At 42.0% G+C, this 72,089-nt stretch overlaps 1 protein-coding gene across 1 annotated transcript; it reads right to left on the reverse strand.

The window, feature by feature from the left end:
* Positions 1-17,498: 17,498 nt before the first annotated feature.
* Positions 17,499-36,403, reverse strand: LOC126195114 (prostaglandin reductase 1-like). Its single transcript, XM_049933587.1, has 3 exons — positions 36,144-36,403; positions 27,586-27,942; positions 17,499-18,145 (listed from the first exon to the last, which is right to left on the reverse strand). Exons 1-3 carry the CDS (start codon positions 36,354-36,356, stop codon positions 17,693-17,695), a joined length of 1,023 nt encoding a protein of 340 aa, XP_049789544.1. The 5' UTR covers positions 36,357-36,403; the 3' UTR covers positions 17,499-17,692.
* Between the last annotated feature and the right edge of the window lie 35,686 nt (positions 36,404-72,089).

The following is a 72,089-nucleotide window of genomic DNA, read 5'->3' on the forward strand; positions in this document are numbered from 1 at the left end:
ATGAAGAAAGTACTGTACTGTAACGTATTGTTGTGCTACGAAAAAGGCTGTCTCATTGTAGCTATACCACAAAAGTTACTACTAAAACATGTTTTACTTTCCAGAAGAAGTCAGAAAAACTGTGCAGATATAAAACAGATACACCGCAAAAGCAACAAGGTAAATTGTGTCACACATTAGTAGCGTCGTGATATAGTCGTGTAGCTGTCAAATAAACTAACCACTGTGTCACCTGGTATCTCTCAGAAAGCACTTTAATTTCAGAATGTATTTGCAAGTAAACCAAAATGTTGCATTAAAATCTCAAGTTAAAAAAGCACATTATCTCTCAATAAACGGTTTTACGTGTGAAATGTGGTGTAAACCTTTGCTCTTCATAGTACTCAGAGTTTGAACAATGCAATTAACATGCGGTATACGTCGTTAAAGAATACTGGAATTTTTCTCAAGGTTAGCGTCAATGTTATTTTTCTCGGAGCCAGCCGGCGCAGGTGTCTGCCTGCGGTGCGGGTCATTGTTGGCGCGCGTCGTTAATGGGATTCGGAGACCGAACTTCTAGAAATTCGCCTTGCCGAGAGGGCCCTGCCGTGTTTAAATCCCGCCAGTTCTGATGCAATTCAGGTCTGTCGTTACGAATATATCGTCTGTCGTCATGTCGGTAGGTTCCGTAGTTTCTTCCTTGTCCGTCACGTGGTGGAGAATTTCTCCCTGAATCGTAACTGTGCGCCGAACTGTTGCGTCTGAAGTTATTCTGCCTCCCTTGATAATAATAATTGTTTTGGTTCCCATATTGTCTGTTTCTATGATTGTCTCTGTCATAGTCATTACCGCGGAGAGGTGATCTTTCCCTGTAATTATTACTACTCTGCCAACGGTTGTTATACGGGTGGTGTCTGTTTCGGTCACGATTTGTGTTGTGAGAATAGCCTTGTCGCGTCCAGTTATTATTTCTTTCATCGCGGAATTGCGACGGATGTGATCTGTAATTGTTGTGCTCGTGGGTTCCGCGATTGTCAGTGTCAATTTCCAGTTCTTGTAAGAGTCCTTGAAATGCTTCAATGTCGTCTTTGCAACGTCCTGCCAAAATAATGTGTCGCAAATGTTCAGGCAGTTTGATTAAGCAAATGCGGATGAGTTCTGAGGGGCTGTATGGGTTTGACAGGTACTGATTCTTGTGCAACATGTCTTCAAAATATTTCACAAGACTGGAGAATTCATATTGTTCGAAATGTTTCATCATTATGATGCTATGTTTTACTCGGTCTTGTGTGGCTTGAGACCAATATGCTGAGAGGAAGGCATGGTAAAATTCTCCTTCACTATGACAATCGTGAATGACCGAACGCATTCTTACAGCTGGTTCATTCTCTAAATAGCCACACATAAATTCTAATCTGTGTTCTAATGACCAGTTGGGGGGAAAACAATGAGAGAATTGATGGAGCCACGCTTGTGGATGAATGTCGTTGGCAGAATTTTTAAACGTTTTGAATTTACGTGTAGTAATGAACAGCTTATAGTCAAAGTCATCATGTCGGCGAGTCGCATATCGGTCATTGTTACGTCGTTTCGGCGGTTCCATTTCAAAATTCGGTGCACCTTGCCAATTTCTTTCATAATTTCCGAAATGCGCTGTGTTATTATTTTGTGGCTGTTCCGTATTTCTATGTCTCTCTTCCTGTATTGGGGCGCGAGTGTCCTCTGAAATACGTAATTCTTGTATTACCTCTGTCAGCTGATCTTGTACTTCCCGGATTTCTCTTTGGTGTTGATTCAGATTTTGTTTCAGTTTCCTAATTTGTTCGCTCTCTTCTGTGTCATTAAAGACTACCGGTTTTGTGTCATTCAGATTTTCATCTACCTTCGTAGATAAATTAGTGAACTGATCCGAAAGTTCGGCTACTTTCTCTGATAGTGTACTTATTTCCTCAGTGTATTTTTCTGAACCAAGTTTCAGAGTATCTACTGTGTCCTTTAAATTTTCTTGAGTTTTTGCAAGTTGCGTAACCGAATCGGTAAATGCAACTGAGTCAATTTTAGCCGACAAGGTCTCATGATTTTCATGAACAATGGTTTGCAGTTCTTTTATAGCTGCTTCGTGATTCTGTAATGCATTTTCATGCCGCGAAAAAATAGGTTGAAAATGCTCACAAATTTGTGTTTTTACGTCATTACAGACTTTTTGACATTTCGATTCAATGTGATGTAACTCAGTAGTTAAATCTTCACGTGTTTGTTCAACCGTGGAGTCTAACTTTTGAAGCTGTTGCTGTGTTTGACTCTGATTTTGTTCCATTTGTTTCTGATTTTGTTCGATTGTGTCTAATTTTTCAAGCTTTTGTTGTGTTTGTCTCTGATGTTGTTCCATTTGTTGCATTAGCTGTAATAACAATGCATTAGTGTCTGGAATCTGTTCCTCTACGCTTTTCGGCAGTGCATTTGCACCGGCAACATTCACATTTTGACAAGCAGAAAATGTGTCTTGACTTATTTGAGAAAACGGTGAGGATCCAAAACCTGAATCTACAGTATTTGTGAGATCGTCTCGTGTCATTTCGGATTCCTGAGCCGCGCTATTGCCGACCGATCGATCGATAATGCTTCCCTGTTCTCTAATTGTTTCGCTGTCTACACCATTGTTTGCAACCCGCTCCATTTCCCTATGCACAATTACCAAATTACTACTTTGAACGTCTGTTAATTCAATACACAGTGGTGCTGGCAAACTACGCTCGTCGTCACTATTATTTCTCAGTTTGCTTTGGAGCCTAGTGTTACGTTTTTCACACGCCATTATTGTCACAGTATTTCACACGACAACACAGAAAAACACAATTTCAAGAGCAAAAATAAGAGAACACATTAACATAACACTGAAAATAATATCTAGTTAATTGCAGCTGCGAAATACTTGGTGCAAATCTACATGCATACCACAACTGTTTTATTGTACAACAATGAAAAACTACAACTACAAAGGAGATTTTCTCTAAAATTACGCGCTAGCAATAAACAAAAGCTACACTAATTACACAAACTACAAAAAAAATCAGAAGATTCCAGTGAGGTATCCTGGCAGGGTCGCCATATGAAACGTCCCCTTTTAACAATTTTACACGACTGTGCTTAACCTGACACACAATATTTTTTTTTTTAGCGCAACGCAATCTGACTTTCAACACACAATATTTTGTTAGCGCAACGCAATCTGACTTTCAACACACAATATTTTGTTAGCGCAACGCAATCTGACTTTCAAAATTCTCTATAAGAGAATGGCCCTGACTAACATTAACCTATACGTCTCACAAATCACTTATCGCTGCTCAAGCTACTGCAATACAGCGAGCGCCACTACTGCCAGCTAAATAAAAGATTCAAACTATGGAAGGCACTAACTACTGATAGGGATAGTTAGCAAATGAAAGATATTAATAGAGAACAAACAATGTATTTACCTTGATATCATGACAAATTACAAAACTCCACCATCTCTCTCCCCACATCCACCACTGCTGGCGGCTCACCTCCAACTGCCCAGCGCTACGCGCTGTTCACAGCCAGCTGCCTAACACTACAATGGCGAGTATTACAACAATGCAAAGCAGCCACAGACTGCACACAGCACAGCCAGTGATTTTCATACAGAGGTGGCGTTACTAATAAAAAAACCTAAACAGCCTACTTACAACTTGAGTGCGTCGCTATATTCTTCATTGGTGAAAGGAGCGAACAGGTGCGCATTCGATCTGCCGTGATTTTGTATGGCGGGGGTCCAGTTTGATATTATTCCACCACATTCCTGTGTGGCTGGCGAAGGATTGCCCCATAAAGATTGTTATTTTGGCTTGTATGCCCAGTATCTGCGTTATGTTATTTAGAAGCTGATTTTGGTCTTTGTACATCTCTCGTAAGGCGGGGAAGTAGAATTCTTTGATTTCTTTCTCCCATATACTCGGGTTCTAACAGGATATTTGACGCAGTTAATGAGTTTCTCCTTGACATAAAGTGTCCATCATACAACCACTGCCGCGTACTTGGGTCTGTGACGGGCAACCATAATGAGGTAATTTCACATTCTAAAATTTCATCCTGCAAGAGGTTGCAATTCAGTTGCCGTCGACCCGAGCCCCGATGGAATCGTTAGTCGCGGCACCCAAAAGAAATTTACATTGGCGAGAGAGGTACAAACATGTTATTTCCTAGTACCGTATTCCGTGGTTATGTTAGTTTTACGATATAAAAAAAAAACCTGTCTCGCTTTAGTTAGCATCCAGGAGGCAGAAGTCTTCTGTGAAGTGATCACCTGCAAAAACTGTTATGTTCCGACAGAGAAATCTGAAAGTTAATGACTGCAAGCTCTTCAAAGGCGTGAGTATTATACTCGTTTGATTTTTTCGTACCTTGCAAGCGCCATTTTGCACCTTCCAGACCAGGCAGGAAATCCGGTCTCATTCACCTCCTTTTACAGCCTCGAACAACCACTAAATTCCTTCGCCTTCTCTTCAGTAAATGTGCCATTGCAGAATAATAATTTTGTACACCGATTTCTGCTCATTATTATTAAATAACGAACGGACATACACCAGTGTGCCTCACTCTATTCAACGCTAGAAAGTAAAGATAAAAAATGTGAGAAAACCAGGTGAACCTTAACATATCTACTGTTTTTTGTTTTTCTACATAGATCATAATATCCCATCCGGGACCAAAGTAATATACTATACCTCTTTAATCATTTAACAATGATGACGGGTGATATTCGTGTTAAGTCAACAATAATGTTTTAACAACACCAAAACGATCGATCGCTGCCCGTAATTTGAATACACCGTGAGTCAGGCGAGTGAAAGTGTCTGCCAGTCAGCGATCCGGTGGGAACTCGGATATCGACAGTTTATTATTTTGGCTAGAGACAGACTTAAATGAAGAACTGAAGTACCAATGTTTGAATGTGAATAGTACCTCTTCATGATCGTCAAATACTACAGCCTGGGCCGGCCGGTGTGGCCGAGCGGTTCTAGGCGCTTCAGTTGGGAACCACGCGACCGCTACGATCGCAGGTTCGAATCCTGCCTCCGGCATGAATGTGTGTGATATCCTTAGGTAAGTTAGGTTTAAGTAGTTCTAAGTTCTGGGGGACTGATGACCTCAGATGTTAAGTCCCATAGTGCTCAGTGCCATTTGAACCATTTTTACTACAGCCTGCCAAATACTTTTCACAGAATGCGAAATGCACGCAGGTTTGTGTGCATGGAATTGTTTTATGTGTACAAAGCGGGTGACTTAATGTTTTTCCCACACACACATATTGCTGAATAAATGCGTAAAGGCGGGTTTCAAACAACTATAGTGTGTGGAGATCATCACACCTTTTCATCGAATTGGAATGCAAACTGTCACTAATTTTTGCCATTGTTTCTTTTTTCTTCACGTAACCTAAGGCAACTTCTATACTCTACTTCATACCCCCAACGATACATCAACTTCATCTGTTACATGTAGTTGCGTACAGCTTCTTCTATAGCAGTGATTGATGAAAAGACGACTTAGTGTATTCAGTACATAAATGAAAATGTTAAATGTTTTGAAATTTTAAATAAGTTAGCAGGTGGCTGCAAGGACAGTTTTCTATTTCTTTCTTGTGGTCTAGTTCTGGGATTACCAGCTCCAACGTCAGTTACGTCTTGCTGTTACAAGTTTAACTTCATTGGGCTGTCATCGCCGACCATCAACACGTGATACAGACCTGTGTCTCGAGCACCACACAAACCTACTCTCAACGGTCGGCAGCGGACTAACCTGAATATGAACCAATCAGTGAACAACGAATTTCAACGAAGTTTCGTGAACTCGCTCTCTGTAGAAGTGATGGTTTATGACCAATGAGATAACTAGTGCTTTGAGTATTCTCAGTGCAATCCCTGTGTCTGATATCTTCCACAAATCTTCTAAAGGTGACTGAGTCTCTGGGTGCTTTTACACGGTGTGTTAGCATAGAGTTTCTTGCAAGTTGCCTCAAAGATAATGACGGCTCTTTAATATACCTAATATTTAGAGTAAACAGACACCGTGTGTTTGGGACACAACGACAGTTAGAGATTAACGGGAAGAGAAATAGCCACAGGAAGCCTATTCTTTGCTTTTTACTTACCAGTTTCACTCTCCTAAATAGAACGTACTCGGAAATTCATCGCTTAATAGCAACACGTCAAGCCCAACATCATCGTCCAACAGTTCTGGTTTGGCGTTTGATGTTGGGTGTACCTGAAGTACCAGCAGGTGATGAATATCTGAAGATGCTCTCTTTGGCACAGCGAATTCAGTAATGAAAAAAGCAAACAACGCGATATCACTGGCAACTTGTAATTATATTAATCATTTGTTGTTGTTGTGGTCTTCAGTCCAGAGACTGGTTTGATGCAGCTCTACATGCTACTCTATCCTGTGGAAGCCTCTTCATCTCCCAGTACCTACTGCAACCACATCCTTCTGAATCTGTTTAGTGTACTCATCCCTTGGTCTCCCTCTATGATTTTTACCCTCCACTCTGCAGTCCAATAGTAAATTGGTGATCCCGTGATGCCTCAGAATATGCCCTACCAACCGATCCCTTCTTCTAGTCAGGTTGTGCCACAAATTTCTCTTCTCTCCAATTCTATTCAATACCTCCTCATTAGTTATGTGATCTACCCATCTAATCTTCAGCATTCTTCTGTAGCACCAAATTTCGAAAGCTTCTATTCTCTTCTTGTCTAAACTATTTATCGTCCACGTTGCACTTCCATACATGGCTACACTCCATACAAATACTTTCAGAAACGACTTACTGACATTCAAATGTAAACTCGATGTTAACAAATTTCTCTTCTTCAGAAACGCTTTCCTTGCCATTGCCAGTCTACATTTTATATCCCCTCTACTTCGACCATCATCAGTTATTTTGCTCCCCAAATAGCAAAACTCCTTTACTACTTTAAGTGTCTCATTTCCTAATCTAATTCTGTCAGAATCACCCGATTTAATTCGACTACATTCCATTATCCTCGTTTTCCTTTTGTTGATGTTCATCTTATATAATCATTTCAAGGCATTATCCATTCCGTTCAACTGCTCTTCCAGGTCCTTTACAATGTCATCGGCGAACCTCAAAGTTTTTGTTTCTTCTCCATGGAGTTTAATACCTACTCCGTATTTTTATTTTCTTTCCTTTACTTCTTGCTCAAAATTCAGATTGAATAACATCGGGGATAGGCTACAACCCTGTCTCATTCCCTTCCCAACCATTGCTTCCCTTTCATGCCCCTCGACTCATAACTGCCATCTGGTTTCTGTACAAATTGTAAATAGCCTTTCGCTCCCTCTATTTTATCCCTGCCACCTACAGAATTTGAAAGAGAGTATTCCACTCAACATTGTCAAAAGCTTTCTCTAAGTGTACAAATGCTAGAAACATACGTTTGCCTTTCCTTAATCTATTTTCTAAGATAAGTCGTAGGGTCAGTATTGCCTCACGTGTTTCAACATTTCTACGGAATACAAACTGATATTCCCCGAGGTCGGCTTCTACCAGTTTTTCCATTCGTCTGTAAAGAATTCATGTTAGTATTTTGCAGCCGTGGCTTATTAAACCGATAGTTCGGTAATTTTCACATCTGTCAACACCTGCTTTCTTTGACATTGGAAATATTATATTCTTCTTGAAGTCTGAGGGTATTTCGTCTGTCTCATATATCTTACTCACTAAATGGTAGAGTTTTGTCAGGACTGGGTCTCCCAAGGCTGTTAGTAGTTCTAATGGAATGTTGTCTACTCCCGGGGCCTTTTTTCGACTTAGGTCTTTCAGTGCTCTGTCAAATTATTCACGCAGTATCATATCTCCCATTTCATCTTCATCTACATTCTCTTCCATTTCTATAATATTGTCCTCAAGAACGTCGCCCTTGTATAGACCCTCTATATACTCCTTCCACCTTTCTGCTTTCCCTTCTTTGCTTAGTACTGGGTTTCCATCTGTGCTCTTGATATTCATGCAAGTGGTTCTCTTTTCTCGAGAGGTCTCTTTAATTTTCCTGTTGGCAGTATCTATCTTACCCTTAGTGATATGTGCCTATACATCCTTACATTTGTCCTCTAGCCATCCCTGCTTAGCCATTTTGCACTTCCTGTCGATCTCATTTTTGAGACGTTTCTATTCCTTTTTGCCTGCTTCATTTACTGCATTTTTGTATTTTCTCCTTTCATCAGTTAAATTCAATATTTCTTCTGTTACCCAAGGATTTCTACTAGCCCTCGTATTTTTACCTACTTGATCCTCTGCTGCCTTCACTATTTCTTTCTTCAAAGCTACCAATTCTTCTTCTACTGTATTTCTTTCCCCCATTCTTGTCAATCGTTCCCTAATGCTCTCCCTGAAGCTCTCTACAACCTCTGGTTCTTTCAGTTTATCAACGTCCCATCTCCTCAATTTCCCACCTTTTTGCAATTTCTTCAGTTTTAATCTACAGATCGTAACCAATAGATTGTGGTTAGTCCACATCAGCCCCTGGAAATGTCTTACAATTTAAAACCTGGTTCCTAAATCTCTGTCGTACCATTATATAATCTATCTGATACCTTCCATTATGTCCAGGCTCCTTCCATGTATACAACCTTCTTTTATGATTCCTGAACCAGGTGTTAGCTATGATTAAGTTACGCTCTGTGCAAAATTCTACCAGGTGGCTTCCTCTTTCATTCCTTACTCCCATTCCATTTTCACCTACTACGTTTCCTTCCCTTCCTTTTCCTACTGTCGAGTTCCAGTCACCCATGACTATTAAATTTTCGTCTCCCTTCACTATCTGAATACTTTCTTTTATCTCATCATACATTTCATCAATCTCTTAGTCATCTGCAGAGCTAGTTGGCATATAAACTTGTACTATTGTGGTAGATGTGGGCTTTGCATCTATCTTGGGCAGAATAATGCGTTCACTGTGCTGTTTGTAGTAGCTTACCAGTATTCCTATTTTCCTATTCATTATTAAACGTTCTCCTGCATTACCTCTATTTGATTTTGTATTTATAACCTTGTATTCACCTGACCAGAAGTCTTGTTCCTCCTGCCACCGCACTTCACTAATTCCAACTGTATCTAACTTTAACCTATCCATTTCCCTTTTTAAATTTTCTAACCTACCTACCCGATTAAAGGATCTGACATCCCACACTCCAATCCGTAGAACGCCAGTTTCCTTTCTCCCGATAACAGCGTCCTCCTGAGTAGTCCCCTCCCGGATATCCGAATGGGGGACTATTTTACCTCCGGAATATTTTACCCAAGGGGACGCCATCATCATTTATCCATACAGTAATGCTGCATGCCCTCGGCAAAAAGTTAACACCGTAGTTTCCCCTTGCTTTCAGCCGTATTTATTCATTTATCTGACATGATAGTTGCAATAGCGCCCAAAATTTTATGTAACATTAATCATTTATCTAACATGTTACATCAATATTTTGGGCGCTAGTGCAACTGATTAACAACCAGGAAAGTGCGTCCAATCTGTTCGAAAGGCAGCTGAATGAAAAATAAAGTAGCATAATATTTTCCAAAAACCTCTTTCCAACTTGAACATGCATCTAACATCGCAAAGAGGCTACACAGGGTGGTTCGTTGATCGTGACCAGGCCAAATAGCTCACGAAATAAGCGTCAAACGAAAAAACTACAAGGAACGAAACTCGACTACCTTGAAGGGGGAAACCAGATGGCGCAATTGTTGGCCCGCTAGAAGACGCTGCAATAGGTCAAACGGATATCAACTGCGTTTTTTTCAAATAGGAACCCCCATTATTATTACATATTCGTGTAGTACGTAAAGAAATATGAATGTTTTAGTTCGACCACTTCTTTTGTTTTGTGATAGTCACAAACATGTGGCTCAGAATTTTAGACGAACAGTTGGTAACAGGTAGGTTTTTTTTAAATTAAAATACAGAAGGTAGGTACGTTTCAACATTTTGTTTCGGTTGTTCCAATGTAGTACATGTACCTTTGTGAAATTATCATTTCTGAGAACGCATGCTGTTACTGTGGGATTAGCTGTAAATACAACATTAATGCAATAAATGCTCAACATGATGTGCGTCAACCTCAATGCATTTGGCAATACGTGCAACGACATTCCTATCAACAGCGAGTGGTTAGCCTTCCGTAATGTTCGCACATGCATTGACAATGCGCTGGCGCATGTTGTCAGGTGTCGTCGGTGCATCACGATAGCAAATATCCTTCAACTCTCCCCACAGAAAGATATCCGGGGACGTCAGACACGGTGAACGTGCGGGCCATGGTATAGTGCTTAGACGACCAATCCACCTATCATGAAATTTGGTATCCAATACCGCTTCAACCGCACGCGAGCTATGTGCCGGACATCCATCATGTTGGAAGTACGTCGCTATTCTGTCATGCAGTGAAACATCTTGTAGTAACATTGGTAGAACATTAAGTAGGAAATCAGCATACATTGCACCATTTAGATTGCCATCGATAAAATGGGGACCAATTATCCTTCCTCCCATAATGCCGCACCGTACATTAACCCGCCAAGTTCGCTGATGTTCCACTTGTTGCAGCCATCGTCGATTTTCCGTTGCCCAATTGTGCATATTATGCCGGTTTACTTTAACGTTGTTGGTGAATGACGCTTCGTCGCTAAATAGAACGCGTGCAATAAATTTGTCATTGTCCCGTTATTTCTCTTCTGCCCAGTGGCAGAACTGTACACGACGTTCAGAGTCGTTGCCACGCAAATTCCTGGTGCATAGAAATATGGTACGGGTGCAATCGATGTTGATGTAGCATTCTCAACAGCGACGTTTTTGAGAGTCCCGATTCTCGCGCAGTTTGTCTGCTACTGATGTGCGGATTAGCCGCGACAGCAGCTAAAAGACCTACTTGGGCATCAACATTTGTTGCAAGTCGTGGTTGACGTTTCACATGTGGCTGAACACTTCCTGTTTCCTTAAATAACGTAACTATCCGGCGAACGGTCATGACACTTGGATGATGTCGTCCAGGACACCGAGCAGCATACATAGCACACGCCCGTTGGGCATTTTGATCACAATAGCCATAGATCAACACGATATCGACGTTTTCCTAAATTGGTAAACGGTCCATTTTAACACGGGTAATGTATCATGAAGCAAATACCGTCCGCACTGGAGGAATGTTACGTGATACCACGTGCTTATACACTTGTCACTATTACAGCGTCATCTATGACAAAGCGAAAGAAGTGGTCCAACTAAAACATTCATATTTCTTTACGTACTACACGAATATGTAATAAAACTGGGCGTTCCTATTTAAAAAAAAAACGCAGTTGATATCAGTTTGACGTATGGCAGCGCCATCTAGCAGGCCAACCATAGCGCCATCTGGTTTCCCCCATCAAGCTAGATGAGTTTCGTTCTTTGTAGTTTTTTCGTTTGACACTTATTTAATGCGATATTTGGCCCCGTCACGATCAATGTACCACCCTGTTTAAGGTCTTTAATATAACAGCTCATGTTTCTAGTTACCTTTTTTAAATTATTTTACGTCACCGCTGCACCGTTGCCGAATCTTATTTTTTTATACCGAAAACTGGTAGAGTGCAGTTTTGATCTACTAAGCATCAGTGTGATGATTAAGGTCAGCTGTCATTGAGTTACTGCAGGAGGATCCTAACTGACTTGGATTGAATTTCTATTCCGTATGATGAATAGCAACTTCCTCTAAAAGTCGAAAAACGAAAGTTAATGCAGATTAGTAGGAAAAGTGTCGTGTAATATTCTAAAACGGTGCAGGTGGTGTTCTGTTAGACACAGTCATGTCGAGTAATTGCGTAGGCATAACGCTCCAAAGTGAAATGACATCGATCGAAGACGTAAGGTTGGTAGTAGGAAAGGCAAATATTCGGATTCAGTTTACTGCGAGAATTTTACGAAAGGAGACCGTTATAAAACACTGGTGCGACTCAATCTTGAGTACTGTTCGCGTGTTTTGGATCCCGAACAGGTCGGACCACAGGAAAGCATCGAAGCGATTCAGAGGAGGGCTTCCAGAGTTGTTACAGGTAGGTTCTATCGACACGCGATTATTAAGGAGGTGCTCCATTACTGAAATGGAAGTCCCTGGAGGGACGATGTTCTTTTTGACAAACACTATTGAGAAAATTTAGAGAACTGTCATTTTCAGCTGACTACAGTACGATTCTACTGCCGCTACCATACATTTCGCCTGAGGATCGCGAGGACAAGATAACAGAATATAGGATTCATACGGAGACATACAGACATTCGTTCTCACTCGCTCCCTTTGGGACACGAAAGGGAATAAATGTTAGTGGTAGAAAGTGCCCTCCGCTGTGCACCGCATAATGGTTTGCGGAGTATGCATCTTGACGTAGAGGTAGTTGTAGATGTAGGAGGTTTCAAGTTATTCAAGCAACGATGATCCCGCAAAGAACCTCCACTGATGCCCACAGGCGATGAACTCAGTATGGGTAGGGTCTCAATGGACATCACCCACATGCTCTCCCAGAATAAAACAGTCGGAGAGCATTAGCACAAAGACATGGGTAATATATCTACATCTAAATTTATACTCCGCAAGCCACCCAACGGTGTATGGGGCGTAGGGTACTTTACGTGCCACTGTCATTACCTCCCTTTCCCGTTCCAGTCGCGTGTGGTTCGCGGGAAGAACGACTGCCGGAAAGCTTCCGTGCGCGCTCGAATCTCTCTAATTTTACATTCGTGACCTCCTTGGGAGCTATAAGTAGGGGGAAGCAATATATTCGATACCTCATCCAGAAACGCACCCTCTCGAAACGTGGACAGCAAGCTACACCGCGATGCAGAGCGCCTCTCTTGCAGAGTCTGCCACGTGAGTTTGCTAAACTTCTCCGTAACGCTATCACGCTTACCAAATAACCCTGTGACGAAACGCGCCGCTCTTCTTTGGATCTTCTCTATCTCCTCCGTCAACCCGACGTGGTACGGATCCCACAATGATGAGCAATACTCAAGTATAGGTCGAACGAGTGTTTTGTAATCCACCTCCTTTGTTGATGGACTACATCTTCTAAGCACTCTCCCAATGAATCTCAACCTGGTACCCGCCTTACCAACAATTACTTTTATATGATCATTCCATTTCAAATCGTTCCGCACGCATACTCCCAGATATTTTACAGAAGTAACTGCTACCAGTGTTTGTTCCGCTATCATATAATCATACAATAAAGGATCCTTCTTTCTATGTATTCGCAATACATTACATTTGTCTATGTTAAAGGACAGTTGCCACTCCCTGCACCAAGTGCTTATCCGCTGCAGATCTTTCTGCATTTCGCTGCAATTTTCTAATGCTGCAACGTCTCTGTATACTATAGCATCATCCGCGAAAAGCCGCATGGTAGTTCCAACACTATCTTCTAGATTATTTATATATATTGTGAAAAGCAGTGGTCCCATAACACTCCCCTGTGGGACGCCAGAGGCTACTTTAACGTCTGTAGACGTCTCTCCATTGAGAAAAACATGCTGTGTTTTGTTTGCTAAAAACTCTTCAATCCAGCCACACAGCTGGTCTGATATTCCGTAAGCTCTTACTTCGTTTATCAGGCGACAGTGCGGAACTGTATCGAACGCCTTCAGAAAGTCAAGGAAAATAGCAGCCACCTGGGAGCCTGTATCTAATACTTCCTGGGTCTCATGAACAAATAAAGCGAGTTGTGTCTCACACGATCGCTGTTTCCTCTGCTCTGCTTGCTTCAGATGGAAACGGGCATTTTGTATTGCAACCATTGTTCAACTCTAGAAAGATATTTTTTTCTTATTTTGTACATAACAGACTTTGATTCACATTCCCTTAACTGATTTTACGTAATTAGTATCATTTAATGCGTGTGATAAATGCTACACAGTGTGTCCCGAAATTCCCATTAAAAACTTATAGGACTTCTAGAGGGAGTGAGTACATAATATTCTGAACAGGATCCCATGTCCAAAAACGTTCTGTTTACTTTCTGTGACGGTTTCAATTCATATGTTTAATTCATACACTTCTGCTTGAGCAGTTGACTTAGTCATGATACAATACAGTTATTAGTTAACAATTTGAGAAGAAACACACCCATTTAAGACTTAAGAACATTTCTTTGGGTTAACACTTAAATGCCGCACAGGATTATCCGAGCGGTCTTAGGCGCTGCAGTCATGGACTGTGCGGCTGGTCCCGGCGGAGGTTCGAGTCCTCCCTCGGGCATGGGTGTGTGTGTTTGTCCTTAGGATAATTTAGGTTTAGTAGTGTGCAAGGTTAGGGAACCATGACCTTAGCAGTTAACTCCCATAAGATTTCACACACACAACACTTAAATATCACTTGTTTACATTATTCCAAGCTAAAAAGATCCCAACGTAGTGTACGTACAGAACAGTACTGATGGATTGCAACAGTGGTTCGACGTGGCGGACATCAGCGTTCTTACAAACATTGTACATAAGAAGTATGTCCTGGTTCACGCTCTTCATCCCACCTGGGAGCTCTTCAATTCTTAGTGCAGCGGCAAGAACTCCTGCCAGCAAATTTTCCTTTGTCTGTACAGGAGTCTCGTAAATTAAACTTTACATACGAAGTTAAGTGACATCATCTTACCGTCTGACGTAGTACACGTCCTCCTGCCTATCCTACTGCATACAAGGGCAAGCAACTCTGAGACTTTTCTATTTCCCTCAGCAGACTTGGACGCATTACTCATCTCAACTGAAAACAAGGGTTCCTATTCAAAACACAAGGTGTATGAAAAAGAATCGCCGGCCGAAGTGGCCGTGCGGTTAAAGGCGCTGCAGTCTGGAACCGCAAGACCGCGACGGTCGCAGGTTCGAATCCTGCCTCGGGCATGGATGTTTGTGATGTCCTTAGGTTAGTTAGGTTTAACTAGTTCTAAGTTCTAGGGGACTAATGACCTCAGCAGCTGAGTCCCATAGTGCTCAGAGCCATTTGAAAAAGAATCACCCTATATGGCACGTCTAAGCCAGTAATGTGGTCCGATGCGACCGATCCATCGTTCAGTAATCCTTTGATATAAAAGTTCCCGCACTTCCTCTAGATGCCAGTGTGGCGGTGTTCCATCTTGTTCGTAAATGAAGTCGTCCGAATCAGTCTCCAACTGTGGGAAAAGTAAGTTCTCAAGCATATCGAGATATGTGCTTCCTGTTATAGCGTTTTCGGGAAAGAAAAATGGACCGTATATCTTATCCCGTGAAACTGCACAAAACACATTAAGTTTTGGAGACCCCCACTCATGCTGTACCACTTCATATGGTTGTTCTGTACCCCATATTCTCAAATTATGACGGTTCAGCTTTCCATTTAAGTAGGATGTGGCCTCGTCACTCAACACTAAGCGCGGCAGAAAACTGTAATCCTCCATCTTACCAAGAAGGAAATTACAGAACACACAATTAATAAAATATTCCCGGCTATTATACCGTGGTCGGAGGGATTTCATTATAAAACCCGACGTTTCGTCACAATCTGCGGAAGATATTTTCAAGGGGGATCGTTTTAATGTTCGATTCACACTCTGGCTTGCTACTGACTGCAGCAAAATTCCGCTTCCGCGAGCTTGCGCGCAGTGGCGTGTCGTCACATGTTTTGAACACACGAGTGCAACTGGCCGTTGTCGACTGCCATCATCAGCTGTCACTATCATAACACGGTGGAAGACTGGTAAACATCTTCTTCAGCACCGCAATTCAAATTTCATTCAATTTCATGCCCTCCTCCTTCCTATTAAAATTCCTGCGGTGTTTCACACTCTCTATCGCCTCTCTGTAGAGCCTTTCGTGGTATCAGTTTGCGGTCAAAATGATGTGGTGGTCTCCTGACTGTCCAACATGTTAAGCAACAGCTGATCTGTCAATCTCCTGCCATTGCCCTTGTGCTCTTCGAGTCGTTTCCCGACAGTTTTCTTTGGAGCACCTACCTGCACCTCCCCATAACTACACGTAAGCATTCTAGCTTTTTCCAGCGGTTGACGAGCATCCTTGGCCGATCTTACGTGATCTTGTATCTCCCCTGTTGGTGCGTAAATTACCGCGATTTTCCGCTTCCTCAAGATTTTTCGTATGCGGCCATTCACGTTCTTAATGAATGGCAGAAAAACTTTTCATTTCACCGGCGCTTGAGCATCACTATGATTTCTATGAGGTGGTCCTTACGCTCTTTTCACATTAGCGCACGAATAACCACTCTTGAACAACGTGTCGAGATGTGTGTGAACGGGTTCAACCCGAAGATTCAGTTTACCACGGAGAAGGATGCAGGCAGAAGAATAAATTTTATTGATGTACTAGTTTTCAAGGAAGAAGATGGCAGCTTGACTCACACAGTTTACCGGAAACCCACGCACACAGACCGTTACCTACACCGGGATTCGAACCACCAACCAGAGCAAAAGCGAGGCGTCATAAGAACGTCGGCGGATAGACCGGCTGTGAACCAGAGCTACTTGACGCAGAATTAAAACCCCTCCTCCGCAGAAGGGGGTGGAACGGCGGGTTTTAAAGCGAAATCCCTTCGAACGCGGCATAATAGCCTGAAATATTTTATTAATTGTGACAATTCCGGCCGTGAAAGTTTACATTTTACACTTACAGAACTCCACACGTTTTTGCTGGTCACCTTCACGAAGAGCTTGCACTAGCTAAATTTTGTACGGTTTCGTGTGTAAACGTCAACGCAACACACACCAGACGGAAATCGGGTGCCTGTTGAGCTGTCGTGTTGCACTGCGAACGGATTTCTGCGGAGTCCTTGTCAAACACCGGCGGATGCGTTCGACGTCTGTCACACTAGTCGACAGCCCGGCGAGTTGCCTTTACACAAACAACCTGTTCCTGGGAATGGTTCGTCCCATCCTCTAATGCTCTGTGCTCACATCATGCATAGCACGAAAGTCATTCTGAACAGTTACTACTGACCCTCACTGCACGTAACGTAGGGCACAAAACGTTTTCTGTTGTCCTGACTCTATATTACTAGAGATGAGGTGGATGCACCCTACTGCTACTTAGCGGGAACAGTGTAAAACTCTTTGTTTGCTCTTTCCAACAGTATGTTGTCCACACACATATCTCAAATAACGTTATATTTATGATTTTTTTAAAATCCCATGATTCTTTTTGATACACTCAGTATTATGCGCTCACTCTCCTATACAAATCCTAGAAGTTTGTAATGGGAATTACCGAACACCCTGTCACACTGCATGTATGAATAGCATAACTGATAGTAATTAATGTTAATGCCAGAGTAACTCTTTTCTTACATTAAATCGTTCGTTTATATTTTTTTTACAGCTTCTATGTTTAATAAATGTGGATCAACTTGTTGCAAATGTTTTTCAATTATTTTCAAACAAGCTATTGAGGCGTCTTTGTGTAGGATAATAAATCCAGTTCAAATCATATAACATAGGGAAACTGTTATATTATAACACATATTATTTTCATAAACATAAAAAATATTAAACATAATTTCTAGCAGAATAATAGGGCCAAGCGATACAAGTTAGATTTCGTGTCCCATTTATAAAGTGTTGTACGTCTTTGCCTCTGCTTGGACATCCACTTCTGCTACACCAGGGTGTTCACAATTTGACAACAGCTTTCCCAAAGTTCTCGCCTCGCAGCATACCGATGAAGGCTTTGGGAGTGTTGACGAAGCCGTCGGTCACCGTCTCCCTGTACTTGAGTTTCCCCTCCCTCACCCACTGCGTCAGTGGGCTGATCCCCTCATCCCAGCGGTCGTGCCACCGGGTATAGGAGCAGCCCTCAATGCGGAGTTGATTGACAAGAAACGTGAACGGCAGGGTCACCAACTTTTGGGACTCAAGCTCGTTGTACTGGGAGATGCCGCCGATAACGGTGATGCGACCGCGGTAGCGCATGTGACTCATGACCTTGGTGCTCATGTCGCCCGCCACGTTGTCGAAGTACACGTCGACACCATCTGGGGCAGCCTGCTTCAGGGCGGTGGAGACGTCTGTCGTTTTGTAGTTAAACACATGATGGAAGCCCAGGTCGTCTTTCAACCATTTCACCTGAGAATAAGAGATTTATATCATAGCAGTACAAGATGCTAGTTGAAACTGTTTTCTAAGTTACTTACGTATCCCAGACTTATATTAGCTGTGAAAAACAGTGAATTCTGTTTTATAAGTTACAGAGCGCAGCAACCAGTCGTCCTTTTCTTTCAAGGTTTTATTTGACAATTCCGGATTTCGGCTAGTGCCTAGCCATTATCAATGCTAAAACGTACAACAAGTACGTGGTCAGGCGATACTAAAAAATGTTACAACTCATGGCATAACCTATATGCCTTTTACATTAGGTTACATACCACTATTTTCTAATCTCGATGCATGTCAATTCTCTGTTGTTCGGGCGCCGGCCACAGTTCTTTTAATACTACTGTATAAAGAAGATAGGCTGTGTGGAGAACACATCGATACATAATATATAACATTTAGAGGAAACCCCACAACAGACTCTGCGTCCTGAAACTCCTGTCCAGCCAGACATGGGGCCTGCATCCTTCCACCACCATTCACACCTACAAATCCTTGATCAGCCCCATCCTTTGTAGTGCCAGCATTTCTTGGATTTCGGCCCCTTCCAGATTCCATAACGCCCTCCAAATACCCGAGCGCCATGCACTCCACCTCGCCTTCCGTATTCACTTTCCATCCCCCATGCGCATCATCTACGACCTCATCCCCTTCCCCCACCTTCTCCTTTTCCTTGAACATAGCCACACCTTGTATATTGCCCACCGACCCAATGTCTCCACCCCCTGGTGTCATCCTTCCTCTCCACCCTCAACCCGTTGCTGCACTTTTACTGTTGTGTCCATCCTCTCTCCATCTCCACACCCTCCCCCTCCTTCCCCAACGCAACTTCTAGCACATATCCCTCCCGGATGATGAACTTCGCCCTGACATCTATCCCTCCTACCAACTCTAACCGCACCTTCCTCCTGCCTCCTCCTCAGGGCTCCCTCTCCCTCCCTTCTCTTGAGTGGCTGTCCCCTTCCTACACCCCCTCCCTCTCCCATGCTCCCCTTCAGGATCTCTGCACTCCCTCCTGCCTTGTCTTCCGTCTTCATCACCTGCCACACCTATCTTGTCTCTTGGGACAGCCAGCACTGGAACGTCTCTTCCGCCACCGTCTTAAGGCAATCCGAGCAAAGGAGAGTCTCCAGTCACCTTGAGGGCATTAAGGTCCTCAACCAGGGATGAAGTAGGGGATCTCCCCGGCTACTACAACGGCCGAGATTACTACTTGATCTGGCTGCTTACAAGTAGTATTGTACCCTGGACCACCTTTCTAAAATTAAATTTACTTAGATTTTAGACCGCCATTCAGATTTTATTACTGTTTACACGGATGGGTCTAAACAGGGGGATTTTATGGGCTTCTCTGCTGTGTTTCTGGCCGAGCGGTTCTAGGCGCTACAGTCTGGAACCGCGCGATCGCTACGGTCGCAATTTCGAATCCTGCCTCGGGCATGGATGAGTGTGATGTCCTTAGGTTAGTTAGGTTTAAGTAGTTCTAAGTTCTAGGGGACTGATGACCTCATAAGTTAAGTCCCATAGTGCTCAGAGCCATTTGCACCATTTTTGCTGTGTTTCCCGAAACTGTCCACAGGATAGGGCTCCCAGAGCAGTTCTCAGTTTACTATGCAGAACTGTTTGCCATTCTGAAAGCATTAGAGCATATGCGACGACATCATGGCAAGAAATTCATCATCTGCTCATATTACCAAAGTGCTCTACACGCTCTTGAACACATGAACTCAGTAGATCGGATGGTGCAAGAAGTGCAGGACGCACACCTGCTCTTGCAAAAGCAGGGTAAGGATGTAATTTTCTGCTGGGTTCCAGGGCACATAGGGATTCCTGGAAACGAACTTGCAGACGCGGCTGCCAAGGAGGCTTGCTCCATCCCACCTCCTGCTCGCTGTCGATACGACATATTTTAACTGAGTGTTTTATATGCGGGTTTGAGGGAAGATTTAAGTTTCCCACTAGACCTGCCCCCTCTTGTAACTAATAAGGAGGCGAGTGTGGCTAGAGTTTTACGTTTTTGTGTGATGTCTGGACATCTTCCCAAAATATTGGGATTGAGATCTTAATGTGCTGTAAAGTGGTTTGGTCACCCATTATTTGTAAGTGGTCACCCAGCCACAGTTAATTATTTTTACCTGTTTTGTACTGGTATTTTATTTTTAGTTTTATCTACCTGTTTTGATGTGCTGTGTCCAATCTTGAAATTTGAGCATTTACAATTCTCTCAAAGATCGGCTCCGAATTGATACTTGTTTAACAGATCTTGGCTGCACTCGTCAACATTTGTTTTGGGAATGGGCGCTCATAACCTCGTTGTTGTGCGCCCTAAAACACTAATCATCATCATCATCATACAACCCCTGCCCCCTATTTCTTTCATTCTAACCCCTCCCCTGCTGCACCTCGCTCTCCCCTCTTTTTCCATCACCTCAGGCCTCTTCCTTGTCAGGCGCCCCCTGGCAGATTTTATTCTTTGTTGTATGTGCTTAATCTCTTAAAATGGATTTAAGGTGTCTTAGTTCTGGAGTGTTTTAATGCTGTGGCCAACTTTTAACCTGTGTGTGTGTGACTTCAGTGTCTTTTACATGCTCTACGAATCGCCAACTGTGTTTTTTTAACTTTTTGTAGACTTTTTTAACTGTCCCCACATCACTGTATCTGTATCAGTGTATATTTTCCCTCCATTGTCTCTCCTTAGTCTCTTTTTATGTACCCCTTTTTATCGCCTTTATATGTATAATTTTCTCCTTTTATTAGCTGTCATGTCATTCAGCTGAAGAGCGGCGGATTGTGCCGTTGCCAGCCCTCCCCTGCCCATGTGGGGCAGGGGAATTGAATGAAAACAAATGAAAAAAAAGGAACTACTTCGTTACCCCTGGGACAAGCCACCCCTGGATCCAATCTTATACTGTTTCCTAGCACCAAGTTTTCAAACAATTCCCAGAACAGTGCATTTTTCATAACAGCTTGATCATTAATGAGGTTGCCGCTGACATTCTTGGATGACAAAAGATCTCCAGCTCTTCAAGGAGGTCGAGGGACCTGACCTTCTGGCATTTATGCAGCAACTTCACATTAGATGTCAAACTCGGCACATTATGAGTCGTCATAAGTAAATGAGCAGCCATTCAATATTTCTGTGTGACATATTTTCCGCCCAATGTGATGTGGTCCCCAAACCTAATTTCCAGTCTCCTTCCTGATTGGCCAACATAACAAGCCCTGCAGTCGCTAGGAAACAGTATAAGGTTTGACCCAGGGGGAACGAAGTAGCTCCTTTTTTTTCTTCCTTTATTGAATTTCGATTCCCGATCTGGGGGCAGGCTGACAGAAACTTAATGCGCCGCTCTACAGTCGATAGAAGAGTTAAAGAACATAATGAGAAGATGACAAACAATATGTAAGGCCAATAAAACAGTGACTTTGTTAAAAACAGTAAAATGGCGAAAAGTTGCGGAAGTTGAAATAGAAAAAAGACGGGGTTGACGATTATAATGAAGATACACAGTAAGTACACAGTATGGTTTCTGTTCGTAATACTTTAAAAAGGGGGTACACAACACTGAACAGTCAAACACTGCACCATAGATTAGAGATGTACACACCACAGCCTAAAGCAGATGGGGGGGGGGGGGAGGGAGAGAGAGAACCCGGACAGACGAGGAGAAAAAGGGAGGGGAAAGCAAAAAGGTGGGGAGCCGACGGAGAGGACCCAGAAAAAGGGGGATAACAGAGTGGACGTGAGAAAAGGAGTGAGGAAGACAGTGGAGGGTCAACAAAAAGGATTCGGGGGGGGGGGGGGAGAATGGAGTTTGAAGGTAGAGAGAAAACAGGATGGAAGAGGGGGATGGAGCCTGAGAAAAGGACAGAGGGAGGGAGGAGAAGGTGAATATCAAGGTTGATAGGAGGGATAAAAGGAGGGAGTGAGGGTATCATCCGGGAGGGGGAGTTGATGGAAGCCACCTCAGGAATGGAGATGAAGGGTGGAAAGGTGGAGGGTAGGAGGGACACAAGAGTGAAGGCACCTCGGTGGGCAACGTTGGAGACGAGAGGAGCAACCAGGGGATGAGAAGGACCAAGTCGGTGGGAGGTCTAGAGGATGTGGATATGTTGTAGGGAAAAGGAGCAGGTGGGGGAAAGGGTCATAGAGGATCTGAGGATCTGCATGGGAGACAGACAGTGAGGCAGGCTGCATGGCATTCGAGGATCTGGAGGGACTTATAGAATGTGGGAGAGGGGGGCAGATATCCAGGCAGGTTGGTTGGTTGTTTCGGGGAAGGAGACCAGACAGCGAGGTCATCGGTCTCATCGGATTAGGGAAGGACGGGGAAGGAAGTCAGCCATGCCCTTTCAAAGGAACCATCCCGGCATTTGCCTGGATATCCAGGCAGGACTAGCATAACAGAGGATGGGATGGATTACGCATTTGTAGGTGTGGAGGATGGTAGAGGAGTTCAACCCCTGTGTCCAGCCAGGGAGGAGTTTAAGAAGACAGAGGCAGTTGTTGGCTTTGGATTGGATAGGGTGGAGATGAGGGATCCAGTTCGGTTGATGGTCAATGGTGAGTCCGAGGTAGCTGAAGGTGGGGGAAAGGCGGACAGGACGGGTGCAGATGGCAAGGGAAACATCAAGGAGCCAGAAGGAGCGAGTGGTACGACCTATGATGATTGATTTTGAGGAGTCACTGGTTACAACATGTGGCAAAGTAGCTCCTACTGTCTTGCCAATATGTAGCAGCCATTGACATAATGCTGTAAGAGTATGACGGTTATAACAATGAACCTACAGAGCTCTGTCCATGGTACGTCAGCTTTGATGCATGTACATTGTCATAACAGCAATTCAGTGTATTGGTTTTATTGTACTTATAATTATAATCTGTTTGAAATGACTCAGAGACTAGTACTCTCTACGTCTTTAACGGAATGCCAAGTCATGCCAACCATCCATCTTGCTGACATTTAGTGCCATCTACGAACTATTCAGTAAATAAGAGTAACAACATGATGTTTACATAAAGAGAAAAATAATACAAAGAAAAAAATCATTTAAATCAGATCAATTGCAGCATGTGCCTCCTTGTGTCTTGTAAATAAATTTAAAAAAAAGGTTTTACCCCTCTTGCGTTACATATGTGTATAAAGAATAAAACGACTGACTCATAAGGACTGAACTTGGAAATTTTCATATATTTTCTATGTTTACTGGCAAATGTGAAACAAAGTCGGACAGCAATGTAAAGAATTTTACTTATGTTCTTTTTAATGTAATTGCCATGCAAATTTGAAGCTTTTTTACTTTCCTTTAAATGTTATATATTATGTAGTTGATATAGAGGGTGCCATGCAACCAATCGATGTGTTCTCCACACAGTCTACCTTCATTATACAGTAGTATTCAAAGAACTGTGACCTGCGGCCGAGGAACAGAGAACTGACATGCATCGAGACTAGAAAACAGTGGTATGTAATCTAATGTAAAAGCCATGTAAGTTATGCCACGAGTTGTAACATTTTCTAGTATCGCCTGGACATGCACTTCTTGTACTTTTTAGCATTATAATGACTAGGAACGAGCCGAAATCCGAATTTGCCAAATAAAACCTGCAAAAAAAAAAGAGAAAAAAGACGACTGATTGCCGTGGTCTATAATTTCTAAATCATATCACAGTCGCTGAGTGCGCCCACTTTCCTAATGGGAGGTAACCTATTGAATTCTGCTCTTGGCGCAAAAAACACTTCCTTATAGAACGATAGTTACAACATATAAATTACCTTCAGCAAAATGCTATTGTTGGATCTCAAAAAACGCAAATATTGTCCTCTGAGAGTAAAGTGGGGAACCTAGAACCTCAATCCCCATTCAATCTTCCTCATCAAAAATTTTGGCATGCCGAAATATTCGCACCCTTTTAACAAAGAACATTATAGTTCCTTGTACCCAGTCTCGCTTTGTAGATGTCTTTATACTCAACATCTCCATCTCACTGCCATTGTCTGTATATTTCGCTTTCCCATTGACTCCTTTTTCTCCTACTGATTTACAATATATCCCCCTACCACTGTCTCCACTTACAGTGTCTCCTTTTGTCTTTCTTTCTCACTGTCATTGTCTCCACCATTCCTTAGCAACTCTGGGGACCCAATCTAGTTTTTTGCCTATAAACACTAGTTAAATATTTCGGTCTAAAATATGCCCTCCGCTATACCTACTTGTAAAACGTTCCCCGGACTGGGAGAGTGCAGACATTGCAAACCACCAAGTCTATGTAAGGTCTCCACTCACTCATATTATTAAATCCCACGGCTTCTGTCTCCTACCATGTCTCTTTCTCTTTTATTGTCACTGTTATTCTTCTGCTCATCAATATCTCCTCTCTCTCCTTTCCTCTCCTACTCCTACTGTTTTCGTCCATCTCTCTTCCTCTTTCAATGCTACTTTCTCTCTCCCACCATCAGTGTCTCCACTCTCTTTCTCTCTTCCTGTCATTGTCACCTCTCTCTTCTCCTGCCACCATCTTCATGCTAGTCTCTTTCAGCACAAAGAAAGTGAGAACATGTTCCCATGTGAAAATTTGCGATGAGGAAAGCAGAATGAGGACTGACTCAGATGGTTCCCCACTTTTCTGTGAGAGTCTTTAACAGAGGAACATACTCCCCTTTTTTGTTCTCCGAGAGCAGTGGTTTTCCTCTGTTTCCCTACTTTTTCTTGCTAAAGTAGTGTGTGCTACTTACATAAAACAAATTATACAGAGCAGTACAGTTTTTACAGTTTATTTACACCTTTGGACAGATTTATCCACTTTGACACACATATCAACAACAAATAAGTAACTTAAAAATAAGGGTAACACACAATCGTTTGCTTTTCATTTTTTTCTGGATGTTTTGGTCATCGATCGCAAGTTAGCGAAAACGCTTGACTTATGATTTGTATCTTAAAACAGTAAAAATTTTATTAGAAATATATTGCTAAATTTGCAGCCCTTTCCGTTTTACATAATTTTTGGCAATAATTTTAAGTTCTTTTCGAGTATTGTAAGACCCTTCTTTCGCAACTTTTTGACACTACACTCCAAATTTGGACATACAGTTTTATTGGTGAAAAAATGCTTACTAAAAACATAGTTTGGCTACCTCAGAACCGTTGCGATGACTCTAGAACCCTTGCCATGTGTTCACTATGTCAATTAAAACTACACTCACGCTCAGACCGGGTATTAAGTGGATGTTTAAACTGTACAGGTGCGGTAAATTTGAATATCTGAAGTTCGGTAAAGGATAATATACCGAAAAATTTCGAGTTTCCATGTTGCCTGAGAATATCATCTTAAGATAACATGGTAAGAATTTCGACTATTTACCGTGAATAGAAATTATAGATGTGTCCACCTGCACAATTGGTAATTTTGCACCCATAATTCATGGTTTTTGAGGGGTTTTTCAAGAACTGTACATGAACAAATGGTGCTTTTATAAGCCACTTAAGGCCCATCCTACACCACACCTAGACGACGCCAGCCTGGACTGGAGGAAGTATATGAATGATACTTAAATTTTCACCATTTATTTAGGTTCTTTACATTATACCCCATCTTCCTATATGTGCGCAAACGGTCGCTAGGCCAAGGGCTATCAAAAACTCTTGATTCCTTATCTCTTTGATGACCCCTGAGAAATCTGATTTTCGCTTCCGGTTTTTAGTACACACTGTTACCATGCACTGTCTTGCACGGAGCGATAAAGTGAAACTCTATTTTTGTATTGTTCTGTACGACTTTGGTAGAAAAATTTCAAACTTAAGGTTGAAAAACAAAACGTGATATTTGTTGAAATATGACCGTAAAAAATATGCATTTTCTTCGTTTTTCAATCTTAGAAAAGTGATTTATTTTAAAATTTGTAATATTAATTTGAAATGTGATTATTTGGCATATTTTTGGTTTTCCCCACTCTACACCCAGCTCTACGTCTAGGAATGGTAGATGTGTCACATGTGAGCCAAGTTTGGTTGAAATTACTTCTAGCGTTCGATAGTTGTGTTCTACATGCCATCCCTATCCGTCTCAAACCCTAACGGTGGGGGTTAAAGTTAGTCAGATATGTCACCAATTAGCGTAGCCAAGCCCGACCTAGAAAGCTGTGGATTCGATGGTAATATAGTTTGTTTACGACTCAGGAGTCACCTGTCATTTCAAAGATTCTTACTAAAACGATTCACACCATTAGAATAACCTCCGAGAATTTGAATTACGTATTGACTGGGAAGGTTCTCCAGTCCTATAAAATAAAAAGATCTTCAACACCATCGGTGTGTCAGTATGATACAATCAGACGTTGGTTGTCATGTAGGTTTGCTCATTCTCTTCTCTGAACAGTGACGTTCGCCACTTACCACATACTTCTGTCCCCGCTTACAGATAAGGCTCATTGTAAGACGTCGACCAAGTTCCCAAACGCACCTAGTTTTTTGTTTTTTGCACCCCATTGCTCACATATTTGAGATTAGCATTCCTTCTTGTTTCGTATTTCTGCAGCTCGTCGTAGTCAGTAACAAGAAGTTGAGCAGCGAAATCTGTACAAAGACGTAATGGTGGCGGTTTCTGATTATTTTAATTTCAAGATTTTAAACATGGCTGAAACAGCAACTGTTGAAATTCTTCACGATAAAAAGTGACAGCCAAAACAGTTGCAGGATATAAATTTTTATTAAAATTCTTGACCAAGGTTTCGGTATATACAAATATACCTTCATCAGAAGAAAAAAAGTCTAAAATTACATCATGCAATGGAGATTAATAAAACAATTGTGCCAAAGGCGTCATCAAAAATTAAGACACCAGACTGGTGCTAAACTGTTCGTATTGACCCTGTGCCTATAGTAATGTTGTACAATTGGAGATGATGTCTTAATTTTTGACGACGTCTTTGGCACAATTCTTTTATTAATCTCCATTGCATGATGTAATTTTAGATTTTTTTCTTCTGATGAAGGTATATTTATTTATACCGAAACCTTGGTCAAGAATTTTAATAAAAAATTTTATCCTGCAACTGTTTTGGCTGTCATCCTTTATCGTGAAGATTATTTTAATATTTGTCACTATCGATTTTAAATTCGTCTGGCTGCAGTTTTCACATATGTTCGAAAGGAAAGCGCAACCCACACACATTGTACTGTCCACAACGCCCACACCAACTATCACCAAATGGTGCACTGCCCAGCTACTCCCTTACTCTCTTGTCCGCTTACACACTGTATGTTCCTCAACTGTCCAATCCCCCAGAGACATCCTTGCCGGCTCGCGACTTCCTGGGGGTGGGGAGTGTGATGGTTGCTTACAGTAGGAAGTTTTACCCGCCATAATGAACACATCTGTTTGTAGGTAGGTTGAACAAAATATAACTACATACCTTAGATTCAGATCCGGCGAAGCCGATGACAGTACACCCCTTGATGAGCGCTATCTGTCCCACTATGCTGCCCACAGCGCCTGCAGCGCCACTGACCACGACCACCTCTCCAGCCTTGAGCTGGCAGACCTCCAGCAGTGGGAAGTAGGCACTGATTCCAGGCATACCCAGCACTCCCAGGGACAGGGATAACGGCAAATCCCCCAGGTCTGGCACCAGCATGGGGGGCGACATGACATCAGGGGGCGGAACTTCTGGCCCAACATCAGCCACTGTGCGGTCGCGCCACCCCCAGTAGGCCACCACATGCCGCCCCACTGGGAAACCTGCAGCCCGGCTCTCCACGATCCGTGCCACCTGTGGGCAGACCACAGTCTTACTCTAACACAAAGCAAAAACACAAACGGCGCCACAAAAGTTCAGTACATCAGGACCCACTTCAGCCACTGTGTGACACTGCCATGCCAATTTCTCACTCTTGGCAAGTGAACTTATAACAAAAGGAGCTATATTTACAATTCCTACGACTTTTTATCACAAACTTAGGAAACAACTTGCTTGAAGGTTATCCCAAATTGTAATGCCTTCCATCCTGTAATGCCTTCAATGGGAAACATGCCATGTACTACCACAAATTCATGGTCAAGTGTTTCCCAAAGGATCCTGGTCTCACTGTCCCTGTTTCCCTGACCCATATACCAATACTCGCAACAGTAATTATTATCACAGTCTTACATGTGATGACATAATAAAATTCACTGTTATAGCCATTCATGCAGCCCCATGAACCATGGACCTTGCCGTTGGTGGGGAGGCTTGCGTGCCTCAGCGATACAGATGGCCGTACTGTAGGTGCAACCACAACGGAGGGGTATCTGTTGAGAGGCCAGACAAACATGTGGTTCCTCAAGAGGGGCAGCAGCCTTCTCAGTAGTTGCAGGGGCAACAGTCTGGATGATTGACTGATCTGACCTTGTAACATTAACCAAAATGGCCTTGCTGTTCTGGTACTGCGAACGGCTGAAAGCAAGGGGAAACTACAGCCGTAATTTTTCCCGAGGGCATGCAGCTTTACTGTATGATTAAATGATGATGGCGTCCTCTTGGGTAAAATATTCCGGAGCTAAAATAGTCCCCCATTCGGATCTCCGGGCGGGGACTACTCAAGAGGACGTCATTATCAAGAGAAAGAAAACTGGCATTCTACGGATCGGAGTGTGGAATGTCAGATCCCTTAATCGGGCAGGTAGGTTAGAAAATTTAAAAAGGGAAATGGATAGGTTAAAGTTAGATATAGTGGGAATTAGTGAAGTTCGGTGGCAGGAGGAACAAGACTTTTGGTCAGGTGATTACAGATTTATAAATACAAAATCAAATAGGGGTAATGCAGGAGTAGGTTTAGTAATGAATAAAAAAAATAGGAGTGCGGGTTAGCTACTACAAACAGCATAGTGAACGCATTATTGTGGCCAAGAAAGACACAAAGCCCATGCCTACTACAGTAGTACAAGTTTATATGCCAACTAGCTCTGCAGATGATGAAGAAATAGATGAAATGTATGACGAGATAAAAGAAATTATTCAGGTAGTGAAGGGAGACGAAAATTTAATAGTCAGGGGTGACTGGAATTCGTCAGTAGGAAAAGGGAGATAAGGAAACATAGTAGGTGAATATGGATTGGGGGGAAGAAATGAAAGAGGAAGCAGCCTTGTAGAATTTTGCACAGAGCATAACTTAATCATAGCTAACACTTGGTTCAAGAATCATAAAAGAAGGTTGTATACCTGGAAGAATCCTGGAGATACTAAAAGGTATCAAATAGATTATATAATGGTAAGACAGAGATTTAGGAACCAGGTTTTAAATTGTAAGACTTTCCAGGGGCAGATGTGGACTCTGACCACAATCTATTGGTTATGAACTGCAGATTGAAACTGAAGAAACTTCAAAAAGGTGGGAATTTAAGGAGATGGGACCTGGATAAACTGAAAGAACTAGAGGTTGTAGAGAGTTTCAGGGAGAGCATAAGGGAACAATTGACAGGAATGGGGGAAAGAAATACAGTAGAAGAAGAATGGGTAGCTCTGAGGGATGAAGTAGTGAAGGCAGCAGACGATCAAGTAGGTAAAAAGACGAGGGCTAATAGAAATCCTTGGGTAACAGAAGAAATATTGAATTTAATTGATGAAAGGAGAAAATATAAAAATGCAGTAAATGAAGCAGGCAAAAAGGAATACAAACGTCTCAAAAATGAGATCGACAGGAAGTGCAAAATGGCTAAGCAGGGATGGCTAGAGGACAAATGTAAGGATGTAGAGGCTTGTCTCACTAGGGGTAAGATAGATACTGCCTACAGGAAAATTAAACAGACCTTTGGAGAGAAGAGAACCACTTGTATGAATATCAAGAGCTCAGATGGCAACCCAGTTCTAAGCAAAGAAGGGAAGGCAGAAAGGTGGAAGGAGTATATAGAGGGTTTATACAAGGGCGATGTACTTGAGGACAATATTATGGAAATGGGAGAGGATGTAGATGAAGAGGAAATGGGAGATAAGATACTGCGTGAAGAGTTTGACAGAGCACTGGAAGACCTGAGTCGAAACAAGGCCCTGGGCGTAGACAACATTCCATTAGAACTACTGACGGCCTTGGGAGAGCCAGTCCTGACAAAACTCTACCATCTGGTGAGCAAGATGTATAAGACAGGCGAAATACCCACAGACTTCAAGAAGAATATAATAATTCCAATCCCAAAGAAAGCAGGTGTTGACAGATGTGAAAATTACCGAACTATCAGTTTAATAAGTCACAGCTGCAAAATACTAACGCGAATTCTTTACAGACGAATGGAAAAACTGGTAGAAGCGGACCTCGGGGAAGATCAGTTCGGATTCCGTAGAAATGTTGGAACACGTGAGGCAATACTAACCTTACGACTTATCTTAGAAGAAAGATTAAGAAAAGGCAAACCTACTTTTCTAGCATTTGTAGACTTAGAGAAAGCTTTTGACAACGTTGACTGGAATACTCTCATTCAAATTCTGAAGGTGGCAGGGGTAAAATACAGGGAGCGAAAGGCTATTTAGAATTTCTACAGAAACCAGATGGCAGTTATAAGAGTCGAGGGACATGAAAGGGAAGTAGTGGTTGGGAAGGGAGTAAGACAGGGTTGTAGCCTCTCCCCGATGTTATTCAATCTGTATATTGAGCAAGCAGTAAAGGAAACAAAAGAAAAGTTCGGAGTAGGTATTAAAATCCATGGAGAAGAAATAAAAACTTTGAGGTTCGCTGATGACATTGTAATTCTGTCAGAGACAGCAAAGGACTTGGAAGAGCAGTTGAACGGAATGGACAGTGTCTTGAAATGAGGATATAAGATGAACATCAACAAAAGTAAAACGAGGATAATGGAATGTAGTCAAATTAAATCGGGTGATGCTGAGGGGATTAGATTAGGAAATGAAACACTTAAAGTAGTAAAGGAGTTTTGCTACTTGGGGAGCAAAATAACTGATGATGATCGAAGTAGAGTGGATATAAAATGTAGACTGGCAATGGGAAGGAAAGCGTTTCTGAAGAAGAAAAATTTGTTGACATCGAGTATAGATTTAAATGTCAGGAAGTCGTTTCTGAAAGTATTTGTATGGAGTGTAGCCATGTATGGAAGTGAAACATGGACGATAAATAGTTTAGACAAGAAGAGAATAGAAGCTTTCGAAATGTGGTGCTACAGAAGAATGCTGAAGATTAGATGGGTAGATCAGATAACTAATGAGGAGGTATTGAATAGGATTGGGGAGAAGAGAAGTTTGTGGCACAACTTGGCTAGAAGAAGGGATCGGTTGGTAGGACATGTTCTGAGACATCAAGGGATCACCAATTTAGTGTTGGAGGGCAGCGTGGAGGGTAAAAATCGTAGAGGGAGACCAAGAGATGAATACACTAAGCAGATTCAGAAGGATGTAGGTTGCAGTAGGTACTGGGAGATGAAGAAGCTTGCACAGGATAGAGTAGCGTGGAGAGCTGCATCAAACCAGGCCCGCATCTCGTGGTCGTGCGGTAGCGTTCTCGCTTCCCACGCCCGGGTTCCCGGGTTCGATTCCCGGCGGGGTCAGAGATTTTCTCTGCCTCGTGATGGCTGGGTGTTGTGTGCTGTCCTTAGGTTAGTTAGGTTTAAGTAGTTCTAAGTTCTAGGGGACTGATGACCATAGATGTTAAGTCCCATAGTGCTCAGAGCCATTTTGAACCATTTTTTGCATCAAACCAGTCTCAGGACCGAAGACCACAACAACAACAACAACTGAACGTCCTCACACATTCCTTAGTCATCGATCAGCTTAACTGTATGTTTTTTACCGCAATGTAAGAGCCACGTATTCACTGTTTATTAACTTAAGTTTAAGCTGAAGTTTAAGCTCCATGTTTGCTAATATCAACTGGTGCTACAATTATGCAATATACTTTCTTCCAACTTGTACTCCCCAGGCACGAAGTAAATCCAACTCACTACCAGATAATCCATCCTCTTATCCCGTTGCCGGCTGGAGTGGCCGTGCGGTTCTAGGCGCTACAGTCTTGAACCGAGTGACCGCTACGGTCGCAGGTTCGAATCCTGCCTCGGGCATGGATGCGTGTGATGTCCTTAAGTTAGTTAAGTTTAATTTGTTCTAAGTTCTAGGCGACTGATGACTTCAGAAGTTAAGTCGCATAGTGCTGAGAGCCATTTGAACCATTTTTTCTTATCCCTTTACAACTATAAACACACTGGCAATGAACAACCTGCAGTATGAGATGGAATTGGCGATGGTTATCCCAAAAAACAACTTCATTTGGCCACAGCAATTGTTTCACCAAAATTCCCAGAGAGTTACCCTAATTTTGTATTATCACGCCTTCACTGAAATTTAAGCCACAAAATATATCCATTTTTAAGCTTGAGGAGACAGGTGCAATCTTCCTCGCTAATACAGTTTATTATGAAACAGTTTATGGCTTATTAGACCATCATATGATAACAACTACTTTTCTGCCTTAAATAAGAAACTATTCTACCATGAGGTGAGAAAATAATTGGTTAATAAAGTATAATATTCATACGTACAACTGCCTATCCTAAGTAGACCAGTCCTACTTCAAAAAGTATCATTGATACTGACCTCAATATCCTTAGCTTCTCGTAAATAGTCCCAGTTTATTACTTTCCTCACAGGTGACCTCATTTTTCTCTGCCATAGCTACAAGAAAAGTAGCTCCACCCCTGATATGATAAAAGCATCCCAAAAACTCCTTGGATGTATAAATGCACTTGCCTCGTATCCAACTGGAAGTGATTGTGACCCACCCTCTCTATCAATCCGCACACAAACTACGCACCAAAATACCCAATGCCCCAACGCCTCCCAAGCTAATCCAATAATTATAGCTGTCACAACTGCAATGGCTACTGGAAGCATAACCACACCTAGGTCGCCCAAAGGGAAGACATTGTGTCAATATCTAAGATCCTGAAGACATAATCAGCGTTAAGAAAGGAAAAGCACACAGCAACCAGTCGCAGTCACTTTAGTTTTTATTACTCTTGAATATCTAGATTTCGGATATAAATAGCCATCTTCGGTGCATTTGAGTTACAATCCCAGAAACTCGCGGCAGTACCTGTCGCCATATGATCTTCTTAGTTTGTAGGCTGAATGAAACTGAAGCCTCAGTTTTCTCTACGATTGTTCAGTGTTAGCATCATTCGATAGACGCGTTCTTCCCAAGCCTTCATCAGTGCGTCTGGAGTAATTGTCGCAATAACTGCTTCAGTCCTATTTCTTAAGTTAGGTATGTCAGCTGGTAGCGAAGGCACGTACACGTGATCCTTTATCAACCATCAAAGGTAAAAATGCCATGGAGTCAGATCGGGTAAACATGGAGACCATGCGAAACAAGATACGTCATCTGGCCCCTTGCGACCAGTTCAGCAGTCTGGAACAACATAGTTTAACCAATCACATACTGTGGTATGCCTGTGCGACAGTATACCACCTTACTGCCAAATAAAGTTCTGGGGTTGTCTTCGTCCCATTGAGGAAAGAGCCATAGTTCTAGCACGTCAAGATAAAAAAACAACAACAAATACGCATGATTTACCCAAAACAATCCCATAAAGTTTCTGTCAGGACATGGCACAAAAGACATTCAATTTATGGGAATTGCAACTGTACCATCTCATGCAGATTTGCTGTTCCCCAGTTGTGCACATCATGTGTGTTCGCTCGTCCACTTAGGTGAAAAGTCGATTCGGCAATGAAGATAGCAAGATCCAGAAAATTTTCATAGTCATGGAGCAATACATATTTTACTAGGTTGACTGGTAAACCGTAGACTGTATCCTTGAGAGCCTGCAGCAACTGGAAACAGTAGCGATGTGGCTAAGTGTTTCCTTAAAAGTCTCCACACAGACGTGACTTGAACTACCAGTTTACGCAGAGGCTTCCGGACTAATTTCTGGGAGATAGGCGTGAAAGTCGGTCATTTGTTCAACACGTTTTTCAGTCACTTTTAGTCCTCCCATACTTTTCCCTTTGGAAAGACAACCGCTGTCTTCGAAATGAAACCATGGATGTTATCATCGCTTGGAGGATTACAATGGAACTCAACACGGAATGCATGTTGCGCTGTAATAACAGATACACGCCGTGGAAACTAAAACACGAAAAGCCGTCTACTAGTCGTCATCTTTGCTACTAGCGCTTTCTAATGGAAGACACGGGAAACAGTGTTTGGGCATATGCGGATATACAAATAATTCTGTTTGAGTTGCTCTTACATTTGATGCATTACTTATAATTGTAAGTTGAATGAAACAAATGCTATAGAGCATTAAACCTACGACGATCATTTTGAAATACGGTACTCCGTATTTTTGTTACTTCTCTTATCGTAAAGTAAAGGATACCGTGAGGCATCCTGGCAGCTATCAGCCATTGCCTTAAAGGGGAAACGTAAATGACGGAAAAGTAACGTAAAAAAGACATGAATTTTACAGGCTATTTGTTCCCTAAGCATTACAATATAATGTCTTTTTTCGGAAATTCTGTATACGCTATTCAAGGAATTAATTAGAAATTTATAAGTACAGTCGTAGCGAACATGGCAGGTGCTAGCCACTCGACAGTCAATAGCGATCGACCAAATGAACGATTAGTTCGTGTCTTGGAGAAATGTAAGAATATGCAGTGTAATGCTGACAATATAATTTGTCTTGCAATAGAAATTGGAGAGTAGAAGCCTGCTTTTTTGCGTTTGTAGGTTTAGAAGAAGCGTATAACAATGTTGATGTGAACGCTGTCACTGGAAGCTTGAAGTTTGAAGGGGTGAAATACAGTGACTGAAATGAAATGATCCTATGGCATTGTGGGCCGGGAGGTCCAATGCGGGGAAGTTCGGCCGCCGTATTGCAAGTCCTTTTTAGTTGACGCCACTTCGGCGACTTGCGAGTCAATGATGACGAAATGATGATGAACACACAACACCCAGTCATCACGAGGCAGAGAAAAATCCCTGACCCCGCCGGGAATCGAACCCGGGACCCCGTGTGCGGGAAGCGAGAACGCTACCGCAAGACCACGAGCTGCGGACTACAGTGACTGAAGGGTCACTTACAGCTTGTATCGAAATCAGCTGCAATTACAACATTCGAAGAATGTAAACGAGACACAGTAATTTAGCAAGAGAGAGACACAGCATCATAGTCCATCCCTCGTCATATTTAATCCGTACATTGATCAAGAAATAAATGATATTAAGGATAAGTTTGAAAAGCGAATTAAAGTTCCAGAAGCCGATGTAATAACACTAAGGTTTGCTAACGACATTGTAATTCTCTCAGAAACTCAAAGGACTTGTAGGTCACTTGAATTGAATGGATATTATCTTCAAAATGGGTTGTAATTGAATATCAAGACAAATAAAACAAGGGTGATGGAGTATCGTTGAATTATATCAGATGATACTGAGGGAATTATATCATAAAATGAGATGCTAAAGGTAATGCTCACACTGTTATGCATTGGTGTGACTACAGCAACGATAAATTGAATGTTCATACAGATCACACAAATTACCTTACTTGTATTTCTATAATTGGTTAAGAAACATAGCAGAAAGAGTGGGACAGAATCATTTCTAATAGTATAATAGTCTCTGCGTATAACTGCACAATGCAAACCGCTTAAACAGGGGACCCATGGTGTGCTGAGCAAATGATTCTCACACAGGTCTCTTGTGGCACCCAGTGCTAACATAAACTGATAGCGTTTCGAAAGGCAACAAACAGACAAGTGCTGAACGGCGATCATCTATTGGTGTGGAAGCCTAGAGGCGTCAATAAGTTAAAACGCAATGCGGTAGCAGTACCTGGCGTCACTTTCCGTATCTTCCAGTTTCCGCACGAAACTTTGGTGACGTCAATGAGGTGACGTCACTGTGGTTGCATATGGATGCCAATACTGAGACACAGGTTACCCGTCTGCGTCAGATTAGGAAAGGAAGCAAAGCAGAGATACTTTACCTGGGCCCCGATCATGGTGTCTCCCACTTTCTGTCCGTATTTCTCCCCGCTTCCTAGAATCCTCTGGACGGGATCGACGCTGAAGTAGACAGCCTCGGTCAGGATTTGTCCATCCTTGAGGGGTGGCAGGTCCTCCTCCTCGATGCGAAAGTCCTCAGGTCGAGGTTCTCCCTTGAAATATCGAACGAGTATGATTTTGCGTGCCTTCACCATGGTCGCTGACGTTGATCTGGCGACTCGTACGTGCCCGCTTTTGTAATATTAGCGCCGAGGGCTTATCGAGTTGGTGCCGGCATCTCTCTTATCTCTCACCGACAAGGATAGTGCCGTGTGTAAGCGATATTGAGCGTTTCTTGGATTTTTTCATCATAAAATCTCCGGACACTAACAGTTGTTGTTATCAGTGTCTCTGCAGATAACTTCACTTTTATTGCCGTTTCATTCCGATAACGCAAAACTCTTTATGCCCAGTGTATTTTTGAACGTCAGGTAAGACAACTTAGTATTAAGAGCTAAGATTGTACTCTTAAGCTGTTATTTTGATTGATTCGTGCCTATAGAAAATGAAAATGGGATTTGTCTATCAGATGTGCAGTTGATTTACCTGGGTTTTGATTCTAATGGTGTGCCCGTTCACGTATCTCCTTCCGTTTAATAAACAGCCAGCACCAATCCTACAAGCACCGACACTCAGATGGGAAGGTAGAAAGAACAGCTTCACAAGTAGATGTTGGAGGATTTTAGCATTTTTAAGCAACAAAAAATTAGTAATCTGCTCGTGTATCGATATATCGTCGTAACCAAAAGAATAAGCCACCGAAAGTTGGAATCAAGGTATTAAATTTTTAGCAGCTACGATTCCGAATTAGTACCTCCATTAACTCACTCAGACGACTATCGTAATGTGAAAGGATGCTACCCGAAAAATTTGCAAGGAAAACGAGTCGAGGAATTTAATAGCCAACAATTGATAGACATAGAAGAAGTTCAAAGAAGGGCAGCTCGTTTTGTATTATCGAGAAATAGTGAAGGGACTGCCACGTATATAATACGCGAATTAGGGTGTGACTCATGCAAATAAAGGCGTTTTTCGTTGATCCAGGATGATCTTATGAAATTTCAATCATCAACTTCGTCGTCAGAGTCTCAAAATGTGTTCCCGCGCTTGCTATTCGGGATTAGAACGGTAGAGAAATGACTTGAAGGTGGTTCTACGAACCCTCTGCCAGACACTTAATTGTGAACTACACAATAATCGTGTATATGTAAATGCGGAATAGTTATGATGCTCTTCCTGCTTGAGTTGTGCTTCGACTATTGCTGAGGGAAAGTTATTCGTTGTTCTTGTATCAATAAATGACTTTGATGCAAGTTTCTTTAATTCACGTTTGTTCGAAATAAATATCCGTCTTTTTTATTGTCTCTAAAGTTTCAGCATACAAGAACACAAACTGCAATAGCACTATTGCGATATTGAATGCACGCCCATCTGTTACGACTGAATCCCAACTTCTGGTCACCCCTTGGTAATGTGTACAGTACAGGAGTTAAGGGGACAATACGTTAGTTAAAAGAGCACCTGTTAGTCCAAGATGGAAACTGACAGCAAACCTTTGGTTCGGTAGTGCGACACATGCCAGAGGAGAATCAAACTCACATGGATATTGTTGGACAACTTCACCATAGGAATGTTGTAAACACTGCCACTCTGGCCAAAAGTTCTCCCAATGCATGTCCTACACTTAAGAGTGTAGCCAAAACATTCTTTCATGATGGATCGCGCAATTTGCCGTACGACCTCGTGTAATTACATATCAAGGCCGAAATTTCGAAGTGCTCGGACCACCCCCCCCCCCCCTCCCCTGAGAATACTCGAAATTGTGACGTGTGCTAACTATCCTCCAGCAAATATGCTCTTACAGCGAATACATCGTAAGCTGAAGGTGTCTTTCAGATTGAATGCCTCAGAGCACTGGACGGAGACTCACGGATCTTCGTGTCTGAATTGTAAAACGTCCACAGAGACGACCAGAATGCAATAACCATAGAGATGGTCTATACACAAAATTTATGTCTGCCAGGAGGATTCTTTTAATACTGCTCCCAGTAACGACTGTAAAGTGTCTTTGTACAACAGCTAAGTGCTCAAATTTGCAGGTTTTGACCGACAGTACCCAAAGAAGACGACAGGTGTTCATACATATTTAAGAGCTGAGACCAAGTGAGCATATCAGAGTGATTCCTGATGTAAACAAGAAGTCATTGCAGCCAACATACGACGGCACTTTGAAGTCGCCCCACGCTGTGAAAGCACATCTGACATTGACATGCACGAGTTCCCTACTATGATCCCCGTCTATAGGCCAAAATGATGCTTAACTGCAGGGGAACCGCATAGCTACGAGACTGACAACAACTAACTGGACAGGCCGCCTGCTCCTGACATCTTCAACAGCAGCGTCCGGGAGGGTTACAGCGGTCCACTGGAAACACGATGTGGACATCACGTTCGTATTAACCTTGAATAAAACTGAGACTTCAAGGGCAATCGTGTTATTTGGTTGACAGACTTTCTTATATCTCAAGGCTCTCGGATTATCGAATTTCACGTCACAATCATTTTCCCAGTAGTGTTACTCATGGTGAAAAAATTCTCTTCGCTGATGACAGCAATATTATAGTCTCTGAGAAAACAAGAGAACTCCTTGCCGAGAAAGCAAATGAAACTCTCAAGGATAAAGGAAACTAATGCCACGAATTTCAGTTAGAAGAGGAAGAATGACAATGTTTAATTAAATGTAGATGGCTCCTCTATAGACTGTGTAACAAATGCAAAATTTTTAGGAATGAATGCTGATTCTCAGTTGAAATGGTGTGAACACACAAAGGTACTTGCAAACAGAATGTCATCAGCGTGTTATACCCTTTGAATCCTATCATCAGTGTGCAACATGCAGTGTCTTTTAGTTACATATTATTCATATGTACACTCATTTCTTAACTATGGCATTCTTTTTTGGGGAATAAACGCACAAAATATGAACTCAATTTTCAAACTGCAGAAAAGAGCCATAAGAATAATAATCAAAAATACTACTCGAGCTCATTGTAAAGATCTGTTCAAAACACTGGGGATTTTAACTGCCCCATGTGAATAAATTTACCAGTCGGTTGTACACATGAAAAATAACATTGGTAATTACTGCACAAACAGCTCTGTGCATGACCATGCAACAAGAGATAGACGCAACTGATATTTACCAAGAAAAAATAAACATAAAACTCAAAACAGCATTGTCTACCAAGGAATAAAACTGTACAATAAATTACCAAAAGAGATTAAAGAAATTGCAAAAATAGACTTATTTAAAAAGGCAGCTAAAATTACCTGTTATGCAATACATTTTATACATTGAAGGATTACTTCGATAAAACAGAGTAAGGATTTGATAAAAAAAATATTATACACATAAATAATAATAATAATAATGATTATAAAACATCCAAAATTCCACATAACACCTTCGCTTTATGTCTTTTTTCGTTCTTTTTCCCTTTCTAGCCATACTTACCTCCAAGCTCATTATGGAAGGAAGCTGACTCGGTTTTTCAGGATAGCAAATGGGAAGTTGCGGTACAGAAAATGGCCCAGAGATCACCAGCGTGTGTGTGTGCGTGTGCGTGTGTGTGTGTGTGTGTGTGTGTGTGTGTGTGTGTGTGTGTGTGTGCGCGCGCGTGCGCGTGTGCATAGTGAGTGAAGTGCTATGAAACAATGTGTGTAGGTGAATTATAGTGAGATATGAGTGAACAGTGTGGCATTAAGTTATTTAATAAGTTATTTGTAAAAAAAGTTTTGTATACCAGGAGTAAATCTAATGATTGTCTAACTAGAAGTCTGTAAATATGTGTGTATAAGAATTAACTTACTTTAAATTGATCTAAACTTGTAAATATTTAGACATGTCTTATATCCTGGTAAAAAGAGATCTACAGATGAATATAGCTACTACTGCAACTAAATGAAATGTATTAGCGCTAGTGTTGTAAGCTTAAAAATATTTATATACTTGCATATCTGTGGACAGTACAATTGAAATTAATCACTAGCTACCAGTTATGCTAAGTCAAGGCGTTCTTTTGTATCTTACTACAATTCCCTCTTTTCGTCAAAGTACATTACATTGCTTTCAAACATTTTAGAATTGTTTTCAATGAAATTTTTAAATCATATGTGTGCTGGACTGTAAATCCAATTCAAATTACATAACAAGGATAGATCTTAACTTCAAAACTGGTGTGAGTGCTGAAGTGGAATTGACTGTAATAGACCTTCCTTATTTCGCTGTGTGCCTCTGTTGCGATTAGGGTAGTTGGAATCAGGAACAGTTTCTAAAAATTTTCTCTATTCATTAGCTTCAATCTCACCTGACCAATTACACCAATGACAGAATCGGAATGCAGTTGATTCCATAAAACTAAAGTACGGAAGTTATCCATACATATTATAAAAATGGGTGTGTGTACATATCTGTGTATGTACGTGTGTATATGTGATTCACATCTTCTCTAGGTCACTTGGTAACCTCAACAATGTTCTTAGTACCTTTGGGTAGGGGAGTTGGTTGATTTGGGAGGAAAAGACCAAACAAAGCCGGGGAGGGGGAGGGGGGACGTACGAGGAGCGAATTCAGGGATGTTATTCACCCATTTATTCAGAACAATATCATTTAGTCGCTTGCAACAAACTTTCACATAACTTCAAACTTCAACTCGGTCGGCCACTACGGGGTCTACCGTCTAAACAACCCGTGGCTTCGAACTTCGAAATCATTCTCGCCACACAGCTGCATTTGTCAACACACCTTTACCCGTTCGAATCCCCTTCCTATGGTGATAGGATCGTAACGCTGAACTAGCACATTCCCCATTCTGATTATACCTTTTCAGATAACGTCAACATGATGCGACTGCTGGTGCATCTGATCCTCTCTCTCTCTCTCTCTTTTTTTTTCTTTATTTATTTTCATACCTGTACTAACAGGTAGGCTGTCAGCGGCATGCTACGCCGCTCTTCAGCCATAGAGTGGACAATGATATAACACAGGATGGAGAGCCATAATAAACATAGTGACGGGCAAAAAATAGTGGTCACAGAAATACAAAAAACACGGAGCCGTTCACACTCGACGATAACGACACTGAAAACATGTTGACACGGCGTACATAACACTGATGAATCCGACGGCACAAGTGAACGTAGGAGCGTGACGGCGGACACTAAAAACACAAAACGACGCACACACACGCGAAACTGATGGCTATGATCTCTGGCGCGCGAATGTCCACAGATCGTGTACGAGTCCGGGAACCTGCCAAGAGGGGAAGAATGGAGAGTGGGAGGGAGAGGGGTGAGCAAGGATGCCAATGGCGGAGGAGACGAAAGTAAAAGATGGAGGAAGGGCTGGAGGGGAAGCCCAGGGGAGGAGTGGGGAGAAAGGGAGGAGGAAGGGAAGGAGGGAGAGAAGGCAGGGAGGGTGCCCAAAGGAACAAACACAGGAAGAGGGAGGGAGGATCAAAGTTGGTAGGAGGGGTAGATGGAGGGGAGGAGGACATCATCATGGAGGGGGAGATCCTCTCTCTCATTACAGCCCCTTTTATACACGATTGTCATGTGCAGTCACTGACGTTTCGCTGTCCAGCGCCATCTGTCGGACATTTTGTGGACTTTGTTTTTTTTTGTTTTGTTTCTAATTAAACCCCAAGTCATTACAAGTACGTGTGTCAATTTTTACCTCCATATCGGCACTATTCCGTGATTTATTAAGTTTTCAAATTTATACTGAATTTTAGATCACCTGGTACATAAGTTATTCAGATTTGTAGTTATGTACAGTAAATAAATATATAAGTGCACACTTTATGCTTTCCGTCGTTTTTGTGACGTTATTGTGTACATTACGTGGGTCTGTCCAGGCAATGCTTCAGACTGTCATTTGTACTCACGTGATTGATGTGAAAAGGTTTCTGACCTGGTTATAGCTTCACGACGGGAATTAACTTACTTCGCATGTGGAATGGTAGGTGGAGCTAGACGCATGGGACTTTGCATTTCGGAACGCGTTAGGAAATTCAATATTCCGAGATCCAAAGTGTCGTGAGTGTACCGAGACTGCGAAATTTCAAGCATTACTCTCACGACGTACAACTTAGTGGCCGACAGCCTTTACTTAACGACCGAGAGCCGCAGCGTTTGTATATAGTTGTTATTGCTAACAGACAAGCAACACTGCGTGAAACTGGTAAGAAGTGATGGCAGTGTTAGAGCGTGGCGCAGACCACAAAAGCAATGGACCCAAGTTGCCAACAACACATTTTGGTAGCTGGTGGTGGCTCCTTAATGGTGAGGGCTGTCTATGAGGAATCGACGTAGTCCTCTGATCGAACTGAATCCCTCATTGACTCGAAATAGCTATGTTCGGTTGCGCGGAGACCATTTGCAGCTATTCATGGACTTCATAGGCAAACAACGATGGATTTTTTTCTGGTTGACAATGCTACAAGTAGCTGGGCCCCAATCGTCCGCTATTGGCTTGCAGAATATTCTGTATAATTCGAATGAATGCTTTGGCCACCCAGATAACGCGACGTGGATTTCATCGACAATTTATGGGACGTAATCGTGAGATCAGTTCGCGCACAAAAAATCCAGCATCGGCAACCCTTTCTCAATTATCGATGGCTATAGACACAACGTGGCTCAATATTGCTGCAGCGGATTTCGAAAGCTTGTTCAGTCCATTCCACGCCAAGTAGCTGCTGTATGCTGGGCAAAAGGAGCCCCGATACGATATTATGAGGTATCCCATGACTTTAGTCACCTCAGTGTATATGTTTGAATATGTGTGAAGTACGTTACATTTATGTGACATGTCTATATGTGAGCAAAGCCATGGTTAAAATGCTACTTGTACATCCCTGAACCGACTTCAACCAAAATTGATATACGTACTATTTACCATGTGGAAAACCTAACAAGAAGTGTGGGCGACCCAGGATATACATTGATTTTCTCAACACACCTCCAAAGCCAAGACAAATCAACATAACGCATATATGAAGAATGTCGTGAGATACAGTAAATTTTGCTGCAATTGACTTTTTGCTTCAGGTATAATTAAGGACAAAGTATATAGTGCTGTAAAGAACTACACAAGGTTCCACAGTTGACAGTATATCATGGGAAGGAATTGGACTTTTATACCATTTAAAATATTTGTGTTACACACAGGCTGAATAAGTTTGATAATATATGTATATAGTCATACAATAAGTCTTGACAACTACAGAGATTTTTAAGATAAAAGTACTTCCAGTCTCCCAGACATTCAGGCTTGAAACAATAGGGTAATCGTAATACATATAATAACAAAGAGGCTAATCCTTATAGATACAATAACAAATAAATTATACGAAATCAGGCATGACGTATTTGCAAAAATTGCACTGAAGCAGCCACATTACAATTACAAACTCCAGAGAGTGCTATAAAATAAATGTAAACGGCTGAATTATACCAGAGTTATACTTACAGAGGATACAGTCGGAAAAACAGTCTTGACACAGTGCTCGTAGATAGATTTTCTGCAGTACGTAGCCTCATGGTGTCAAAGTGTGTTTCACTTTTGGCAGACGAAAGTCAGAGAAATATTCAAATTTTGGAAGAAAATGGCATGCTTGAAAAAAGAATTGCCTAGAGAAAGAAACGCCACAAATCCGATGGCACAAAATGTTTAATGGCATTACACATCAGGATACAATCACATTTTCTACTGTACTGAATGACCACCTTTCAAATACTAATGCCATCGCGTAAAAATGAACTTGGGATGTAATCAGGCCTTGGTGGTGGTTGAACATCATCATAGTCTCAACGCTCATTGACCACAAAAATACGGTACTAACTTCCACGTAAAATGTGGTAATAGATATTTAATTCAGACTTTGTAGAATTGGATTTGCAGGTTCGACCTGTATAGAACACGATGCTTAAAATAATGTGACACAACAGACAATCGGTCACTCTGCCCTCAAACACTGTGCGCACAACTTTGATACATCTACTTGAAAGTGTAACTCATTAAATAAAATCAATATGGTAATGACAAAGGTTCCTACAATCAATATAGATACCATTAATTATGGATAATATTATTATTATTATTCGATAAATCAGGTACGCCACAGAGCTAACAACATGTACCACCTAATACGTCGAGATCTGAAATATATGACAGTAGCGAGAAGAGGAAGACTGAGCTTCCCAGTACATGGTTTGTTTCTCAAAAAGAGTTAATGCAGTAGGGTGGTTGCAGTACATAACACTTTATACTGAATGTAGATGCTCATCCAAACATCATCATATATGAACAAACAAGTCGCGTCTTTACCTGTGATTACTCACACTTTAGGTACTTGGGCTATACTCGGCTGTGTTCAGGAAGAATTGCTCCATGTAGTCACAGGGTTGAGCCACACATATCTGCTTCCATGCCTCATAGCCAGTTCGCTGCAATTAATAACCTGCAGCTAAGATTATGCACTAAATTATTCTATGCATTGGCTGGATTTGCGAGTCGACGAATTATACAGAAGTACCCCAATAAAAGAAAAATAAATAATTTAATGACAAGGGCTCTACTCTAACTCTTATAACTGATCTAGACAACAGAGAACTATGTTGAATAATATTTATTCAAGAAAGGACGTCTCAAGCAAACAGAGAGTGGTCCTACCATATCAAGTGCAATACAGACAGAAATGCTCTTCTAAAATACAGTAAAGTTACGCTGAGAGAGTTACAAGAAGGGTAGCAAAACTTCAGACTAAATAGTCTTTAAATATACATGAAAACTAAGTCCATTTTGTAATAACGATACACGAAATAATCACTAGTTCAAAAGAGTTCAGTGTTCAACATGATGATTCACAAATTAAGCCACATTATCCAAAGAACAGTAATCGTCTGTGGAGCACACTCACATGTCTCAAAACATAAAGTCCCTTCAGAAGTTTAAATATGGTTGTGGCCATTCACTGTGCAAAATGAATGACCAATTCCATAAGAAACAACATTAAATCACAGGCAGGTCTTCCAAAACGAATAATCAAGTGCCATGACTCGCTCCCTTGAGCTCCTGACTCAAGAAGCCCCAGACTCCATTTGACATCCGTACTGTCCCACTGTTGTCTGTTTTTCGATTGGCTGAAGGCCTCTCCCACCAAAAATATTTCGGCCTTAAGCTTTATGCACATGATTTGATTCAACTTGACCATTTCCTAGACGAAAGTAATATATTATAACTATGAAATGTTATAAATATTTAGTCACACTCAGATCATGCACACTATTTATATATAAAGGTTTGATCATAAATGAAGGAACTACTATTTATTGTGCAAGTGCCTCCCATAAAATAAGGCTGAATTGTCATTAAATTTTATTTAAAGAATTATTTATGTCTTCTTGAAACAAGTGTCTTCCGGTTCTCTTTTCAATTGTGGTGTCCATTAACACATGTGTCTGACCGCGTTTAAATTAGAACTGTTTTTATTAGTGTATGATAACAGACAGATGGCTTTTTAGGGACGATAACTATAGTGCAATGGTATTATCTGAGATATCATTTGTTAAAATATCATGAAGCGGTTAAAAGTTATCAGTTGAGAGTTTCATTGTGAAGATGTTTAATCAGTGTGAATATTAACCTGTGTAGTTTTAAAGGCATTGGAATATTGTTGTGTAATTGGATGCATCTGATTTTTCTTAGATGGCAGTTGTATTTAGATTTACAATAATATTTGACTGTACGTTATTGTCGAAGTTGGGAGCGCTGCAACTTGGCTGTATTTAAGACTTTCTGATGTTCCGCCATTTCTTGGAGCACTGCCTGTCCTAAGCGACCGACCTTCGCCAAAACACCTGTAGTGGGATTAACCAACCACAACCAGCCCTCAGTGACACATCTGGCTCGCCTGGAGCGGCTGCAGCGACCCTCCCCCACAACTGTGATGCACTCTCGGCCCTGGGGCCGCGCAGCTTTGCAAATAGATTCACCTTACCTTGTATCAGTTCTAGGTGGCCCATTAGCTCGCATACATAGGCGTAACCTTGCATACCTCCACTTAATTTGGCGCAGTAGCTTGCTAACTTGGCACATTAAGTCACACCAGATTCGACATGCAACATAGGAAATACATACATAATATCGCAAATCGAATGTCCTACATAAATTTCAGAACAACAGAATAGGTATCTTTGTGGTAGTGTATGGAACAACTTGTACCTCCTAGGATATGTCATATTATCAGCTTTAATTTTCTAAATGTAAAGCAAATTATAAAATAGTGGCATATTAATTAAATCACAAAATAAACACACAAATTTACATAAATATTAGAGTCAGCTCGTTCTTTACAATTTTTTTTCACTTTTGCGCTAATTTGATAGCACATTTTGCTCTGAGCGTTACATCATAGCATTTCCTTTTCAGAGATACAGCACACAATCGATATTCTGGCACCAAAGTTTAGAGCGTTTGCAGTCCAGCCACCTATTCAGAAATTTATGTCCCCTTTGGCCACAGCTCCCTGCGGACCTGGGGGTTATAACAGGTATTACTGCCTGTTGTGAGAGGCGCCTAAAAGGAGTCCCACACCTTTCGGCCTTTATGTGATGGTCCCCTGTAGAGTCTGACCTCTATTTTTCACCAAACAGGCGAGCCAAATGATGGTAACTTAATAATACAATAATAAAATGAAATACAAGAGACAGTGACATACGGGGCTCCAGGAATCTAACTCTGAGTAGGTCACACCAAGCACTTTCACGAGCAAACAGTAAGGCAGCCAAGAGTTGCATTCAGGTCACAAGATGGTAACTCGGACTAGTGTCAGTCTAACGAGCGACTAATGATAATGTTGGTGCGGCTGTCTGACGTCCAGCAAAACAAATGCAAGATGTAAAATTACGCCAAAGCCGGAACCGGTAGTCTGGGCTCCACCCGCAGAATACTGTGCTTAGAGCACCCGGAACAAATAGGAATGACTCCCACTAAGGTAGAAGAACGCCACCCAACCTACAATCAAGAAGCTGTCAAACTATCACACCTCACTGGACAGCAGTGGCAAGGTGTGGAAATGTACACTACCGTTACATACACTAACCCCCAGGGTAGGTAACTGAGGCGTTAGCGACCACAAGACAGAAAAATATCACTGGTTGAACTCAACACTGTAAGAAGCTGAAAACAGTAAATAGTAATTAGAAGCTCAGGAAGGCTAGTCAGATCTGTCTTCCCCAGGCACTCCACTTTCTGCTTTTCGCCTCGGCAACACTACAAGCAGCAACACGAATCCAGGTCATTGGAGAATCGCGAGATTTCACAATGGTGGAGGTTTCTCTACGCGAATTGGAATGCAATCGACTTAAACAGGCAGGATCCAGTTTCGATGAGGTCGTGCACCCTCGTGACCACTGCCTTTCGATCCAGCATCCTAGTACACCGCCAGCGGTCCTGGCGTGTTGTCGCTCTTCGTGGACCTCGCTGCTCCTGCGTCCCCAACCGAACTCCACACTTACACCACATGGATGAAGGATGAGGTCGCCCCAAAGATAGGGCAGCAGAACTACATATCGATAAGAGCCGCTGCTGCCACTAGCGGACAGGCAACGCTTACAAAACCGAGTGGCGCCAGTGAACACGAGAAGAAGACAAGCAATTCAATCATGCCAACTAAACGATACGGTCTGGCAGAGACCTACACGCAGCACCAGCGTGAGCTGGCGCATGGCTGAGCCTTCCCCTCTCAAGGAGAAACCTCAGGGGGGTGGGTGTTAGGAGACCCAACTAGCGGCCTAACCAAATGTAATTTGATTAGTATGGACCCCGTATTGCTTACTAGTACAGTTATGCTTAACCAGAAGATTAATTGGGCCTAAAATCCGCATAATCGTACACGGACCCAGATAATGGGGTGTAAATTTACCAAGGTTGCCATCACGCACCTCCCTCCCAGGAAAATTACGGACATACACCTAATCTCCCGGCTCACTCCTGAAGGCTCGCTGATTATGGCTATAACGATCAGCTTGTTTGTTGTGGGCCCTGAGAATATTGCGCCTGGGACGATTCCGGTTTTCCTTGACTACTTGAGGGGTGATCTCCGCAGGAATTAGGTCTTGGATCCCCCATAAGTCCGAAAAGGGGGGAATTAACAGGATAAGCCAACACCAAGGTAACCAGAGTAGCCTTCAAAGCCCCATGGCTGGTGGTATTGAAGGCAAAACTAAGCCAACGGAGACTAGAATCTCACTTACCGGGGGACTTCTGATGAAAGATAATCAGTCCCGATTTAAGGTTATAATTGACCCTTTCCGCAAAGGAACCCTGCGGATAATATGGAGTGGTAGTTACATGCTTAACATTGCTTTGAAAACAGAAGGCCTTGAAGCGAGCCGAAAGAAAGGCCGGTGCATTATCACTAACAATTTGCTTCGGAGGTCCAAACACACTAAAGACGTTAAATGCGCGATGGTGGTGGCAGTAGTCACATTACGACTCGGAAGGAGCCAGGTAAACCTCTAAAACGCGTCAATAATAACTAATACATACCGATGGCCTCTTTTGGTGCGAGGTAAGGGCCCCACATACTCGATATAGAGTTTGTCGATAGGGCAAGATTCACGCTCAGAACTAAGGAACCCCTGTTGAAGAGCGTTTCTCAGTTTGGCCACACGAAACAATTGACACCGAGAAACCATTTCTCTAATGTCTCGGTTAATAGACGGCCAAGTCACATTGCTCCTTAATCTTCTGCATGGGCCTATAGGTTCCTAAATCCCCCCCAGTCAACGAGTTATGAAAATAATGGAAAACTGGGCATATTAGGGTGCTTGGTAGATAGATCTTAAGCTCCTTGGTACCTCCCATCCTTTTACATAAAATGCCCTTGCTGATAATGTATACATTCAAATGTTCACCCGCTGAAACCTGTTTCTTAAACGGCCCCCAAATGGGGTTCTGATCTTGGTGATCGGCAATGTCACTAAACGAATGTGGAATATCACCTAACACGACACAACTAACATTGCGTTCCTCAGCTTCTGAGGCGACCTCACTAGATGGTTGTTCAGGAAATATACGCCTAAGGACGTCCGCGAACGCATTCTCGGTGCCTTTAATGTGCTTAACCTCGAACTGAAACGCTGAAATGCGTACTGCCCAACTGGCGATACGGCCAGTTTTACGCGGCCTGGCTAGCACCCAGCTTAAGGCTTGATTGTCGGTCTCCAGCTGAAATACCCTATGTTCGAGGTAAAACTGGTACTTATAGAGCACGAATAAGACGATCAATGTCTCACATTCGTAAACAGAATATTTAAGCTCAGTGCTGGTTAACCAACAAGACGCGTATGGCAATGGCTCCCTTTGACCTTCGAACTCCTGGAGGAGGACTGAAGAAATTCCCACATTCGATGCGCAAGTCTGGACAATAAATTTCTTATTTAAATCAGACACTCCAAGAACGGGAGGGTTGGCTATGACCACCTTAATATGCTCAAACGCGGCCTCTTGAACAGGTCTCCATTCAAAACGCGTCCCTTTTCGGCGCAGTTCATTTAGAGGAGCCGCCAACTGAACAAAATTAGGAACCAAACGCCTAAAATAATTTGCCGTCCCTATGAACTTGTCAATCCCTTGCTTACCACTGGGCTGCTCAGATTGTCACCCAGGTCATTTATATAGATCAGGAACAGCAGAGGTCCCAGGACGCTTCCCTAGGGAACACCTGATATCACTTCAGTTTTACTCGATGATTTGCCGTCTATTACTACGAACTGCGACCTTCCTGACAGGAAATCACGAATACAGTCGCACAACTGAGACGATACCACATAGGCCCCCAGCTTGATTAGAAGTCGCTTGTGAGGAACGATGTCAAAAGCTTTCCGGAAATCTAGAAATACGGAATCAACTTGAGATCCCCTGTCGATAGCGGCCATTACTTCGTGCGAATAAAGAGCTAGCTGCGTTGCACAAGAACGATGTTTTCTGAAACCATGCTGATTACGTATCAATAGATCGTTCCCTTCGAGGTGATTCATAATGTTTGAATACAGTATATGCTCCAAAGCCCTACTGCAAACCGACGTCAATGATATAGGTCTGTAGTTCGATGGATTACTCCTAATACCCTACTTAAACACTGGTGCGAACTGCGCAATTTTCCAATCTGTAGGTACAGATCTATCGGTGAGCGAGCGGTTGTATATGATTGCTATGTAGGTAGCTATTGTATCAGCGTAATCTGAAAGGAACCTAATCGGTATACAATGTGGATCTGAAGACTTGCCCGTATCAAGCGATTTGAGTTGTTTCGCAACCCCTAAGGTATCTACTTCTAAGAAACTCATGCTAGCAGCTGTTCGTGTTTCAAATTCTGGAATATTCCATTCGTCTTCCCTGGTGAAGGAATTTCGGAAAACTGTGTTCAATAACTCCGCTTTAGCGGCACAGTCGTCGGTAACAGTACCATCGGCACTGCGCAGCGAAAGGATTGACTGCGTCTTGCCGCTTGCGTACTTTACATACGACCAGAATTTCTTTGGATTTTCTATCAAATTTCGAGACAATGTTTCGTTGTGGAACCTATTAAAGGCATCTCGCATTGAGGTCCGTGCCAAATTTCGCGCTTCTGTGAATTTTAGCCAATTTTCGGGATTTCGCGTTCTTCTGAACTTCGCATGCTTTTTCGGTTGCCTCTGCATCAGCGTTCGGACCTGTTTTGTGTACCACGGGGGATCAGTTCCATCTCTTACCCATTTATGGGGTATGAATCTTTCAATTGCTGTTGCTGTCCGCAGCTCGGTGTCGTGCGGTAGCGTTCTCGCTTCCCGCGTCCGGGTTCCCAGGTTCGACTCCCGGCGGGGTCAGGGATTTTCTCTGCCTCGTGATGACTGGGTGTTGTGTGATGTCCTTAGGTTAGTTAGGTTTAAGTAGTTCTAAGTTCTATGGGACTGATGACCATAGATGTTAAGTCCCATAGTGCTCAGAGCCATTTGAACCATTTTTGCTGTTGCTACTATATCTTTGAATTTGAGCCACATCTCGTCTACATTTGCATAGTCAGTTCGGAAGGAATGGAGACTGTCTCTTAGGAAAGCTTCTAGTGACACTTTATCCGCTTTTTTAAATAAAATTATTTTGCGTTTATTTCTGGTGGATTTGGAAGAAACGGTATTGAGCCTAGCTACAACGACCTTGTGATCACTAATCGTACCCGGGCCCTTAGGACTGACATTCCATCTCGCTGACCACTCAGCTACCGGGGGCGGACATGCATCCAGTTATTGACGAGATAATATTATAATTAGTATTAGTGCTGGGTGTGTGATATGTTCGCATTTGAACATCAGGTTTATAAATTATATGTGTTTGTGTGAAGGAAATGTCTATGTGCTGTTGTAGGGAGGGTGTGGATATTACTTGGAGTAATGTGATAGCGAAGGGAAGAGTACGTCTATTCGTAAGAAAGCTACAGGTATTTCCAGAGCCACAGCGGTCAACAGAGTGTATTAACAATACTCGGTCATTGCCGAATACCGTTCAGTTGAGAGCACTATTGTAACATTTAATTGTAAGTAAAATATATATGAGAATGGTTCCCCGAAATTATTCCATGTATGCAAAGTCAGTGGTGGTAATGATTCACGTTTCCTGTTAACAGCACCATCCATGCGAATGCAGAGGCCTGTTGGATTGTAGGAATGTATATGAATTAACTTTGCCCTTGTCTAGACAACCAGATAGTGAACTAAGGCTTTGTATGTGATGGGCGGCTGTCGCGATCAAGTGGAACTTGGAAAAGATGGTATGATTGAGATGGAGTGTTATTTACTCGGATGTAAATAGTTCGGTTGACTGTTTGTGCACATTTCGGATCTTCATTTAGTTGAGGAAAGTTCGAATATTGTGTATGGAAGATACGTTTGCCTGTTCTCTAGACACGGGACAGACCTAGTTGGCTTGTAAAATATATATATGATTTGGAGAATGATAGATCAGCGAGATCGACATTCGCGGTTGGAAATATGATTTTTCATATGTTTGTTTCTAGTTACTCAGTGGTCTAGAGGACGCTCCACATAGATAAAATTTCGTTTTTGTAGATAAATGATTTTGAGTCTACAGGGTGTTACAAAAAGGTACGGCCAAACTTTCAGGAAACATTCCTCACACACAAATAAAGAAAAGATGTTACGTGGACATGCGTCCGTAAACGCTTAATTTCCCTGTTAGAGCTCATTTTAGTTTCGTCACTATGTACTGTACTTCCTCGATTCACCGCCAGTTGGCCCAATTGAAGGAGGATAATGTTGACTTCGGTGCTTGTGTTGACATGCGACTCATTGCTCTACAGTATTAGCATCAAGCACATCAGTACGTAGCATCAACAGGTTAGTGTTCGTCACGAACGTGGTTTTGCAGTCAGTGCAATGTTTACAAATGCGGAGTTGGCATATGCCCATGTATGGATTAGCACGGGGCAATAACCGTGGCACGGTACGTTTGTATCGAGACAGATTTCCAGAACGAAGGTGTCCCGACAGGAAGACGTTCGAAGCAATTGATCGGCGTCTTAGGGAGCACGGAACATTCCAGCCTATGACTCGCGACTGGGGAAGACCTAGAACGACGAGGACACCTGCAATGGACGAGGCAATTCTTCATGCAGTTGACGGTAACCCTAATGTCAGCGTCAGAGAAGTTGCTGCTGTACAAGGTGTTTCCATTCCACGATTAATGTGATTTGAAGAGAAGTAATAAAATGAGCTCTAACATGGAAAGTAAGCGTTTCCGGACAAATGTCCACATAACATATTTTCTTTCTTTGTGTGTGAGGAATGTTTCCTGAAAGTTTGGCCGTACCTTTTTGTAACACCCTGTATATGTTGCGAATTATGTTGCTTTAGCTGTCGGGAGGCTAGTGCTGTGTACATGATATCGAGAAGTATAGCGAAAATGCTATAATATTATGGCAAAAATACTTGTGTTGTCGATGCAATTTAGCGTTCTGTGTAATATAACGGCTGAAAGCATGAGAAAGAATAGGTGGATCGTTCTTCGATACCGACAGCATCAGTAATTCAGCGAGTAAATAGGATTAGAGCAAATAAGAATGCTCTATCGTTTGTGCTGGGATGTGGGAGGCTCTACATAGCTGTGGGAACATTTGCATATGTTGTGAACTGGGTTGGTATAACGTGACGGGGGTTAGGTCAGCGTGGAGGTCTGCATTGGACGTTATTGTGCGTTAGCTATCGGGTGACTAGTGCCGTGTACTTGATATCGAAGTATTTCTGGGGGCTATGAAATTTAATACAGTTTGACTTGGTTTTTATTTTAGATAGCCGTGCGACTTGAGTATAAGATTGATAACGCTGCTAGATGCGTTTGCGATGGTATGTAGCTATGCGTGGTGAAGCGTCAGTCAAACGTGACGTATGGTCCATTAGAATCACTAAGGATAAGGCAGGTTTTCCTTCTGTGGAATGGAATTCTGCAGCGTCTTCGCTGAACCGCAGATAGAGTGAGCGTAGCGAGGAACGCCAAATGCGCGCGACTCTGTTTGGAGTGCGCACTCTGTAAATAAGCCCCCGGTCATTAACGGCGCCTACATACAACGTGCGTGCGTGTGTTCGGCTGTAGCTCGCGGTTGCGCTCCCGTGCGATCACGTCAGCACGTGTGTGTAGATGAACGCGTATTTGGATGTGGACAGGGTGTGATGGAGGGTGCTTGCATGCGTTGATTGTATTATTTCGCGAGCAGGTCTGTAGGCTGTGCTATGAGTTATTTGAACAGTTTACGAGTATTAAGCGTGTCTGTACATAACTACGCTGAATTATTTAGGAGTGTGAATGTCTGTAATTACTTATTTGTGTAGATTAGGAATTGTTTGCGTGTCTGTAGAATGTGCATTATGAGCGCAAGGATAAGATGAAGAGTGTTTTGCCTCAGTGTGCTAAATATATTATATCCCTTAAAATAAAATGTCCGAAAGTAAATAGAGTGGACTCCTTCTTTATGCTCCCCAGCATCCTAGCACAGCCTGAGTAATTTTAGCATGATTGTCGCACCTACAGACCACAATATGGGATTAGGTCATAGGATGGATGACAGTATGATCTGATGGCAGTAATGTGTAGTACGTCAGTTGGACAGTAAACCTTGTGGTGGAGACATGGCCTTCAAAATAAAGACTTGTGTTGAGATCTTTTTTCGCGCCGCCGGCCGGAGTGGCGGTGCGGTTCTAGGCGCTACAGTCTGGAACCGAGCGACCGCTACGGTCGCAGGTTCGAATCCTGCCTCGGGCATGGATGTGTGTGATGTCCTTAGGTTAGTTAGGTTTAATTAGTTCTAAGTTCTAGGCGACTGATGACCTCAGAAGTTAAGTCGCATAGTGCTCAGAGCCATTTTTTTTTCGCACCATTTTGCCCCACCATCTTGGATGAAGTCTAGCACTGTGCACGTTAGTACAGGTTAGTACACATTATCCCACCAACATGGGTCAGTAAGGGGTTGTGGTGCTGGGTTGAGGATCGTGGTGGAGACTTTAACTAATTGATTCCAGGTCCAGGTGGGTGTGGCATTGTTGAAAATTGATTCCAAGACCTAGTATCAATGAAGTGGTGGACGAGGGTGTTTGACGTAAGCGGGCTGGTGGCATGGCGCGAAAGGGGGCGGACGATCTTGTGTAATCAGCTGACAATACGGTAGCGTCCTCTGGTGGCCATGATATGGACTAAGCCAATTGGGATCTGGAGGATGCAGTGAACACACTGTATACGGCCATCTAGAATACTGGTACTTCCGTCATGACTCGAAATCGCAGTGGCATCCTCTGGTGGCACCCATATGAACTAAGCCAGTTGGGGTCTGGAGCTCCCATCTGGAGCTCTTGAATGACAGTACCTGTGTCATCACTTGACATCAGGAGTGCACCCTCTGGTGGCACCAATATGAACTAAGTCAGTTGGAGTGTGGACCCAGTGGAGAACACATGTGCTTAAAATTGCTTAAATAGTAAAGGTAGGTCCTTTTTTTCCCATAATTTTCTTTGCTTAGTAGAGATAATCATGCTGGAATTTGAACTTTCCGCCATTTTTCTGGAGGAATTGGATGTGGCACTTTCCCACCAAAATTGAGACTTGTGCCAAAATCCGCCATCTTTGGATTGACGTCATCGCCGCCATCTTTCATGAGGTTATCGACGCCATCTTGGATATTGCTACTTTGGGGTGGTACTTGCTTAGCCCCAATACTAAAGACTACAGAGGCAAAACTTGTAGCAAATGGCAATATGGTGGAGCTGAATGTCGAAATTACGGCAGAAGTAAAAATACTCTGCCTCTAATCGATACTGCTCAGCAAACGTCTGCAGTAGGAGGTTCGTTTGTGATGTTACATTAGAAATTAGAGACTATGACAGAAACTAATTACGACCATTTAGCGCAAGCTTTGAACACATGGATGAGAGTGAATTTTGATATAGTTGCCAAAAAAATAAGAACAACATCAATTCGCTTATAAACAATGCTTGATCAAGTCACAAAGGCACATCTGAACAGATCAACACAAATTTCCAGGGAATTCGTTCCGAAACAACAGCATTACAAGACATGTATTGAGGTATATGAACGTTAAACGATTGCCCTGGATTTCCTCGTTACACGCGTATATTAAAAATTCGATGTGGGTTGTTTTGTTTTCATCTCGTAATTTGTTTTTGGCATCTTTCGTTAATGAAAGTGGTCGTGATTTATAAGTACCCGTGATTTATAAGGTCTTGATTTCTCACACTGTTCGTTATGGATGAGTCAGTTGTTTTTACAGTTTGTTCCAGTTGCTTTCCCTTTGACCAGTATAAATTCATTACTCTTCCTTAATTGCCATGGACAATGGTCAATATTTGTTTGCAATAAGTATCACTTCAATGCTCGATAAACTTACAGCCTCACAAATTAGTAATACGCACTTTACATTTTTTATAGAAATAACGAGTCTACTGAAGCACGGGATACAACCCATTGACTTTGGCCAATGACGTCATAGGTTGCTCATAGATATTAATGTCTTTACTTTCCAGCCATAGGTAATAAATCGGTGGTCTGCTGCGGATAACTGCCATCATTGCACATTTCAAAATTTAATGCGATTTTAAAAGACAGCGCTAGGTATTGCGTAAAATTGTTTTCGTGTGCAATGATTTAAGTAATTGGTTGTTTGCAATTCATTCGGTACTTAATTCCATTCTTAGTGAGTTTGAGATAATCTGGACTAACAGTTTTTTTTTTATTTTAGAATAATTTTTAGTTTTTCTTTTTCGTTAGTAAACACGAATTTATCTATTACAATGAATCTGCATGATTTAAAGGAGGCTGTGAGCGTAGACATGATGGACACGATTTGATCTTTACAAATATATGTTCTTGTTGTCGATTACGTTCGATGTCGTGTGTGCGGCGAACATATGCACCTGACAAGTTTGGCGCTGCAACACAGATCGGTTCTGGCGGTCCCTGAGGGATATCATAAAAATTACATACTGTTGGTGTTTGAGATATCCTGTGTGGCTGTGTGTGCATGATTGTCGTGTGAGCGAGCGTATAGTTGTAGGGAAGTTTGTGGGGAGTATTTAAAGTATAGGGGGCGGATGTTATAGTCGAAATCGACGAGTCGCATTTTGACAAAAGGAAGTACAACAGGGCGGAACCTCCAGTAGGATTATGGGTTTGGAGGCTGTAGTTTCAGGTCAAGAATGTGACGATGTAGTTTTTAAAGTAGTTCCCAATCGAACAAAGAAGTTTTGGTCACATTAATTGAAGATCATGTTGCAGAGGGTTCCGTAGTGATTTCAGATGTATTTTCTTCATATAGTGATTTGGGGGATAGGCGTTTTCAGCATCTCGTCGTGAATCACAATACTGAATTAAGATCTTCGTCAATTGGAGGTTGTATCAGTAGTATAGAACGTTACTGATCAGCCATAAAATCTGTTGTAGGGAGGAGGAAACGACGGATTTCGACACTACAGAATCATGTAGATGAATATAGTGTACTTGATACATATTGTCCGTTTAAGTGTTTTCTTAAAAGTGTTGGGCAAATGTATAGTCCAAAATTTGTTAGGTAATTTCGGATTGGGGTGGTGATGAATGTTTGTGTGTTTGTGTGTATGTGTGTGTGTTTTCGTAATGTGTTTCTTGTGTATGTGGGTATGTGATTTTTGTTGATGTCTTTCTAGGCGAGCTTCGGTTTTTTTGCGGAGGAGTTTCCGTGTGGCAAGTTCCGATTTTAATTTATTTGTTTTACTGCATTTGTCTATTTTGACGTATTTCATTGTTGTATTACACTGTTACGCATGTTTTCGTCAACTGAAGTACGTAATACAAGTTTTACAATGCTCTTCTTCCCTGTCCCAGCACTAGTATCACTATGACTTTTTCGAGTCTATACAAGCACTATTGAAGGCGAAAAGGCGGACATACCAAAATTTGTATCCCGTACTTCTGCGGACGTGTACAGGTCAACACAAGGACGGGATACTTGTGATAGCTATACTAGAAAAGTGACATGTGTAACAGTGATATGATTTACCTATGTAGGTCAAGTGAAGAACGGGATACAAATGTTATGTATGTCGCTAATTTTCGCCTTCGCTAGCATTAGTGTTCTAGTCTTCAGTTGACCTACATACATCACACTTATAAATGTCGTTATTTCCTATTTGCGAATAGTAGTATACTATTCTTCAGTTGACCTATAGAGCAGAACTGTAGAATGGGATACAAACTTCACTGCGGTTTTTTTTTTTTTTTGTCGTCGCTAGTAAGAAAAGACAAAAAAACTGTGTCCTATACTTCACTTTACCTATATAGCTCAACTGAAGTATGGGGTACAAATGAGATGTGAGTCTTTTTTTCGGTTTCCTCGTTTTACGTTAGCAGTAGTATCCGATTCTTCAGCTGACCTATATAGGTCAACTGAAGTATGGGACAAATACTATGTAGGTAGATCTTTTCGCATTCGCTAGTCGTACTATCTACATAAGAACACAATACTAGTAACAGCGGAGGTGAAAAAACACCTGTAAAATTTGTATCCCGTACTTCAGTTGACCTACACAGTTAGAATGAAGAATATGATAGAAATGCTAACGAAAACGAAGACGTCAGCCGGCCGGGGTGGTCGTACGGTTCTAGGCACTGCAGTCTGGAACCACGGGACTGCTACGGTCGAAGGTTCGAATCCTGCCTCGGGCATGGATGTGTGTGATGTCCATAGGTAAGTTAGGTTTAAGTAGTTCTAAGTTCTAGGGGACTAATGACCTGAGATGTTAAGTCCCATAGTGCTCAGAGCCATTTGAACAATTTTTGAAGAAGCCGACGTACGTTAAATTTCTAACCCGTACTGCAGTTAACCTATACAGATCGACTGAAGTTCAAGATACAACTCATATATATATGTCAACTGAGGTATTCTACGCTACAGCTACTTCTATCCCTTTTTTCCTTCATTTTTTACAGAAGTGCTAGGACACAAACAAGCGAAATCCTTATTATTAAGGTCAAAGTATTACTCGCCTTGATATATGTCTGCCACCTGTATTCCTTTGTTTCTGAAGACTCATCTGTTACACCTGAGTAATAAATGATCTCTGACAACATATGATGTCATTGGTCAAAGCCGTTCTTCAGTAAACCCGAAATAACTACAACCTAACATTTACTGGCTCCGTGTAAGCATAAACAGTATAATTCATCACTTCATTTTATTAAAAACTGTACTATGTTTCGTCCATAAACCAACAACTAAATTCTCACAGCTAGCCACTAGCTTTAAGAGTTACATCCTATCTATGAGAGAATGCAATGGCAACTGCCACTGCGCTCCGCGCACTCCAACTTACAATCGATTCTCCCACTCATGCAACATCTTCGGTTCAGTGATGTCAAAGATACAATCTCTTCTACATTTGACGACCGTTTCAGGTCATTTGGCATAAACCTCCCACAAGACGTAGAATAAGATAGTCACTAGCGTTTTTCCACATTCAGAAACTATGTTGTCTTCTCCAGATGCTCTTTTTGTACTGCTTTCTCTGATTTCTGAATAATGGAATTGGGTATGACAGGGGAATTTTGGAATTGATTTGTGATAGTTATAACGACAACAAAGAACGTGGTTTTAGAGAAAAAGTGCTGAAAGAAAAAATTACGTGATTGTTTTCAGAAATGGATACATTATTTATCATTGCAAAGTATACAATTATGTGAAGGATTAGAACGAAGAACTAAGAATACTGAAAACGCAAATAGACGTATAATTTCCCTTCATACAACGAATGATAATAATGGTTCAAAACATGCAGCTGTTGGACATTGATTATTGACATCTCCTTATAGCATGGAGAAATTATGGGTAAGCATAATCATTATGGTTGGCTCAGTTGAACAGCCTAAATCCTCATTATATGGACATATTTCGACCCTCTGATTCAGTTTAGTTCCATGCAATAACCATAATATTATCAAGGGTATCTGAGGGGCTTGGATATGAACAGTGTCATGTGCTGATTCATTCATTTGGGCATTCGCTTTTAAGTTACACAATTTGTTATAAAGTATGAACTACCACTGTTCAGGAAATGCTTCACACTTAGTGTGTGTGTTCCAACTTATAGCTCTAGGCAGATCACAAAATGTGAGGGAATATTGTCACTAATTTCCGTCTAGCATGATAACCAAAACATTTCCATAGCAGTGAGTGAAGAATATATTACCCATAAGCTATAAAAGTTTTCTATAAATTCAAACTCATAGTTTTCGAGATCTTTAGAGTGTGCCAAGTATTCAATGGTACTCGAATGGAAAGATACAAAATGAGATTTTTGAAGATGTATGTGAAACGCTTTTCGGTACAGATGTGACATTGGCTCTGTTATTATTAGACATACATTAACAAACAATTATTACTGTTGTTTTTGTGCTTGGAGGACATAATGTTATGTATTCTACAGAATGATAATAAACCTAATGGCAATGTAAGTAGACAAGATGGGCGTCAGTAAAGCAGCATTAAAGAACCAAACAGCTATGAAAAGTTTTCCAATTCATAGCTGGGACGGTACAGCAACCAGTAGTACACGATGAAGAAACAAACAGTGTGGGTTAAAGGGTTGTAATTATTATTTACGTACCAGTGACACACATCACCTGATTCAGGTGTCTTCGGATTGGCTGATATTAGATGGTGTTTGGCACATGGGCTATCGGGAATACAAAACGTATCAGCAAGTCCACCTGCAATATGTTTATCTTGCTGACCGATCTATGTATGCCCAATCGTAATCTGTATTCATTGGACTATGTTGCTTGTCTGAACAGGAACAGCGGGCACTGTTAATGAATATTTGCCAGGACGTTTTGTATGCTAGGTATGCTAGGTAAGCACAACTCATACCATTGCTGCAGTCTGGGCACGGGGGCAATGAAGATGCTCCCACAGCGTTTTAGATGGGAAGTGCTTCATCACCCACAATACAGCCCTCATTGGCTCCCCCGGAGTTTGAACTCTGATCATGTGAACCACTAGCTATGAAGACGACATTTTGGCACAGAGAACGAGCTGAAGACCAGCGCCGAGAAATGGCGGAGAGCACAGGCTGCTTCGTTCTTTGACGAACGTGACGATGTGTCGCTACAGCGCTACGACAAATTTTCAAGTCGGAGAGGCGACTATGTAGAGAAGTAGCTGCGTGGTGTAGCTAACTGTTGCAAACAAAACATTTTTGATTTCCGCAGTGGTTTCCGTTCCTCAACTGATGGGACCCTACTTTCCGAGTAGCCCTCATACATATGGCAAGAATCTCTTTCACTGGTGGTCCATGACGCAATTCCTATTAGTTCTTTGCTTTCCATTATGCATACACCGCAAGAAACTGAAATATGAATGCACCGAAAGAAAACATCATAAGTGGACGAAATAGTTTTACTGAAAGCAGTCTATCGACAAATGTACAAGGCTTGTTTTTTTTAAGTAAGTACCGTTTTGAAATTTAAACAAGACGTGCCAAGATATCTCAATAATTTTATTTTTACATGAAAGCCTGTACCTTTATCTACTTGTCTACATAATTTCCGTCAATACTGAGGCACTTGTCATAACGTTGTACCAGTATTTGAATACCCTCCTTGTAGAAGTCTGCCGCCTGATTTGTTAACCACTGCATCACTACTGTTTTGATTTCGTCATCATCTTGAAGACGCTGACCGCACAGGTGTTTCTTGAAGTGCAGGGACAGATGGCAGTCACTGGGCGCAAGATCGGGGCTATACGGAGGATGATCTAGAGTTACCCGTCGAAAAGATGTAATGAGATCTTTGGTCTGATTCGTCACATGCGGACGGGCATTGTCATGCAGCAAAACGATGCCCTTACTCAACTTGCCACGTCTTTTGTTCTGCATTGAACGGCGCATATTGTGCAATGTCTTACAGTAAGCTGCTGCATTGGTTGTCTCATTACGAGGCAGAAATTCCACAAGCAATACTCCTTTTCGGTCCCATAAAAATGTGCACATGATTTTCCGGACAGAAATTGTTTGCTTAAACTTCTCTTTTTTGGGTGAATCTGAATGCCACCATTCCATGGACTAATGCTTTGATTCTGGTGTGACATAGCCCACCCATGTTTCATCACCCATAGCAATTTGGCTTAAGCAATCATCACTGTCGTTGTGATACTGCTCAAGGAAAGTCAATGCACTGTCTAAACGTTTGGTTTTGTGCACATCCGTCAACATTTTCGGTACCCAACGTGCATACAATTTTCGGTCACAGTGCCATACAAAACACTACGATAATATTGGGAAAGTCATCCCGCAAGGAGGAAATCGTAAAGCACCTGTTTTCTGTCACTTTATTGTCCACTTCCTGCACCAAACTTTCATTCTAGACCGAAGGACACAGTGCCATACAAAACACTACGATAATATTGGGAAAGTCATCCCGCAAGGAGGAAATCGTAAAGCACCTGTTTTCTGTCACTTTATTGTCCACTTCCTGCACCAAACTTTCATTCTAGACCGAAGGACGCCCACTCCGTTGTTCGTCATGCACATTTGTGCGGCCATCGTTAAATGCTCTCACGCACATCCTTACCATTCCATCTCTCATCACGTTTTCACCATAAACTGCACAGATCTCACGATGAATATCGATCGTTTTTGGGCCTTTAGCACTAAGAAATCTAGTAACAGCCCGTACTTCACAGTCGGCGGGACTCACGATTATCGGAGGCATCTTAAACACTCAGTACACAACGTAAACAAGAAAGAATCAGACTGTAATGGCGTCAGTGCGTAGACTACAGATGTAGGTACCCAGTGCGCATGCGCAGAACGCCGACCGTAGCACTGCGGCCGCGGTGTGGCAAAAAGGTACTTAAAAAAAAAACACGCCTCGTATTACACACTAACGAAACAAGATTAGTATCAGAACCTTTAACTTAAATTTCTTTGCACTACGAGAAATCATAACGGGAAGAGCGACAGAGTGATTGTGACAAGGTGAGTTTTTAAGCGACAAAATAAGATACTGCGACATACGAGCTTACAGTGAGTGGTATTCTTCATCCCAAAATTTCTTGAAAGTTTTAAGCAAATTGATCTGTCTGACCCTTCGTTAAGTATGCCACCTGGCTGCATGATTCTGTGGGTGAAAATTTATAGATGTTATACGATATCCAGTGCGCCGAAGTTTTAGGCGACGGCACTCGTGACAAGGTCACCCCTTTGGCAGAAAACGTGTCTCTCTGCCGTGACAGACCGTAGGCGGAACGTCTCGCAATGTTGTTCGCTATTCAGTGGTTGCGACTGGTTGCAGCGAACGCCGGTGAAGAAGCTGCTGCTGCATAGGCATGCATTGTGTCCTGTGAATGCGATGACTTACGCCGTAGAGGATGACGGTGTGGCACACAGGTTTCTATCTGCAGTTCTTTTTCCTTGGAACTCCCTAATATCTTCACTATTTTCTCGGGAACATTTATTGAGCGCTGAAAAATACGCCTCAGTCAAACAGGCTCTGATTGCAGTAGTAAGCCAAGCAAATTGTAAAACTACTTGTGACGGTTTTGCCTTCTTTATATCTTCGTTTGTTGTCCTCGGTGTCGACGTACTGCGCTGCGATAGTGGCGGAAAAATGGGGTGTGGAAGTACAAAAATGACTACCTTAAATAATGTAGCCGACAGGTTAACAGTTGTGTTTCACAGTAGTTTACTTTCACTGCTCACAACCCCGTCCTAATACACAATTATATATGTCCATAGCACTGTTGTTTTAATTTTCTATAAGCCTCGTTAATAGTTTGCAGACAAACCTCCACATACTGCTACAATAGTTTACTATTGAACATCTATGACCAGTAAAACCCTAACCAAAAAGTTCACACTTCTTGAAGAATAAAAAGGTATGTATGGAGCAGTCACTGTCATTGCTTTAAAACACAGCCTAATTGTGTAACACTTATTACACAGTTAAGTTGAAGCATTGTTGTTGTTCTAATCAACATAGGTTCCTCATCTGAAACTCTGCTGTATTGTTCGAAATTTGATTTACAGAAATTACAGTTAAAACTTAAGTCATTAACTTAACTGAGTACATCAATAGATTGGTTCTTTTTAACAGTTTCTTCCACTTCAAGAGTAAGCCAAATTACACTCCTGGAAATGGAAAAAAGAACACATTGACACCGGTGTGTCAGACCCACCATACTTGCTCCGGACACTGCGAAAGGGCTGTACAAACAATGATCACACGCACGGCACAGCGGACACACCAGGACCCGCGGTGTTGGCCGTCGAATGGCGCTAGCTGCGCAGCATTTGTGCACCGCCGCCGTCAGTGTCAGCCAGTTTGCCGTGGCATACGGAGCTCCATCGCAGTCTTTAACACTGGTAGCATGCCGCGACAGCGTGGACGTGAACCGTATGTGCAGTTGACGGACTTTGAGCGAGGGCGTACAGTGGGCATGCGGGAGGCCGGGTGGACGTGCCGCCGAATTGCTCAACACGTGGGGCGTGAGGTCTCCACAGTACATCGATGTTGTCGCCAATGGTCGGCGGAAGGTGCACGTGCCCGTCGACCTGGGACCGGACCGCAGCGACGCACGGATGCACGCCAAGACCGTAGGATCCTACGCTGTGCCGTAGGGGACCGCAACGCCACTTCCCAGCAAATTAGGGACACTGTTGCTCCTGGGGTATCGGCGAGGACCATTCGCAACCGTCTCCATGAAGCTGGGCTACGGTCCCGCACACCGTTAGGCCGTCTTCCGCTCACGCCCCAACATCGTGCAGCCCGCCTCCAGTGGTGTCGCGACAGGCGTGAATGGAGGGACGAATGGAGACGTGTCGTCTTCAGCGATGAGAGTCGCTTCTGCCTTGGTGCCAATGATGGTCGCATGCGTGTTTGGCGCCGTGCAGGTGAGCGCCACAATCAGGACTGCATACGACCGAGGCACACAGGGCCAACACCCGGCATCATGGTGTGGGGAGCGATCTCGTACACTGGCCGTACACCACTGGTGATCGTCGAGGGGACACTGAATAGTGCACGGTACATCCAAACCGTCATCGAACCCATCGTTCTACCATTCCTAGACCGGCAAGGGAACTTGCTGTTCCAACAGGACAATGCACGTCCGCATGTATCCCGTGCCACCCAACGTGCTCTAGAAGGTGAAAGTCAACTACCCTGGCCAGCAAGATCTCCGGATCTGTCCCCCATTGAGCATGTTTGGGACTGGATGAAGCGTCGTCTCACGCGGTCTGCACGTCCAGCACGAACGCTGGTCCAACTGAGGCGCCAGGTGGAAATGGCATGGCAAGCCGTTCCACAGGACTACATCCAGCATCTCTACGATCGTCTGCATGGGAGAATAGCAGCCTGCATTGCTGCGAAAGGTGGATATACACTGTACTAGTGCCAACATTGTGCATGCTCTGTTGCCTGTGTCTATGTGCCTGTGGTTCTGTCAGTGTGATCATGTGATGTATCTGACCCCAGGAATGTGTCAATAAAGTTTCCCCTTCCTGGGACAATGAATTCACGGTATTCTTATTTCAATTTCCAGGAGTGTATTTGTTTAAATGATGAAATTAACAAATGTAGTCACAAAAACAATACTTTTGACAAAACTGTTAATTACTTTGAAATTATATAAGGGCTGACTTTGTTACCATGTTTTTAAATAGTGTGAAATAGATCCTTTAAGAATACTATTTGTTGTTCCTCCAAATGCTTACAATTAGTACAGAGTTTATATTTGTTTATACATCAACAATTGACTGTAAGTTGCGAAACAATTACTGATTTCACCCTATAACAAAAGATACTGACCAGGAATAGTTGAAATAAAATAGAAAATTAATTATTTACATGAAACTAACCACAAAATTAGATCTGATGTTATATTTGTTAAAAGTGAGGGCTGACCTTTCTTCTTTATGAAAATGCAGATTATACTCACAAGTGTATAATTAGTCAAACATGAAAAAAATGAATTTAACGGAGGCAGATGGCAAAACAAAAGGGGAAGTTAAAATATCCCATATTACTTCGTGACATCACTCCCTCATTGGATTGACCAGATAGATATTGCAAATAGCTGACTGGGCAGTTCAATGACCACAAGTCACCCCAGAAATTGAGTTTAAAATCTGCACACAAAGAAAAATTACATAATAAATCTTATCAAAAACTACAGTACATATGTTTTTTCAAATTCTAACTTGTATGAACTGGCCATACGAAAACCCCCATACAAAATATTTACATACAGTGCATTGTGCAATGTCACAAAAGTTCCACAAGTTATACTTCTAACAAAAATTATCCATTTTCATCATAAGTCATGTCCTTTTTGGGTGAGTGAAGATTAAATTTAAAGATACACTTCATTTTATACAACTTCTGTCTTGTTTAACAAAAAATTAATCCTCATGCGTAGCAAAAGTTTAATTACACTGTGCATTGCAGTGGGTTTTTAGACAGAAAATTTTACTTGGTCAATTTTTAGTATTTTTCACAAGCATTTTCACACTTCTAATGAGCTTTTATACTTTTTGTCACCAAGTTGTCCATGCCTTCAACAGGTCCAAATGGCGGTTAGTAGGGACATGCAGTGCTGTCAGTTCCCTTGGATGTGGTTCTCCTCTGCCACAGTACATGACAAAATGACACAATATACTCTACTTTAGTGAACTTACTTTTACCTTTAACTGAAGTATAAGAAAAAAGTTGTTTAACACTAATGGCAAACGATAGTCATTACTTTATAAATACACACATCAAAAAAAGTTTTGCACCATCCCAGTTCCCAGAATTCCTTACGACAGATGTTGACAGCGGATATTGTATCACAGACACAGTCCGTTCGACTGTTCAGAGATGTCACTAAACCCACCCAAAGATGTAGACAACCATGCATGAGCAGCGCCTAATAGGTGGAGGCAGTCCGACAACTGATCAGTTCCAGTCATTCCGCCAGGACGGAGGGACACGGCTCATGTTGTCTGTAGTTCAGCCATGCCTAGATGGTCAAGACCGCGGTTCGATCGCATCTGCATTGTTACTTTGTGCCAGAAAGGGCCCTCAACACGGGAAGTGTCTAGGCGTCTCAGAGTGAGCCAATGCGATTTTGTTCGGACATGGAGGAGATACAGAGAGACAGGAACTGTCGGTGACATGCCTCGCTCAGGCCGCCCAAGGGCCAGCCACAGGACGTCGTGTTACGACTCAAACTGTGCACAATAGGCTGCATGATGCGCAAATTCACTCCCGTTGTCCATGGCGACCATCTTTGCAGCCACGACTACATGCAGCGCGGTACAGAAGGGCCCAATAACATGCCGAATGGACCACTCAGGATAGGCACCAGGCTCTCTTCATCGATAACTGTCGCACATGCCTTCAACCAGAAAATCGTCGGAGACGTGTTTGGAGGCAACCTGGACAGGCTAAACGCCTTAGACACACAGTTCAGCGAGTGCAGCAAGGTGGAGGTTAGCCGATGTTTTGAGGTGCGCTACCTATGGATTATGGCTCGGAGGAACCCTGACAGCAACGCCACCATGTAGAATAATGCTTTTCGTGCAGCCACAGGACGTCGTGTTACGACTCAAACTGTGCACAATAGGCTGCATGATGCGCAAATTCACTCCCGTTGTCCATGGCGACCATCTTTGCAGCCACGACTACATGCAGCGCGGTACAGAAGGGCCCAATAACATGCCGAATGGACCACTCAGGATAGGCACCAGGCTCTCTTCATCGATAACTGTCGCACATGCCTTCAACCAGAAAATCGTCGGAGACGTGTTTGGAGGCAACCTGGACAGGCTAAACGCCTTAGACACACAGTTCAGCGAGTGCAGCAAGGTGGAGGTTAGCCGATGTTTTGAGGTGCGCTACCTATGGATTATGGCTCGGAGGAACCCTGACAGCAACGCCACCATGTAGAATAATGCTTTTCGTGCAGCCACAGGACGTCGTGTTACGACTCAAACTGTGCACAATAGGCTGCATGATGCGCAAATTCACTCCCGTTGTCCATGGCGACCATCTTTGCAGCCACGACTACATGCAGCGCGGTACAGAAGGGCCCAATAACATGCCGAATGGACCACTCAGGATAGGCACCAGGCTCTCTTCATCGATAACTGTCGCACATGCCTTCAACCAGAAAATCGTCGGAGACGTGTTTGGAGGCAACCTGGACAGGCTAAACGCCTTAGACACACAGTTCAGCGAGTGCAGCAAGGTGGAGGTTAGCAGATGTTTTGAGGTGGCATTATGTGAGGTCGACGTACGCCACTGGTGGTCATGGAAGGTGCCATAATGGCTGTACGATACGTAAATACCATCCTCCAACAGATAGTGCAACCATATCGGCAGCATACTGGCGAGGTTTTCGTCTTCCTGGACGACAATTCGTGCCCCCATCTTGCACATCTTGTGAATTACTTCCTTCAGGATAACGACATCGCTCGACTAGAATGGCCAGAATGTTCTTCTGACATGAACCCTATCGAACGTGCCTGGGATAGATTGTGAAGAGCTGTTTACGGATGACGTGACCCACCAGCCACTCTGAGGTATCTGTGCCGAATCGCCACTGAGGAGTGAAACAATCTGGACCGACAGTGCTTGGATTAACTTGTGGATAGTATGCCACGGCGAATACAGGCGTGCATCAATGCAAGAGGAAGTGCTACTGGGTATTGGGAGTACTGGTGTGTACAGCAATCTGGACCACCACCTCTGAAGGTCTCACTGTATGGTGGCACAACATGCAATGTTTGGTTTTCACGAGCAATAAAAAGGGTGGAAATAATATTTATGTTGACCTCTATTCAACTTTTGTGTACAAGTTCCGGAACTCTCGGAACTGAGGTGATGCAAAATATTTTTTGATGTGCGTAAATACTTAGTTCTCATAATATTACAATAATTAGTACTAAATTTGACTATAATGCAAAAGGTGTGGGAATAGAAAAACCTTTCAATCAGGTGCTCATTACACTAAGGAACATAAAATGCTAACTATCTGAAACCTGTTAAACTTGAAAGATTTCAATCTCTTTTCCATTTGCAAAATACCAAAAACACAAGATGTGCATTAGCGTAGATTTCTGAATCATTACGTCATGAGAAAATTAGTCACCACCACATACCTTAATTACTATTCAAATCAAAATTAAGGAGATGGAAGTTGTACCAAATCATTGCCCACTTCTCCACTCAACTCTGAGCGCTACTCTCATGCAACCAGAAAATTAAATCATCACAAAATGTTACCAAATAGCTGACCTGCAAAAATATTCACATTAGTCTAGCATCATAGTTGTCAGTTAATCAGCAAACTTATTGTTCTTCGTTCCAGTATTACCGCCTTAAGCTCATATTTCCGACAGAGTTATGACAGAAGTTTTCTAGTTCAAACTTAGTTCCTCCATATAGTTACCTTATTCGTTACTCATGTCTCTCAGCTCCATTATTTTACTTACCTCTCTTACCTCATTAGCTAGTGGAGTGCATTTTCAGCCCCTAATTGTATTCATTATTTTACTATTTCATTATAACTTCATTATCTAATAAATAAACACCAGCACTGCTTATCCAGTACAATACTGATTCTACTGAAAAACACTCTACAGTAACAGATACTTATGCTAACGAATACTGTTGAAGGTACTGGTAGGTGGGACTTCACAATACATGGCCTGCATCTCAGTAGGGAAGGGTAAACTGGCTGGGATCATAGCAAAATCTTTAAGGGGGGGGGGTGGGCACTGAAACTCATGGGAGTGCTTTTTTAGGCTAACATCAGTATCCAATCATCCTACATTGATTGCAATTAAGCTTAATGAAAAGTTCAGACAGACAGGTAGTGGAGATGTGAAAATATCACAAGATTCTCATAACAGTACAGTGAAAAATAATTTTAGTATGTCACATGATTCACATAAAAGCACAGCAAAAAATAATGTCAATATATTGCATCAGAATATCATAGGATTAAAAAACAAAGCAGATGGGCTTCTTGTTTGTGTAGAAGATTTAGAAACTGAGGGTGGAATAGATGTACTATGCCAGTCTGAACATCATACAGTCACAGGTATGGAAATGGTAAATGTAGGTGGATATAAGGTTTCAGCACATATAGGTAGAGACACTATGGAGAGAGGAGGAGTTGCCATATATGTTAAAATCAGTCATAGTGTGAAAAATTTGGAAACTAAACAATTTTGCATAGAGCAACACATAGAAGCATGTGCATGTGAGCTTAACCTAAATGAAGGCACTTTTATAATTATAGCCATGTATAGGTCTCCACTGGGAAATTTTCAACTATTTCTGAAAAATTTGGATCTTTGTTGTGTTACCTGTCAGACAAAGGAAAGCAAATTATTGTTTGTGGGGATTTCAACGTAGATTTTCTGAAAGAGTCAGATAGAAAGCTTGACCTTGAAGTATTACTTTGTTCTCTCAATTTGACATCAGTTATTATTTTCCTAGTCAGGTGGTACAGGAAAGCAGCACACTGATAGATAATGTTTTCATAGATCAAGATAAATTTAATCAAATAAAAACTTTTCCTGTTAAGAATGGTCTGTCTGATCATGATGCACAGCTAATTACAGTATATGATATAGCTCCATACAGTAATGCAAAACAGTCCTCCAAAATAGTGCATTCCATTAACGATTTAACACTTCAAAATTTTAAGGAATGCTTGCAACAGCTATACTGGGATGAGATGTACAGGGAACATGATGCTAATTTAAAATTTAACCTATTTTATGATAGCTTTGTGAGTTTTATTTTAAAACAAATTCCCTAAGAAAACAGTGAAATATAATTGTAAGAAACCATGTAAAAAGCCATGGCTTACTAAAGGGATAAAAATATCTTGTTAACAGAAAAGGAAAATGTATCTTATAGCTAGGAAGAATAATGACCCCAAAACAAAGAAACATCATAAAAAACTACTGCACTGTATAAAGAAAAGTTATTAAAAAGAGCATTATGTCTGAGATTAGCACATCTGATAATAAAATTAAAACATTTTGGAATATTGTGAAAAGGGAAACAGGGCAACCGAGAGCACAGGAAGAATGTATTTCTATCAGACACAATGAAAAGTTGGTCAACAAGAAGTAAGAAATAGAAAACATTTTTAATAATCATTTTTAAGTGTTATAGAGAAATAGGTTCCAGCTACTCATTAGAAAATGCAAGGCAGTATATGGAAGAAGCAGTACCTACACTATTTGAAGGAACTGAAATTCAACTCAGCTCTCCCACTGAAATTAGGAAAATAATAAATTCACTCAAAAGTAAAAGCTCCCATGGAATTGATGGCATTTCCAACAGAGTACTAAAAGCTTGTTCCCAACAAATAAGTAGGATTCTTAGCCACATATGCAGTAGCTCACTGAAACAGGGAATTTTTCCAAATAGATTGAAATATGCTATTGTTAAACCATTGCATAAAAATGGGATAGATCTGATGCTAACAACTACTGCCCAATCTTAGTTCTGACAGCTTTAACCAAAATTCTAGAAAAAGTAATATATTCAAGACTAGCATCACATATTTGTAAAAATAAAGTACTACCAAAATGTCAATTTGGTTTTCAGAAAGGCTTTTTAACAGAAGATGCTATATATGCTTTCACTGATCAAATATTAAATGCAATGAATAGCCGAACATCACGTATTGGGATATTTTGTGATCGTTCAAACACTTTTGATTGTATAAATCATGAAATTGTTCTTAAGGTTTGTGGTATGAGTGGGACAGTGCACAAATGGTTTAATTCATGCATGACTGGAAGAATGCAGAAGGTTGAAATTAACAACATAGATAGTCTACAAAAACCAGCAGAGTCCTCTAACTGGGAAGGTATCAAGAATGGTGTCCCACAGGGTTCAGTCTTGGCTCCCTTATTATGCTTAATATATATTAACGACTTGTCACTCTGTATTCATGAAGATGCAAAGTTAGTTCTTTTTGCAGATGATACAAGTATCGTAATCACACCCATGAAGCAAGAATCAGCTGAGGAAATTGCAAATAATGTCTTTCAGAAAATTATTAAGTGGTTCTATGCAAATGGACTCTCACTAAATTTTGAGAAAACACAGTTTATACAATTCTGTACAGTAAATGGCGTAATACCATTGATAAATATAGACTATGAATGGAAGTCTGCTGCTAAAGTAGAATACTTAAAATTTCTGAGTGTATGCAGTGATGAGA

The sequence above is a fragment of the Schistocerca nitens genome, chromosome 7 (assembly GCF_023898315.1).
Source record: "Schistocerca nitens isolate TAMUIC-IGC-003100 chromosome 7, iqSchNite1.1, whole genome shotgun sequence".
Lineage (NCBI taxonomy): Eukaryota > Metazoa > Arthropoda > Insecta > Orthoptera > Acrididae > Schistocerca > Schistocerca nitens.

Excerpts from the sequence above, each read along its gene's own strand:
- LOC126195114 (XM_049933587.1), bottom strand. The coding sequence starts at position 36,356 with ATGGTGAAGGCACGCAAAATCATACTCGTTCGATATTTCAAGGGAGAA. Across the intron at positions 27,943-36,143 it reads ACACCATGATCGGGGCCCAG|GTGGCACGGATCGTGGAGAG; the intron begins GTAAAGTATCTC and ends GTCTGCCCACAG. Across the intron at positions 18,146-27,585 it reads TCGCCGGATCTGAATCTAAG|GTGAAATGGTTGAAAGACGA; the intron begins GTATGTAGTTAT and ends TCTTATTCTCAG.